Here is a 72089-nt window from a genome sequence, read left to right as displayed (position 1 = left end):
ATGACTTGAAAAGGTTTCTAAAGTCTCGACTTGAGATCTTGTGTTTGTGTAAATGACTCAGATTGAAAGTGATGAGATTTGTTCCAGCAGACGACTGAATTTAAATTCTGTTTTCTGAATTTGTATGGAATGATTGAATTTATTGAAGTTGAAACTGATTATAGAAATCAAACTCATGATGCTCTTACCAAGTTTTTATCCTATTAAAACCATATTGCATTGAAAAGTCCTAGATATTTAGTTTTCTTTAAGATATTAAATTGATACTGGACTCTTGATTTGTTCTGACTTGACTTGCTGTTCTACATTTAGACTTGAGACTTCACATTAATGACATGGACTTGACTTGGTAATCTACATTTAGACTTGAGACTGACTTGGGACTCGAGCAAAGTTGACTTGGTCATCAACGTCTCTGAAACCTAGAGGATGCAGTGTGTGTGTGTGTGTGTGTGTGTGTGTGTGTGTGTGTGTCAGTGTTATTGTGGACTTCAGTTCCCGTTCTCCTTTACAAAGTGTCATCATCTGTTTTCATTTCATGCTGTCTATCATTTCATTTCAGGACATGTTGGAAACTCATCGTGAACCGCACTCTTCAGTCCGGTGTCAGTGTGTTGCAGGAAGTGAGCAGTGGGAGGCGCCACAGACCAGCTTCTGATCATGTGATTTACCTGCAGATCAGGAAACCACACTGTTTCGCCTTCAAAATAAAAGCGTAAAATTTGTGACGTGAAAATAATTAGTTTGAATTTAGAGTTTTTTCAGTATAGAGCAACAAACCCATATCAAAATACTTAAGGAAAACACTTGATTCAACATGATGTGGCACTATAGCTGTAAGATAGATATTTTAAATATATAAAAGATATAAATAGTATCATGATGAAGGAATACATTACAGATGGTAGCTAAATTTAGAGCTAAAAAAAACACATACATTTGATGAATGACATTTGAGGACCACTTATTTATTTATTTATATTTTCATCCATCCATCTACTAATTTATTGATTGATTGATTCATTCATTCATTCATCCATTTATATAGCCTATATTTATTCTTCCATATATCCATTTAGTTATTTATCTATTCATTCATTCGTCAGTTTTTACATTTATTTTTTCGTCCATCTATTTATTTATTTAGTTATTTATTCGATCATTAATTATTTTTATCAACTTCTTATTTTTTATCATCATTCATCCATCCATCCATGTATTCGTTGGTGTAGGCTATTTATGCATCCATTCATTCCTTCCTTTCTTTCTATTCGATCTATATTCACATTGTATCTGTGGCTGTTCAAAAAAAACAAAAAAACGTTATTTTGAAAGTTTTGCTCGGTCTTCGCTCTGTCCGGTGACGCGCGAGAGGAGCGGCCCAGTTACCTTCAAGGTGTTGCTCATTGAGAAGTTAATGACGTCCTCCCACACACACACACACACACACACACACACACGGGTATCAACGAGCATGAGTCAGTGACTCAGTTTCAGATAGGTTTTCTTCGGAATTTTATTCGGAAATAAAGGAACTGTCGTAACGAGAACCCGCTTAGGAAGGAAACTGATGTTGTTGCGAAAAAGTCGGCATTTCTAATGAGGTTCTAGAGTTTTTATTGATATGATTTTATTTTTTCTCATGAACACAAAGCAGCCAAGATTGACCCGCTCGGTAGTTTGAAGGAAGCACCATGCTGCTCCTCTGCCCGGCCGGCCCGCTGCTGCTGCCGCTGCCGCTGCTGCTGCTCACCGCGGCGGCCGCTTCCTCCGGTGAGTAACAGACACCGACACCGACACCGACACCACAGTATGTTTCATTATGGTGCTGACGGGGAAAAAACACTGGACTGTTTCTGTCAGTTAACACGATATAAAAAAAACCTCCTCACGAATCAACTGGGGGAGAGCTGGAGGTTTTATAGTCGACCCGCACAGGTTCAAGTTCTGTGACCTTTTTCACACCAAGGACCCTAGTTTAGTCCGCATTAGGACCCCCGTTTGATGAGATTTTGTCTCTCGGACTCAAATCTGAGAATGTTTTTTTTTTATTGTCGGATATGATTTTGTCCAGAATTCCATGACTGTCTGTATTGTAGGTAGAGAGATAACAGAGAAACTATGATCACAACAGTCATTCTCTTACATTCTCTAATTCTCTAACTGGGTTAACTTCTTGTAAATTAAATAATGCTGAAGTTTAACAAGACCCCCTGGAACCCTCTAATGGACCCCTGGTGGTCCCTGGACCCCATGTTGAGAACCACTGACCTATAGGATGTATATGATGTGTGTATAGGCTATAAACAGTATGCAGTATGTATATATCATGTTGTATGGTACATGACATGCCTTTGAGACTTGACTGTGATGAAGGGCGATATAAATAAACAAGACTAGACCAAGATCAATCATCACCATTTGTCATATGTAGCCTACACACAGTACAATGAAATTCAAGATGATGATGATGACTTTATTATTATTATTATTATTAGGCCATTGTTGTCATGGCTTCATACACTTTGAGTTAAGTGTGTTACCCCTCATGAAAAACAGCTATAGTAATCCTATAGTAAACTTTAAAATAGGCCCACTATACAGATACCACAGTGAAACTATAAAATATGCAGCGGTGTCAGGTAAAAAAAAGAAAACAAAATCCTATAGTAATACCATAGGAAATAAAAAAAATCATAAAAAAAACAAAAAAAATACCATAAAGCTTGACAAGGCCAGTAAACTTCCTGTTTGGGCCACACACTGTAAGCCTCTACAGGAATATTATAGGTGTTTTTCATCAGGGACTTTACAAACTGGAGAGAGATTATAATAAATTGTTAATTTATTTATTTATTTATTTATTAGATTTATAAATGTGATCAAGGTCCAAGCTCAATCACCCATGGGTGTGATGACAGTCTCCATTTCCCCAGTGAGTTTATGGTTTTATGATTTTCAGGTGCTCCACATGTGATAGCAAGATTACAGGGAAATTCATGTGTTTTTTTTTTCTGTAAGGGTTGTCTTGATGAAATAGACATCTCACAATTCATATCTAACACAGAGCCACAGCCACATAAACACACAAACACACACACAAAAACGTAAAAGAAACCACATCAAAAACCTAAAAGAAAACAGCTAAAACATACAGTATGTCAAATGCAGAAGTTGCTCAATCTTGTTTTATTTCCTCATCTTTTCATTATTGTAACCTGATGTGAAGGGTCACAGTATCACACCCTGCCCGGTTATATGACTGTAAGTGTGTTTGTAGTGTGGGGAAGAGTTGTGGGAATTGACTCTACTATTTGAAAGACTGGAGTTTCTGTTCCAAGTGTCATACAGTGGATGTGGTTTCACTTCTCATTTCCCGACAGAGTTTGGTTATTTTTCTTTGAAATTGCCAATACACACGCTGAAGAAGGCCCGAAACGTCCGTGTGGCAAATAAAAAGTCAATTTGGATCAGTTACTTTAAGGATCCAGCACCCAGTTGTGTTATCGTGAGTTGAGCGCGTTGTATCTTATTTTTTTTTTTCATTTTTTTTTTTTCTTAGCAACATAACTAACCGGTATTCTTCACGGTGCGTAGCGCTCACATTCCTGCTGATTGACACACAGTTTGCAAATCGTTCGAAGCTACCAGTGCCTCTTAAAATAAATTCCCCAGACCATAAAGCAAAGGCTGAGCAGAGGAATAAAGTGTTTTGCAAAGTCTGTTGTAAAAGAAAAAGGGGTGTGGGGGAATTTGTTGGACTCTTGACCCGCTTCAGCTTGTCTGCAATATCAGCTTCAGTAAAAGAGTGAAAGTGATTTGTGCTTTTCCATACAGTGACAAGTGACTCACACTGTGATGATTCAGCTGAGGGAAAACTGCAGCTCCAGATGCCTCAAAGAGGGAAATCCAGTTTACCCAGGATTCAATGTCATTAAAATAACAATTATAGAAAGGAAAGGAATAATGTCCAAGTCCATTCATCTCTATTCCTAATTCAACAAAACCTCTTTTAGTGTTGGCAGCCATCTTGATACATCAGTTTCTGTGTCTTTGTAAATGTCTTCAGCAGGGATGAGAATCAGCAAATGGATCCAAATCAATATGAAGAACACAGCGGCTAAATGTATAAAGACTTTAAAATACACCGTTGGTTAGATTAGATTAGATTAGCCTTTATTGTCTCCTTTGAGAGAAATTTGTCTTGGGCATTCGAGAGAACACAGGTGACGTAGCAGCACACAGCCTCTCTAGATACACACAATATATCCGTATACATGTACAATCAAACTACAGTTAACATTCAGTAACACACAGATCCATATACACCAGAACATACACACCAACAATATTGCCTGATGCCCTACACCAAAATATTGCACATTCCCCCAATAAAAGGTTGGTTCGGTTGCGCATGTTGGCAAAAATCGCTCTCAATAAACGATATTGCCATAGAATGCTGTCCCATGTTTTGTGGTTTTATGACACAAAAACAAGACAGATTTGGGGAAAAAAACATCTTCCGTATGATTTTCTCCTCTTGTTTGTTTGCTCCAGTATTTTTCTGTCATCCGTGCAACTTGGTTTGCTTGTTGTGTCGGTGATGTAGGGATGTAAACTTCTTCTACTGTTGCTCTCTTTCCCTCTGGGTAACAGCTTCAGCTAAATGCTCATCATGTAAATGAGATGTTTATTTTTTTATGATGGTAGAACACACCTGACTTATATTCTCATTTAGATCCGTGTTTCTCACTCCGGTCCTCGGGTCCCCCCCCCCCCTGTCCTGCAGCTCTTTGTTTCATCTTTGATTCTTGCACACCTGGTCTAATGCTGCTAATGCTGGGCCTGTTCAGGTAGATCTGTTTCCACTGCTCAACCAATCAGCATCAAGCCCTTAATATAGAAACAATGTGGATAGGACTCCAGTCTCTACAGCAGTGTTTCCCAACCCAGTCCTCAAGGACCCCTTTTCCTGCAAGTATTGGTTCCAGCTCTACTCTTGCACACCTGATCCAGTTAAGGTCTTAATGCTGATTGGTAGAGACAGATCTACCTGAACAGAGCAGCATGAAAGTGTGTAGGCCCCAGTGGGATCAGGTGTGCGAGAGTAAAGATGGAATAAAAACTTGCAGGACAGGGGGTCCTTGAGGACTGGGTTGGGAACCACTGCTCTACAGCATGCACACGGTTCTCTGTTGGAACCTGACTAACTGCAATAGAGACAGTGCATAAAATAGGCCAAGCCCATCGTGGGGGAAATCATTGCACCGCTCTCCATTCACTTTGTGTGACTGAATGCATGTAATTATTGCCCAAATTAAACATGCCTAAAAGCTGTTGTGTGGTGGGATTCACAGCCAACAAACTTGAAAACCGCGAATTACAGTTTTTTGGGCTCCCGAGTAAAACGAGGAGCCGTTAAGAAGAAAAATGTGGATCCAGGCTGTAAGGAGAGAGCAGCTGACTGTGGCTCATGGTAGAAGAGGGGGGAAACTTTGGGACCCCGAGAGTAAATACACTTATAATGTGGCCAGTATTTTGTCACTGGTCAGTAACTTACCAGTAATTATCTAGTTATATTCTTGTAAGATAACCTGTATGTTAAAATGTGTTTAAAAGCTGCCATGCTGTCCTAACATTAGCTAACATTACTGAGCCGGTTCCTCTCTATAGAACAGATGAGTTGTGTTCATGTGGGTCTCAGGATAGTTTGCTCTGTACTGACTGTCAGTCCAGGGTGCAAAAGTAATGAGAAATCTCACTGACTTGTTAGCTAACATAAGAGAGTTAACTTAGCAATAATCCACTTTAATAACCAATGTCACGTCAGCGTTGCTCAAACTTATAGTCTGAAAAGCATAGCTGTATTTCAAATTTTTAAATATTAAGTGAAATTATTCAAGGTCAACATATTATCTTACCTGGTGATTAAATGAAGTAGTGGTAAATGTCAAAGTATTTGGCAAGTGCAGCTTTATTGGAGTTTGGAGCTTTATTGGAGTAATGAAAAAGGACATTGATGGAGGCCAATTAAGTTTATTATTTCAATGTACATTTCCCTCTCTGTTGGAGGCAGTGTGCTGAAATAATTCTTTGACAGACTTATTCCCCCACGGCGATCTGGAGGGATCACCGTGGGGGAATATTGTTTTCCCCCACAGTGGGCCTGGCTTTCGAAGTATTTTTTAAGGATTTATGGATGTGCTTTCCCATTCCTTGTTGTTGTGAGGCTCCCTGTGGGCTTCCTGCTTTTCTACCACTTTTTTTTTCTGTTATCTGGCTTTATCCTCACAACCTTGTTATCACATCTTTTGTTCAAGCGACAACCTGAATTATCAATTGATAACTGACTGCTCTCCTGTTTGAGCCTGTCTTCAGTTTGAAGGCCAGTTGTTTGCTGATGGCACCTTAACACTTTGACTTCAAGCTGTAGCCTACCAGTCTTCTCAGATGATTACAAAGGGGTTGGGAAGTATTTAGGGTTGACATTTTATTGGAATGCTGAAGTGCAACCTGGTGGCTTAATGCTGGAAAAACAAGCGTCACTTTATAGAACTGCTGTATATCTACTTCCTTATTGGCACAGTGCTGTTATGCAGGTCAAAGGATGAAGCGTGTTCAGGTGGAACCGGACTTGCTTAAGGACAAGTATGACTGATTGTTTATTAAAGTGTCATACACATAAGGTGCCCAGCCCACATGGACTTACATGACACTACCAATTAGTTACATGGGTGTAAATCCTAAAAAATAAAATAAAATAATAAAAGAGCGAGGAATATGGAAGCTGCCCTTTCTAACACACAGTTCAAGTTTTTTTCATAATCATCTACCCAAAAGAAATTCATAAAGACAGAAGTCCTTTTGCTGTACACACACATTTCTTAGATTCAACATCTGCCGGACAGTAGAACACAAAATCTCATTCTCATTTTCTCCCAAATCACAAAGTAGGAAAAAATGTTTGTTCATCTTCAGGAGTTTTACTGACTCTACCTCTATCTTTCAGTGGCTAGTGGTAATGGAAATTAACTAAACTGTTCACGCACTGCCATGCAAATATGAGTGTAATGTGGTTCTTGTATGGGCAAAGCTGTGGAAATGGAGCTGTGTGTGTGTGTGTGTGTGTGTGTGTGTGTGAGAGAGAGCGAGTCTTGTCTGTACAGATATGCTTTGATTTGCATAGTGAGTCTGTGATGGATGAAGCAGTTATCTAGCTCTTCTGCATGGGCAAAGAGTGAAATCACTTGCTTTTATCAATACACAGGGATAAATATATTGATATGATTTGTTCATACCCATTGTAGTCAGTACCGTTTTCTCTGTAAAGCATTTAAGAGTAAGTCTTACATTTGCTTTATGAATAGTTTTTAGTAGTGTAAGTCACTCTGTGGTCGGCCCCAAAATTTTCAAAAAACTTTATCTCAGTTGGTAAATCAGAGGTTCGTCACACCAGAGATCCTCGGTTCTGATCCCAGGTGAGTCAGTTTAGCTTGAACATGTCTTCACGCGTGCTGACCCAAGTTCATGCCTCTTCTGAGGATTGTCTAAAGGCATTATGGGAAACAGGAAATCACCAAAAGAGGTAGATGAGTCAGGTTGAGGGAAAGTGGGAACAACAAAACAGAAAATTATAACAGTTCATCACAAAACAACTCCTGGAATGCATTGAGCATCACAGATTGAAGATACACTATATTGCCAAAAGTATTCACTCACCCATCCAAATAATTGAAATGTGGTGTTCCAATCACTTCCATGGCCACAGGTGTATAAAATCAAGCACCAAGGCATGCTTCAGCATACCAAGAGATTTTGGACAATTCCATGCTCCCAACTTTGTGGGAACAGTTTGGGGATGGCCCCTTCCTGTTCCAACATGACTGTGCACCAGTGCACAAAGCAAGGTCCATAAAGACATGGATGAGAGAGTTTGGTGTGGATGAACTTGACTGGCCTGCACAGACCTCAACCCGATAGAACACCTTTGGGATGAATTAGAGCGGAGACTGAGAGCCAGGCCTTCTCGTCCAACATCAGTGTGTGACCTCACAAATGCGCTTCTGGAAGAATGGTCAAAAATTCCCATAAACACACTCTTGAACCTTGTGGAAAGCCTTCCCAGACGAGTTGAAGCTGTTATAGCTGCAAAGGGTGGACCGACGTCATATTAAACCCTATGGATTAAGAATGGGATGTCACTTAAGTTCATATGCGAGTCAAGGCAGGTGAGCCAATACTTTTGGCAATATAGTGTATGTATAACGACAGAAGCTAAAGACGCTCTAACTTCCGTTTCAGTGGGACTTTAAGTTAATTAACTGCAACATTAACTGCTCAAATTTAAGTTAAGTTAGTTAACAGAGTTAGGTTAACATTAGACAAAAGCACTATTGTTTTATTGTCTAGCTAGTTTGCTAGCCTTGCTAGCTAGCTGGATAGCTAAAGAAAGATCTTATTTTACTGGTGGGTGGTTGTCGGTTCACAGTGAATCAGATAGGACAGGTAGGAGAGACAAGACATTTCATCAGCTAGACTGAACCAGACTGTACGTCTCATTTTCTATTCTGTTCTGCCATTACTACAGAACCAGTAACTGCAACAGTAGAATAAACTTTGATTCCTGGATCACCAAATTACAAGCAGCCACAAATAAGGAGTGCAAATGTCAGGGCCTGACAGTATTCCTGTAGAACTATCATATAAGAGAAAAATGCTATAAGGAAAGAAATAGAATAAGAGCTAATAGAGATAGGAGTGATTTGTTTTGCCTCCCATCCCCTTTTTGTCCTCTCTCCACCTCTACTCTTGACTCCTCTCCAATTCTTTCCATTCCTCGCTTCCATCATGCCAGTCATTGAGTGTCTCTCTCTCTCTCTCTTCTCATTCTCTCTGTTTTCTCTCTCTCTCCTTTATCATTGCCTCTCAGTGATTTACCCCAGACCCCTGTGTCCACTTACTCAGCTTTACTCATCCTGCCCTTCACTTCCTGGCAGATGAGCCAACAGTGTGTGTGTGTGCGTGTGTATGTGCGTGTGTATGTGTGTGTGTGTGTGTGTGTGTGTGTGTGTGGGGGGGGGGGGTGTCAGAGAGAGAGAGAGAGAGAGGGACAGACAGACAGAGGTAGAGTGTGTGTGTGGGTGTGCTTGTTATTCACCTGTTACTTAACACTTGTGACAGATGCCAGAAGGGGACCTGATAAAGCAGTACCAGACCGCTGTGTGTGTGTGTGTGTGTGTGTGTGTGTTGGTATTCTTTGTGTGCACCTCATCTTCTGTCGCCTCATATATTCCTATGACAGGTGCCATGAGTTTGCATATCAACCCTATTGTAGCTAAAAAATGGAGCTTTCCCTCCTTTTCACCCTCCCTCTATTCCTCTCTTTTCATCTTGTTTCCTCCATCCCTCTCCGTCTCCCTCCCTCCCTCTTTCCCTCCTATTCACCCAACCATCTTTCATTGCTCCCTTTGTTCTTTCCACTTTTATCCAGGATTATTCCTCCTTCCATCCCTCTATCTAGGGTATGACTACACCTCTTTATATCCCATTTTACCTCCATTTCATCTCCCCGTCTGTCTTTCTTTAGCTCTGGCAATAATTGTTGGTTCAGACATTTTACAGCCATCGAGCAGACAGACAGAAAGGCATTTAACCTGTGGACACAATACATGACTGAAAAGATTGGACATCACACATGCTGCAGTAAGTCATTTTGCACGCTGGCGGTCCCTAATGGCAGCCAGAGGTCATGGTTTGAATTTTGAGGACTTCAATACCCAGAAACCCTCTAGGTCAGATTAGACAATTTTGAGCCTGACTGGAATCCGGGCTAGTCGGGGCTGTGGGGGGGGCGCTCGGGCCCGGCAGCCGGCGCAGATTATCCTGTAGTGTGAAAGATCCTCCCAGTGTTTGATTTTGTCGAGCCCAGCTTGGCCGGAGGAAGCGAGGTTTAGCTCAGGGGGAAGAAAAAGAGAATGAACCGGAAGGGAACTCACAACAACAACAAATACGCAAGAGAGAAGGTTAGTTAGGTCCGATTAGCAACTTGGGACGCGAGAGTCGAAAGTTTCTCCACACAATACACAAACATCGATACTTTTTCTAGGTGTTTTAGGTCCAGACGACATTTTGGTTAATCTCTATAAACAGATATCTGCATATGAAACGTCGTCTCTCGACTCCAGCTCCATTCTCGCGTCTCAAGTTGCTAATCGGACTGTAAACAATGACCGGCGGACGGAAGAGGAAGTCTTGGCCCGGATGTCCGCTGGCTACACCGGAAACCCCGAAATATTGGCCATCGCCCCCAGAGTCTAATCGTCGTCAGACCGATAGACGATGGGTTCCGAGATTGATATTTACTGGACAACAGAAAAAAGAATTGAGGCATGTTTGTTCAGCATTTCATACAAACAATACTATTAACAGGATGGAGAAAGAGAAAAGCTTCACTGCAGTTTCCGAGGGTTTGGGAAAACAGGTGAGTAAAACATCTAGCGTTCATAGATACCGAATAATTCTAATAATACATCTGTATGTCTTTATGTAACTAAAGTAGACTTTTTTTGTTGGGCCTGAGGCAAAGTAAAATATAGAAGTCACTCTGCCAATTATTTTTGTGTGTGGGTGAACAAAGAGCTAGCTTGAACATAGCTTGCTAGCTAGCTCTAGCCTTGTGTTGTTGCTGTGGTTGTTGGGTACAAAGAAAGTCAGAATTGGGTAGCTACATATTACTGGTTCAGCTATGTTGAATTGGATAATAATTTCTTAGTTTCTTAAGCATATTTTATTTAAGTTTCTGAGGTGAAGACAAGGCCGGGTCACATCTTTAAGAACACAAGATTCCTCAAACCCAAGCCGAGTGGGAGTGGGGAGATTGCAGTGGTGGAAGAAGTACTCTGATCCTTTACTTAAGTAAAAGTACCAATACAGCAATGTAAAAATACTCCAATACAAGTAAAAGTCCTGCATGAAAAATCCTACTTAAGTAAATGTACATAAGTATTAGCAGCAAAATGTAGTTAAAGTATTAAAAGTAAAAGTAGTGGCAATATGACATCATTAGATTATTAATACTGAAGCATCAGTGTGTAAGCAGCATGTTACTGTTGTAGCTGCTGGAGGTGGAGCTAGTTTGAACTACTTTATATACAGTTAGCTAGTTTAGTCCTGTGGTTCCCAACCTAGGGGTCGGGCCCCTCCAAAGGGTCACCAGATAAATCTGAGGGGTCGTGAGGTAATTAATGGGAGAGGAAAGAAGAAAAAAACAAAGTTCTGATACACAAATCTGTTTTCAGTTTTTGGACTTTTTCTCTAATCTTTGATTTTTGCTATATTATAATATTGGATCATTTGAACATTTATTGAAATGAAACCATGTGAGGTTCAGAGGGAAAAATCACTATTTGGTGGAGCTATTAACAACTCATAGACATCTGAAATGTGACCCGACTACACACTGCTTTTTGTAAGACGTCAAAAGCCAAAAAGGTTGGAAACCACTGGTTTCATCTTTAACAATGTGTTGTATTTTAAAAGCTTGTTATATTATCCATTGTGTCAAATCTCCATCTGAAAAGTAACTAAAGCTGTTAAATAAATGTAGTGGAGTAGAAAGTACAATATTTCCCTCTGAAATGTAGTGGAGTGGAAGTATAAAGTAGCATCAAATGGAAATACTCAAGTGAAGTACAAGTATCTCAAAATTGTACTTAAGTACAGTACTTGAGTAAATGTACTTAGTTACTTTCCACCACTGGGAGATTGTGACTCCCAAGCAGAGCTGGATAAAAAATAGGCTGGAGTTCCTCAAAATCCATGTTTCTTCCCATCTGACAGAGACTACTGTCAGCGTATCTTTTCCATTAAAAACCTGCAAAGACTTATGAGAAGAAACATGACTGAGCTATTACTGGGGTTGTGTTACCTTTCAGATGCACTGTGCAAATTGGATCTGTTCACAGTGGCAGGATATTGTCATCGGGATATTTAATATATATTGCTCACCTCTTTTAATCCTCTTACATAACTGGATCCGACAGTGAAGTCACAGTCGGAGGAAGTGGACACAGGGAGCGCTTATGATGGCCCTGATGGTGAAGTTGGCAAGCTGCCCTCTTTAATCCATACAGCTCTGGACATGTCTGCCCTTGCACCGATGACAAACCTCTCCCCAAATGACAGTCCTAATGCTGCCGCCCCACCACATCTCCATGCTGGTTCCTCCAGTTCCTCCTCCACATCTTCACAGCAGTGTCTCTACACTACAAAAACCTCCAAGCAAACGTAGGCGGGAGAGTCAATTTGAACATGACAAACAGACGCTGGTAGTCTTACAAGAGTTGTCTGCGGCTGCGTTCCAAGCATCCCAAACAGCCCAAGCCTCACATCCAGTGACGGGCGAGGCAGTAGAGTTTGGATGACAGTGAGTTAGGTTGCTGGAGCTGCATGTGAAAGAACAAGTCAGGGTTTTTCTTTATCAGGCCCAGAGGTCCGTGTACTGCAATGCAGCAATCATGCCATACACCTCCCTCCCCTCACCATATCCACCCTTTGCATGGATCAGCTGGGTATGCATCTCGCCCCCACCCCCTTATCTCTGCACTGACATCTGCCTCAGCATAGCCTGTCAACGCTCCTACCATAGATGCCTTCAGAATTTGATAACACAGCCATAGATGCATTTTTTGTGTGTGTTTTTTTCACTGTTTCAATGTACATTTGATTTTTTGTTTTTTTTAATGACCTATGCCTTTGTAAAAGAAAAATAATGTTTGAATAAACAGAAGAGACTCATTTCAGTTTTTAATTTACAGTCTAGTCTGCACCTACTGTTCCAGGATTCCCTTTTTGCAATGGTCATTAACTTTATGGATGCCTTTCCCCATATTTGTCTCTTGATTTGCATTAAACGCAGCATAGAGCCTTTCACTATATTTATTAAAATGTTAATAAACAGGGCAGCACAAAGCATCTGCTCCACTGCTCACAGCTATATTGTGGGAAGGTAAATTGTACAAAATTGGTAATCAGTCTAAAGAATCCTATCTGTGGGCTCCACAATAAGATGAGAGAAAACGTTATTGAATTAAAAAGTAATAGGATTCAGCAGAGAAAAAACAAATAGGATATAAGCACACAATAGAATATAAAATGAATAAAAATCTGTGGGAAAAAAAAATACAAAGCAATAAAATCAAATATAAACAATTGTTGGGTTTTATAATGATATGCACGTCATGTAGACTATTGGTGGGGAATACGGGGGAGGAGTTTGGTAGCTACCAAACTCAGCAAGTCATAAAGACCCTTGAATAATTGTTCTGATGTATCATGAATTATAATTATCTCAAGTGGAGTAATGTTAATAAATATTAATGCGCTATAGTTTGTCTTTGCAAGCTTTAAGTTAAGTGACAGAAATCACATAATCTGTTTTATCATTTCATGGTGTGGGAAGATTATTAGCAAACTTATGAGCTGTATTTGCTGGCTCTATATAAAGTGTAAGTAAAGATGATTTTGCACAACAGTTTGGAAAAGGTGCAAAATTCCAATGACTCCTCTTATAACAATAAAAATACATAATAATTATTTATAAATGATTTATAGCATGTAATGAATGTTCTTAGAGTGCATTATAGACATGGGCTTCATAGAAAGTGAAACAGTTCTTTTTTTCTTTCAGTATACATTTTCTAAGCATAGCTGTGCCATGGTACCAGGTCTGCAGGAGATATTTAGTGGTTCTTGGAAACTGGAGTTCCTTGATCTCTCTTCAGTAAGGGTGCATTGCTTCCAGTCCCTCTTTCCTCCAGGTTCTGGCAATCCTACAGATAAGTATCCTCATATCGGCACTCACTCAGGAAATCACAAAGGCAAACAGCAGCCATGCTAATCTCCCCCACTTTGTCTGGGTGCTAGAGAATTGTTGAGCAGAAAACCCTCCACCTGTTTGACAGGATGCCAAAGGCATTCTCCACAACTCCTTGTTCCCAGGAGAACTGGTAATTGAAAATGAACTGATAATGATCCATTTGCCTAAGGGAGTAGGGCTTCATGAGGGTGTGAAGTGGATACGCATCATCCCCAACAAACTTGTGAGGAACCTCAATATCTGAGTTGGGCAGAGACTCTGGGGGTGGAATGTGTAAAGAGGCGGCAGGTGAAGAGCTTTTCTCAAGTCAGATTCTGCAACGAGACCAGCATCCCAAGTTCTGCATTGAGTTCCCATGCTGAGGTACAAGAACTTATAATTGGCATCTGCAGCAGCCAAGATCAGGAAAATCTTCCTTTATAATTGCAGAATGCGCTCCCACTGTGTCCTGGTTGTTGGATGTGCATGTGCCTCCCATCAAGAGCACCAACACAATGTGGGAATTGTCATTTTTGCTGGAAATCCTCAGCTAGCGTGCGCCACTTCGCCTCAATTTTTGGTGTCTAGAAATAGAATCCCAAAAAGATGAGTTGGAGCCTTATACATTACTAGGAGCTCAAAGGAATAAGTCAAATAGACTACACTATGTGCTATTGTGCTATAACTAACAATCAGTTAGTAGTTGGTACATAGGTATGTATTCTCAACACATAACCAGTATGGCAGACACTGATGCAGAGCTTCACAAGTCTACAAAATTCTTGAAACTGTCCTGGCTCCCATCCATTACTGGAAACACTTGAGACTTCAAATTATTAAGACTATGGAGAACACTATGGATAAAACAATCACATACCATTTTAACGACATACCTGTTACAAAAACCGAAGGGTCAAAGAGATCCTCTCTCTTGTAGTAATGGCCAGCTGCATTTTAGTATGCTGTGTGGAGATCAGGGGTCCAACTCTCTCAAGCATGACAGCAAATGCCTGAGGTCCTCCTCACAAACCTCATGAAGCCATGTCTGTCCTCAGCCTGTCAACAGTCCAGCTTTCTCTGGATGGAGTGCTCACTCACGGCACTGTTTAAGAGATAGTTTTGTATTTCACTCTTAAATTTCATTGCCACTTCTCGGCATGGAGATGATTTCCTGCCAATGACCATACCTGACACCAGAATTTGATTTGGCCAAATTTGGCTGAATCTACAGCATCCCAATTATGGGGATGGGACACTCTTCTCTGTTGCAGCCCCACTTCATGATTTAGGTTGACAAGACAAGTGAATTTTTATATAAAATTCTTGCCTAGTGCAGTTTTAATGACTGGTTTTTGGCAGTGGAGCATTTCCTTCCAACATTTTGTTTTTTCTTCTCCTTTTCAGGCGCCCTCATTGGCTAATTTCTGGTCGCCATTCAGATTTGAGTCAGCTTACACAATAAGAGGACATCAAGACTTGTCCAGATTCATGACATATCACAAAAATTCAATCAAATATGTTTGAAATATATTTGATGATCCCCGACTTGATTGGGAGATTAATGTCCTGAACCCTCGCGCAATAGATCATCTGTACAACTGCTGCAGACTAGCGGTGACTCGCTCTGGTCATGAAAATCAATCATGATGTCAAATCATGGCTGTAAAAGTTGTGTAGTGTTTTCGTCAGCCTTAGTGAAACTGACAGACAGACAGGCACGTTTAACATCTGCTAAAACAGAATTTAGCTTTCCCAAAGAACTTCAAGTTTGATCATGTTCCTTTGTCAGTAAGAACTAGGTCACCACATTAAGAACAGTCACACCTGCCTACCTCTGTTATCTTGTTTTTAACACAAATCTCAGAATTAAAAATGTAGCGCTGCTCATTCCTATCATTCAAGAATCAGCATGAATCTTCCTAGAGACCCAGGTTGATTTGTAAAATTGGACTATTCTGATGTACCCATGTTAGTAAAGTGTTAATGACTTAGGGTTAGGATTATGGTTGACTTTAATGACTTTAATGTCTGACTGACCTCAAAACCCTTGAACCCAGTTTTCCAACAGAGATGGACACAATGTTGCAGGAAACTAACTGGTGACCTTCCAATGACAGGAAGTTTTCTTTACCAGGTCATGCTGTTAACCCTATAACTGTCTTTGAGCCAGATTTTGACCACTTGATTAAATGACCAACTTGATTTTAGACCTAGATGGCGAGGAGCACGATGGGGAAGCAAGCTAGGTTTGCTCTGTTTACATGATGTTATGAGTTTTCTCAGTCCTGGTATAGTCATATGGTTCTGTATAGTTTAAAAAGCTGTAAAGTGTGGCATTAACACTGCCAAGTTTAGGAGTCGTTTCCTCCTGGGGCTACATGCTAAAAATGTGCACCCTTGTGGAATCGTGCATTGGGTAAAAAAGCCCATGAAAAGGCATATGTTTCCCCTGCCAAGCTAGACTTAAGTTTCTGGGGCCTGGCATGGGAATGGAATTTTATATATAGCTAGGGTCTTTGCATCATTTAGCCAACTGTCAGTGAAATTCACTCTTACTCCCTCAAAACTTCTTGTGCTACCTTCAGTTTAAACACACTGTGCCGAAAGGTCACCCCCCCTTTTCCTGAAACGCCAACACCTACCCCATTGGATAGCTCAGTGTCATCTGTGATCGCATGCAAACCTCAGGGGTCTTTCTTCTGGACGTACAATTTAACAGGTGATGCATGCTTACAACCTGTGGCTAACATTAGAACTCCTTGGGAAGAAGACTAATCTTTCATACACCTAAAAGGATACACTCAAACACACTGATTCCCCCTGTGACAAACGCAAAATTGCAGCTGCCCAGGTGTAGGTGCATTCTGGGAAGCAGTGTTCAGTCAGGTGTATGGCAATGCCATTAAAGCCAGCTGTCCTGTGCGGGGTAAAGAAAACAGCACCTGCTCTACTTATTCATAGTATTCCCATGATGTCACATGCATTTCCTACCAATATGGTGCTTTATCATACACACAGCTCATTGGCTGTGGCTATCATTTGATTATAATCACCTTTTAATTGATTACAATCACTCAATTCTATTTAAAGGGCACAGACTACCAATGCTTATTGTCTCATTTGAAGCTGGGAAAGATCAGGTTCACACTGAGGGGAAATAACAAATTTGAGAAAGCATGGAAGTGGTGAGGTTTTGTTATGTGTGGTGGATCAGAGAAGAGGCTGTTATCGTACACTTGGGATTTGGAGGTGTTCGGTTGTAAAATGTCAATAAAAGGGCATTATGTTTATGAAATATATACTGGAGTGGGCCTGCAGGTGTACTATGCTCGGCTCTTCTGTCAAGCCAGACTTGTATTTCGTGGACTTGGACATGTGCAGTCAGGCACACCTGAACTACAAACAGAGCTACAAACATTCCCAAGGTTCACAATTACTGTCAACTCTCCTTTCCTACCCACTTTGCTCTAAAATAGGAACAAAAGAGAAAGAAAAGAACATTTTGGCCTACTTTATAAACAACAACAACACCTTGTACTATGTTACTATCTGAATAAATTAACCAACCGATAAAGACGGGTGGATTGCCAACACTTTGTACTGTACACTTGGGCTGTACAGGCTTAATGTGCGTGTGTGATACAAGAACCTCTTTGAATCTTTTATTAACCACCAGCAGTGTCTTTGATGGTTGGTAAAATATGATGGCGGCATGCTGAGAGTTTCCTACGGGGGAAGGAAACCCCGCAGTTCTCTCCAAGGTCTCAAGCTACTGAGACGAACAAACAGACAGACGGAGTGGGAATCGAACCCGTAACCCACGCAATAAGACTGCTAGATCTTTGAACTGCGCGACAGTGTTTCACCCCCTCAGAAAATGTGACAGCACCCTGGCAAGCGACGTGACTTCGTGCTATTTTGTTATACATTTTTCTTGATAGGTTTGATAGGTAGCAAATTAATACGTAAACAAATACTGTAAAATAGAACATGATAAAAGGCATTCTAGTGTAACTGACAGTGCAGCTTACTTCAAAAAGACATTTCAAGAGTTCAACATCAGTGTTACGTGGGATTAGGATGTTGATGAGCATGATATTTTGTTCACTACCATCAATCCAGGTACCGGAAGGGGTTATTATTCTGCCACATCTCCTCAGGTGTGCCGCCCACACACTGAGCTTGGTCCAGGAAAGCAAATGAAATATAACCCCATTCACCCCAGGCTAAATCCTGCCCCAGTGGCAAGATGCTCTTTGGGGTGCCTCTGGCAGACCAAAATCAGCTGGAACGCTCCATGAGTTGGCCGAACCAGCGACTCCTCACACCGTGTATTTGTACGTTTAACTCACCCTTTGACTGCTCGAATCAGCCGATTTTTCGAAGGGAAAAACGTCCAGAGCTCATGGCCACCCTGCAACTCCCTCCATTCAAATAGGTTGAGTTAGGGTTTCTGGAGGAATAAGACAGGAAATTGGTGTGGAGTCGCCTGCGAGGTCAGATCCCCATGTTACTGTGGTGAGAGCCTACCAACTCTTACTTACAGTTCAGTCCTTCAGAACTTGAAGCAGCATTGCCAACAGCAGCTCTTTCAAACCACAATAGCTGGACTCAAAGAAGAGGTTCGGTAACTTCTTACAGTTGAAGACTGATATCAATGCTGCCATCCTGGCTACAGCAAATTTTTTAAGAGGACCACTTACCGGCAGCCACCAAGATTAAAAGGAGAAAAGGAGAGGATCACCAACTCATTCTGCTTTCAGCTGCAGAACTTGGCCTTGTGTCAGAAAGTGAGATCGCTTCTTCAAACAACATGGAATAGATTGAGGATGACCTGTTCATTTTGCCCAACAAAGCTAAGGATCAATTCAATTTCTAGACAGAATATCTCTACAAAATGTAATTACATAATTTGAGTAGCATTTTATGTCACATTTCCTAAAATATACAGAATATACAGAAAAGGGAACATAATTGTGGTCAATTACTTTCAAAACTTAAACATTCAAAGTATAACTTTGGATTTATAATGTTTAATTTAACAGGGAAGAACCGAAAGCCAGGAAGGGAGATTTGTTTCTCACTGGATTCATACTGTGGCTATAAAAAGTACCCCCGCTGACATTTTTTTAATGCTATGAACATAGTTCAAAACACATTTTGGGGGTATTTTTTCCATCTGAATTCTATGCAAAATAGTCTTTTCTATCAAAGTGGAATGGAAATTCAACACATTTTCATTAAAGTATGAAAGCATTGTGAAGCATTCTTATGAAGATGTATTGTAGGCACCTGGTACAAGTAACAACTCAAAGATGAAGTATGAAAAATATGTTATGAAAAGTTTTTCCAGTGAGACAATTTAACCAAACTAAAAGGGGTGAAATACTTGAACAAACCAAATTGATCTTTTTGGGGAATTTTCCACTCTCCCATATATTTCTTGAACTTCCACTCAACTCTGATAAAGAAAATGTGCAAAAAGCCAATCGGGGTGACAAGTTTTTTTTATAGCCACTGTATCTGCTGATCAAACTCCTCTCTGTGAGATTTAATACCACTCTGCCATCATCTGCTCCAGTTGAGCGTCTCTGCTCTCTCGCAGGCATGGTTTACTGCTCTCACAGACGGCGACTAACGGCTGAATTACTGGCGAAATCTGCTGAAAAAACAACTAAAATGAAGCACTGACAAAAATGGACAGAAGTCTAATAGACCCATACAAAGCAGAAAGGAACAGTTAATCTGTGGAGCAGAATCAAGCAGTAGCTTGGACTTTGAATATGAAAAAGAAACATAGAAACATTACAGATGAAACAGAGAAAAACAGTAGTCAACATTTCCTGCTTGTATGCAGGATTTATGAGTCTGATTTGGCTTAAAAAATCATATTCAGTACATTTTGTTCCAGTCAATTTCACATACAACGTTAAAAGAATGTTAATATTGAAGGAATGCAAGTATTTACAGTTTCTTCATTGTATGTTTAGTATTATGCAAACACAAATTACATCCATTTTAATCAAAAACATTTTGTATTTTGCAGTATATTTCGATGCATTTGATGGAATGTGTAACAAGGTACATTTTGATGTATTTGTGCCCATCGCTGTAGGTTGTAACATCATTCAGTACACACACACACACACACACACACACAGTAGGTTGCTGACCCTTACCCGCTGCTTCACAGTTGACCTGTTGCATTCCAGAGCTGAGAGCGGTGAGTGCGCACACAAGCGCACATGCTTACTGCATAACAAGGCTGCTGGTTCAAGCGTACGGTACTTCAAGAGATGACAGGCACCTCAAGCATGCAGCGCGCACACACACACACACACACACACACACACACACAGGCCGCCCAGTCAAGCATATAGAACTCCAAGTGATGATGGCAAAGTGCACTCACACCTGCCGAGGTCAGTATCTCAAGCATATAGTAGCCAGAGAGATGACAGGCATGACACACACACTCACACACACACTCACACACACACTGAGAATATTGTCATTCACTCACACATATAACCAACTCACTGTAGTGTGCAGTACTCCAAGTTGAAACACACACACACACACACACGGTTCAATAACTGAAGCATACACACTAGAAGATGACAGGTTAGCATGCTAACGTTAATGGTACCACATTACCTCCAATTATAATGCTTCAGTGGGTATATACCTACCCAGAGGCTTCTGCACGCATGCACATATGCAGGTCATATGTGATTCATTTTCCAGAACAGGTTACTTTGTGATATTCAGGAGATTAGGAGTAAAATGTTTCACGTATAAAGAAAAATGGTCTGTTGATATATGGTATAAACAAAAATTACGAACTTATTGTCTCATAAAGAGTAGCTACAGTGCAGAACCTTATGTGAAGTATAATTTAAAAAAAGACAAAGATCCCTATGTGCACAGTTACGTTCAGGAACATTACCATTAGCCCTAGAGACCGGCAGGTTTAATGGAGGACAGACTCTGTTTGTTGTGTGAGTTAGGTGAAATTGAGAATGAGGTTCATTTTTTGTTTTACTGTCCTGTCTACGAGGATTTAAGGGATGTACTTTTTAGTAAAATGTCCTCTATTTATGTTGATTTCTTTGGGCTGGATGATTATGAAAAACTTGAGTTGTGCTTCAAGAAGGAAATCTTTTTTGTAGCAGATTTTATTTGCCAAGCTTGGGAGAGAAGGCAGAATATTTTGTTTAAGACCGAGCTGTATAATAATCTGTAATTTTGTAATGAAATGAAATGTGTGACCACTGCAACTGTAACTTTGGTGTTTTGTAAACCCATGAGGTTTTGGGCACTTTGTGTGCATGACACGAAAATAAAAGAAAATCAAATCATATGAAGGCGCGCATACACACACACACACATACACAAACACATACAAGGCATATACGCAGGTTTATGGGATGAGTGTATATGGTTTTGTGTCAGATACATGCTGATTGGACGAGCTTAGCATAAGCAACGATAGCGTGTGTGAATGTGTGAGAGAGGAACAAGCTCTACGTACGATTTCGGTTTCAAAGGAAGGACTCGTAACACACACACACACACACACACACACACACACACTGATGGGCTATCGTGCTTGAAGGCCACCAAAGTCAAGACACAACCAAAGGCAGTACTTCACGCTTTTCAAGGTTAGGATGAATTCTGTTGCAATATAGTGTAATGTGGTGAAATGCATGCCTCCAGCTTGTAAAGTCAAGGTAACTGGCTTTAACAAAGTTCCAGTGGCTGCAGAGTGAAGGATTTCACAGCAGTCACCCCCGACCTGGAGCCGGCTTTCAGATCATCTATCAAACGAGTTTAGTCAAGTCAGATCCCCATGGCTTATCTGCTGACCAGCGATGGGCTCGTTATACAAAAGTACTACATCCATCATTACTTGTCTCTCATTTCAAAAGATATACCATTACGTATTACTACCTTTGAGCAGAAATCTGTAACATTACTGGTACAATTGGTGGTTGCATCCTCTCTTCCTTTCAGAAATCAGTTCCTTCTCTTCAGGCAAACTAAACAGCACAGTAGTGGGAATAGTTCCACCCACAGACAGTAAATAATTCTGCCATTTCTCATCTAGATGGAGAGGATGGCAACTCATTTTGAAGCAAATGCATCGGGGTGGATAGGGGTAGGGTATAGTTTTTGGATAATTCAACTTAAATCTGATATTTAGAGGGGGGCGATAACAGAAGCAAAAAGTTATTTCTAGAGTACATACAGTAGTAATGTAAAATTTGTTGCACTAGTCTTTACAGGGAAATTATTGTTACTGTAATATGTTACTAAGCAGTTGACAGAGCTAACATCATAGTAGACCACAGAATATGCACTTGAAAAATGATGTACTGTACCAGGGCCGTAGCCATAATTTCAGAAGTGAGGAGGACAGATTGTTCAGGAGTAAGATGATTTTTATTGAATGATTTATTGAAAGATCCTCTCCCATTCAATTTTCACAAACATAAATCAACAGATTTCAAATAACTCACAGTATTATAGGCCTATTCATCATAACATAGTATATACACAAACTAAAGTCTACAGCCCGTCTTATTTGTTGAGCATAATATTCATGGCCATGATCTAGCCTAAGTGAAGCACCCAAATGTGTTTCTGCACCTCTCCTTAGCCGCAATGAATTGCTGAGCAATCAGTCTCCTATTTAGGTTGACCAGTTTATCTTTAAGTGTCGGTGGCAGAGAAAACCCCAAAGAGCTGCAGAGAGGACATGTTTTACCCAGTAAACAGTCACTCTGGAACAACATAAAGTGAATACAGTTGGGCACCACAAGTGCGATTTAGCAGAGGTAAAAAGCGCTGGTATGATATGAGGAGGTGAACCAAAATGCTGACCACAAATAAAGCCAAAGAGCCTCAACTCCCTTGGAGGAGCAAGTGCAGGACAGCCTGACTGAGACACAGATGCCAGTGTGGGAGGGATGGAGACCTGGTGAAGGTATGGTTACATATAGCTGGCGAAGCCGCGCACATACCTCTCCACTGTCGTGAGTTATTACACACACGTTTTAGCTGCATTGTCTTCATCAAGCCAATGTCACGGAGACATTGGCTCATAATAAGTGTCAACTGTTATGCTGCGTAGATGACTGTCACTTTGATCTTAGACCGGTTCCAGAGACAGTTTCAGCAGAGCTATCCTATGCGCAAAATGATAAGACATGCTTTTCCTCTGTCTTAAATTCCGTGCGCAATCAGCAGGTGTTAACGGCTACCGCCTCTTGATAAATCACGTCCACTACCAATTTCCGTCTCAGCCTTGGAACACCCACAAATGCATATGCAATTAGACCACACCGCAAAAAACGTCCGTCTTAGTAGATCAGAAAACAAGGTTTTAGCACCCGCAATGTGATTTGCGGTGGCGCAAACCTTTAGTAGATCCGGGCCTAAAGCAGTTACTATAGGACTACAGGACTGAGTTATTATAGAAATATTGTAAGTGCACCTATTTATTGGAAATGACTGAATGATATTAGAAACAGCAGCAGAATGCGATTTGAAAAGAAAACAGAGGGGGAAAGGAGGAATGAAACTGACAAATACAAGTGCAAACCGCTATCATGTATTATTGTTTCCCTTAAGAATTCTATGAGAGAGAGAGAGAGAAATATTCTGAGTAGGAGAATGCAGTGGGAATGTGCCTACTGCCACCGTGTTGTCACAAAATTAGCGCTGAATTTTGGAATAAAGTGCGGGGGACAAAGGGGACAGATACAGGAACTGCGGGGGACATGTACGTGGTTGTATTATCATTAGTTGGTGCGCTGGAATATTACCAAGTGTATTTCTTTGTTTTTGTCTTTGGACAGCAGGAAATACAGTATGACCAACATTAGTTGACAGGAACAATAACAGCTTGCCCAAGACTATTCTTCCATTTTCTGGTGGATGTGTTTTCTGATGTAGTTCCAGGTTCAGGACGCAAATGTAGGAAGGAAACACACCTAATTCGCTCTTTAGTTTTTGTGACATTTGAAAAGTTTGCTTAAAATTCACTCAACCGTTGGACGGAAATGTATGGTATAATTTTGACCAAAAAAATTATTGAAATTTGCTGTTTCCATTCAGCCTTTCTAATTTGATGCACTGTAATTGCTGACGGTGTCTATTGGGTTTTCTATCTAACAGCCAGGCAGGTATAAACAAGGGGGGAGAGGTATGAGAGAAAAAGAGGGAGAACCAGAGAAAGATAATAGAATGACAGATAATGACAGATACCTACATACTTACATATATACAGTACTATGTAGAAGATGTTACCATGGCTACCTGTCTGTTGATGCAGCAATAAATCTTGATTTTTTTTTCTCTCTCTCTCTGTTCAACACCTCAAGAGACAGGAAACCCAGAGGTATTTCTCATTAAAAAGGGCTGAATGGAAGCTATCGATGTTTCACATCTCCGTTGTCAGAAAGCACAGAGGGAAGGGTCATTATCCGACCGGCCTTCTGGATCGCTCTACTGTAAAACATGACAGCTGTGGACGCCGGACGGCAACTCCAAATCGATCCGCTGTTGAGCTAAAAGACGTCCGTGGAAGAAGAGCAGAAAGAACCAATTTAAGGGGAAGGAGAGGAATCAAAAGGACTGGAAGAAAGGAAAGGAAGGATCTTGGCTATACAGACAGAGTAAGACAGGGATACAGATGCTCATAGACAGATGGATAGAGTCAGAAAGAGATAGCTAGACAGATAGATAGATAGATAGATAGATAGATAGATAGATAGATAGATAGATAGGTCTTTCTACTGTAAAACAGGCTCAGATGATGTTGAGTTCCCAGAGAGAAAAATAACCAATTTAAAAAGTTGTTTAGGTCAGGATATAAGAAAGAAAGAAATGTAATGGTAAGTAAGGTCTCCAAATGACTCTTGACTGTATTAGTAACCCATAATGTTCTGTTATTTCATGCCAGCAGTCATTTACTCTGCGTAGGAGGTATAATGGTACAATAAAAGAACACAGTGATTATGAAGTCAGTAGCCAAATACTATTTCCGAAATTAAAGATGAGATGACTTTGGCAGCGAGCGGCGGTGTCTTCTCCTCTCTCTGTCTCTTGCACCTAAAAATGCAGAAAATCATAATTTAATAAGCTCCTAGGAATCCAGACACGCACAGAAAATGCTTCAATTAAAGAGAAAGAAAATGGCATTTAACTATGTGGCCTTGACGGTTGTGAAGAGAGCTGTGGAATGACAATAAAGTGACTCTTCTGCTCATAAACTGGAACCATTGCATTCCAGTTTCACTTGGTTCTACAGTAAGACTATGTACTCTCGGGCCAAAGAAACATCAGACTTTTAAAACAGTATTCATCCAGTATTTTTCATTTATCTTGGTTGAAAAATAAAGATGGAAAATAAAGATCTTAGTGAGATTAAAAAGTTGCCAACGCTTTTTCGTGAAATTGGTTATCTACATCTTCGCTGCCATACCCTTCCCAAGCCCCTCCACCACACTGAGGGCTGCAGAAATGCCTTAACTCACGGGGGAATTTTGTCACAGGAGTCTTCACAGTGGCCCGCAAACTCAGTTCCAGTGCCAAGAAAAAATGTGTTTGAAAATGCGGGTCCCCAGTGAAAAAGTTTGGAGGCAACTGTTTGTGAACCACAAGGGAGAGTTAAATATTTCAAAGACTCCACAGTTCCCAACGTCTACTGTGTGCAGAGCCGAGTCTCAGAGAGATCAGTGGAACGTAGAGAAAATGTCTCCACTCTAATGTTGTAGTGAGTTCCGACTATGCTACCCTTTTGTTAACTTTTGGACTAAAGATTGGGTTTTAACACCCAGGTCAGTAATTGCAGAATAAGGCCTACTGTTGAGATCCAGATGCCCCACACTGGTTTTGCTTGCTTTAATCCATCTTACTGAAGATATTTTATCTGTCTGGCTACATGTAGTTTGAAGCTGTAAAGGACTTATAAAAGATTGCAAACATTCAAACAGACCTGCATTTTGAATTCCAGTGGCTTGTGCAAGTTGATAAAAGCATATTTGCCTTATACAACGCAAACCCTTAAAAAATCCATGCGCATACAAAAAGATTATATAGCTGAATAAATTCAAGGTTATTAATTCAGTTTCTTTTAATCTCATATTCAGATGGTTCTTTAGCCCAACGGTACTCCAATAAGAAGGTAAAACTGGAATGCATTGTTGTAATGGCCATACAAACATCGGCAAAATGTACCGACCACAAAGCAAAGGAAACAAAGGAGGTATACAAAGTATTTTGAAAGCATCCCATCATGCTTAGGGTCATGTATAAAATGCTGGACAAACCCAATTGCCCATTATCTTGGTTCCCATGGCTCAGAAAACATCTTAGTGACTCTGAAAGATGGTTGATTGTTGGGGAATGCTTGACAAGAGCTTCAGCAGCGACAACCACTCGGTTTGCTGATGTTTCATGAGGAACAGCAGCTAAGGTGATGCTAGCATGGGAGTCTGGGGTAAAGACAGCATCAGCATGGGGCAATGGAAGCGTATACTGCTCAGAGGTGATATCTGTGCACTGGTTCCAACTGCAAGAAAGAAACAACCAACAAGCAACAGCAAATGTCAATCTAAGGCGCGAGCTGGCAGTTTAATCAATCACAGTCTGTTGAGGGCTTCACAGAGAGGGAGAGGGATACTGATTGGGTTGCAGTGCTTAAACCCCATATAGACAAATCCACTTTTGCAACTGAAATACTGAGGTGAAGAACAGAGGTGGTAGCCTGTTCTCAACGAGTGCATGCACGGTGCATGCCAAACATCTACGAGCCCAAGTGCTTGTTCTCCATGGTGAAGGGTTCTTGCAGCTCTGTTAAGGTGTGGGGTGCATTCTCCTCACATGGTTTAGGTCCACTGATCTCCTTAGAGGGTAAGGTAAACACCAATACATACAAAGTGGTCAAATTGATCCTGTGGTGAGGCATTTCTGCCCTGATAGGAGTGGAGGAGTCTTCTGAGACAGTGTATGTTTTCCACCTCTGTCATCAAACCACCATAACGGACTGGTGGTGTGTTCCTCCAGTAGAATTTAAGACATTATCTATGTAAAGGCCAACATAGTCTCATGACATTTTGTGAAATGAGCATGAAGTCTGAAACGCAGATTACGTGCTGTGGACATGAAGTATGTGGAGATTGCGTTCCTCCTCCATGAATTGGATTATGTGACAGTAACACAAATTGGACACGGCATTTTCACTTGTGTGTCGCGTGGAAAGGTTAGCTGACGGTTAAGGTCAACATTGGTAAAGGTTATGGTTAAGGTTTGGTTAAATAAGGCGGTTAAATCATTCATTCATTTGTTTGTTTATCCAACCGTCACAAACGCACATGATACATCAGACACTGCTGATAAGATTTTGATAAGAAACTTCACCATTGCTGGGTTCTGGATGAAAACTGTCCCCAGATAATAAATACAATTATTCTCTTAGGTACAATATTTATATTTAAAGCTCAATCAAGGACTAATTTGAATCTAAGTTTCTTAAAAAATACAGTGCGAAGCCAATTTCTTTTGGAAAAAATAATTGCTACAAACCATTACAAAGTAGCACAACACGATATGAAATGGGAAAATAATTGCTCTAGTGAAGAGTGGAATTATATAAAACTAAATATGCTCTACCTGTCATATGTATATTTCAGTTTCTAAACGTACTGGTACTGTCAATCTAATTATTTGAATTACTGAAGGGATCCTATTATTTTTATTTTGTCTTTTTTATTTATTTTTTTTCCTTTTCTTTTTTTTGTGAGGGTATATTGTCATGTCATCATATTGTTGTGTGTTATGTGTATTATTTGCCTGTAATAAAAAAAACAAAAACAAAAAAAACACTGCTTTCCAGCATTTTAAAAATTACACTGATTTGTGAATTTGTGCTACATTGTTCATTTGTTTGTTCTTCCATGTTCCGCCTAATATTTCAGAGATTACTGATCACATTTTGATCAAACTTGGAGATTTTTTTTAAATATATACTGACTGGCCCAAAAGGGGGCACTACAATGACAGGTCAGAACAGAGAAGACATATTTGTTGCTGGTTCGCCCAGGGGGGACTGCATCATTTGTGGGGGACGACATGTTTATTGTTGACTTATCATAACTTCAGAATAATGTAGGTTTTGTTAGTGTTCTACACCACATAAACTACAACACACACACGCGCACGCACACACACACAGTGAAAGAGATAAATATATACAGAAAGAGATCATCAGGTGAAAACTTGTTTTGCAAACCAGTTCTCAAAAGTATTATCTGTGATGTGACCTCAGCATCATAAATGTCCTGAACAGACCTGTTCACCTTGCAATCTGTCCACTAGATATAAAAACTGTTTCCATTTATTAGACACTTTAATGTCTGTCATGCTTTCAGTGGAGACAGTCTGGGGAGGGCAGAGAAAATGTAACTTTAAATTCATTAATCAGGCTGCAGGTAATGGAAAATGGAGTCATGAGATTACATCTGTGAATTTTCATAGATGTAACCCTTCACAATTTCTTTCAACGGCATCATACAAATTGAATATATATACTGTTGGGATATTATAATATACTTCTAATCAAGTTAGAAATCAAAGGTCTCTCAGTTGTGAAGTTTTAACACTTTCTCTCACTTCACTGATATAATGAGATCATAACCATAAGGACAACGATTTAGAAACTACTCACTTTTAACAACTTGAGTGTAAAAATGACTAGAGACTAGACTTTAAACTGTGATGTCATCAAGAGACACTTTCTGATGCTGATGCAGTGCCAAGAGTAGGACATAGATGACATGAATTGGCTGACTTCGCGAAAATAATGACAGCACTAAGGGGAAATTGCCGGAGTTAGGGGTAAATTTTCCGCTTCATAACTGTTAGCACTACGCTGAAATAAAGCCCACTTGGGTGGAAAAGCTCAAGCAAACATTCTTTGAGCCCACAGTCTGCCTCCCATATAAAGAGAGCAGCTCCAGAATCTTCAAGAGATTATATTAGTGGATTATTGGCTCTGTTGTCTCTCGCTTTGGGCGAGACTTGTTCTTTTTCTGAGCTACATGAAATCCATTGTGTCTCAGATGCTGCTGCGTGTGTCACAATAACACACGCTGCCCACACACACACTCAAACACACACGGTCTCATATCACTGTTGTCATGTGAAAACCTTGTAACTGTCATTTTGGTGATTTTCATGTTTGGGTTGAGAAAACAAGGTTGATTTTTGAAGCTGGAGATACGTGGTTTTCATCTGATAGTGATGATACGTGACCCATCATGGAAAAGGTGACTCAATTAAAAATATTCCTTTTCACATGTTCTATAAGTGGCCGTCAAGTGATCTGACTTCTATCGACCTGTAACAACATCGACAAATCTGTCACAGTTTACAGTGAGCTGTAATTGAAACAAGTAATAAAGTCACATTTTCACACCAGAGAGGAGTAGGCTAGCTAATTAGCAGAGAGCAGAGACCCAACAGAAACACCTAGTGAAATGGTAATATGTCACCATGCTGAATGCTGGAATAATAAGACTTCATTTCAATACTGTGACTGAGAAAATCCTCATCAGGCCGTCACTCACATGACAGCAAAGGAGGGTGTGTTTCCCAGAATGCCACCACAGCTTAAAGCAGCAAATGCAAACAGGCTAGACTTTCATTCCTCCATCATGAAAGAGGGAGCTTCAACTTGAATCCCAGGCGTGAAACAAGACTATTTCATTGAAGATTTTTTAATCCAACTTGACATCACAGAACTGCAATGTTCTATCAAAGACAAAACTGTAAGTCAAGTGAGAACACTTGGTTTGAAACTGTGAAACTACAGAAGGGTAAGTGTAAAAAAGGTATCTTTATGGATAAATACATCACTTATGAACCTATATATAATTTTTCTCTTATATGCTGTACCTGTATGACTACCGAGTCAGCACTCGGTTGAAATGGTGCGCTCCCATTGCTAGTTCCATGATTTTCTGATTAGTGAAAGTGTGTATAATGGTGGAACTGTGTCATGAAATCATTGTAATTTATTTACTTTGCAACTTTTCCGTTTACTCTCAACTCGCCAGTAGAGCCTTTAAATGTCTTTTTTGGAGATATTTTGACAAACTCTGATATTTTGCCAATATTCTCTGTGGGTCCAATACTACAGGTATGTAAGAGACAGATTATATATGTAGGTCCAAAATCAATGCACTTATCCTTGAAGTCCGCAAATGACTGACTGTAATTTCGAATAAAAATAGTTGAATTCAAAAGCCAAAGCACATCATTTCATTTTCCACTATTGTACAAGATGAATGATAGATAATTACTTCACGAACAAAAAACTGCCACTCTTGCATCTCACTCAAAACACATACACACACACACACACACACACACACACACCTCCCCCGCACGTCCTTTTCAAGCTGTCTAACTAATGAGTTAAATCTCACCCTGGTTTAATAGATGTGGAGGCTTGTCACACTTCAATACACCGAGAGAATAATCAATGAACATGCTCACATGTGTGCGCATCACTCCCTCACACACACACACACACGCAGGCATTTACAGTCAAACAAACAGGAGAGCAGAGAAATTACATACAGTAGAGTTTAACAAAAATAATTGATGAAAGAGAGAAAGGGAAAGGAAGAAAATGTCTAATTAAATCAAAATCAAACTTGTCTGCAGCCTTACCAGCCCACACCTATGAGTCATGTGATGATAGTCTTTTAAGGGGGAAAAAAAACATATATGCAACAAATATGTATGATATGAAAATAATGAAAAATATGTGTTAATGTGCAGACTAAAAATCAATCAAAATACAGAGATATATGGAATATATAACAAATGAAAACACCAGAGTATGAAAAATATGTAACTTTATAGCATAAATACAGGATGTACAAAATGCAAAATGAACGACAACTGAGCAAAATGAGAGACAAACAATTCAAATGGAGTGAGACACAAATAGAGTGAGACCTTGACCTCAGGAAAGCCGCTTTGCTTTAATGTTAATCAAGGCTCTCGTCTAAGGTCAGAACCCCGTAATCAGCAGGAATCACCTCGCCGGGCTCTCAGACAAATAAGATTTACCTCCGGAAAGAGAGCGAAGGAGAGAGTGACAGTGTCTGAAATAATGAGAGAGAGAGAAAGGAGGAAAGAAGGGAGACCCTAACCCACAAAGGGAGAGGTCAGGATAAAGAGGGTTTTCTAAAGGAATACACCTAGTTTTGGGGAGAGTGGTCCATTACTTAACTTCCCTGTTAAGCGATGAGAACAGACACCAAAATCATCCATGTGTGTCGAGTGATAGGAGACGACTGGCAAAGTAAGAAGTAGCAAAGTACGAAGGCTGACCTTTTAGTAATAAAAGGTTTGTAGTGATTTTTATTATATGGCCTGTAGTTTCATGAATAAAATGGAATATCATTAACTCAATCTAAGGTGATGTAACCAAGTTTATTTTTGGAACTATTTCAGGTGAGCAGCATGTATTCATCCGCCGCCCAACAGTTTTTAGCTGTAGCCTACAGCCTCCCATGGCCCAGCACCTTGAATTCCTATGGAAACAGGGAAAGTAGTCCCAAATTCAAAAGTAAGCTTGTTCATATTTCATCTCAATTTGACCAATCTCCTCCACAAAACTGCCAGATGTAGCTGTATTTCATTTAAGACTACTTAGCATGTATCTTTAGAGCTGCTACAAGTTCTCAGTTTCTCACATTTGAGATCATGCTAGTGGCCATCTATCACTCAACATAGTGTACGCTGAAGTGTTAGCATATAGCTTACTATCACTCAACATAGTGTACACTAATGTGTTAGCATGGAGCCTACTGTCACACAACATAGTGTACGCTAAAGTGTTAGCATGGAGCCTACTGTCACTCAACATAGTGTACGCTAATGTGTTAGCATGGAGCCTACTGTCACTCAACATAGTGTATGCCAAAGGTTACACAACTGAGACATGGATTGTTTAAAACTGGATGTAACTCAAGATTAACAGACCTGTTGCCTTCTCTTGCACTTTGAGGCAGCATCTGATCAGCTACAGAGCTAAGGTCAAAGGTCAGATTACATGACTAGAGATTACCCACAGGGTGGTTTATGATGTCCTGTAGCTGGGGATTCCTGGTTCAAGTTCAGGTCTCTTGTCTGTATGTGCATGTGTGTGTGAGAGAGAGTGTATCTGGGCGGGCTTTTGGGTCTGTGTTTTTGTCTGGTTTTTAAGCCTCTCTGTGTGTGTGTGTGTGTGTGTGTGTGTGTGTGTGATAGAGTGAGGATACATGAGGTTAATTCCATGCACCCAGATTGTAGGGTCACTGAGGTTCATTAATAAATTAACTCAATTAACTTTAATTAACTTAAGGTCTCTCTCTCTCTCTCTCTCTCTCTCTCTCTCTCTCTCTCTCTCTCTCTCTCTCTCTCTCATTTTCTCTCTCATTTTTTCTCACTGTATGTATTTCTGAAATTATAAGTTATGTGGAGTTGAAGTGTGACTTGACTAGTGTTGACTGGGGAGTTGTTTATTCACTCATAGAGCTGATGTTCTGCTTAACATAAGTGTTATATTGACTCCGATAGGTGTAGACTGACATGAATCCTAATTTTTACACTCCGAGTTGAATTAACACTGATATTTTGCTCTACAAGTAAACTTTAAATGCAAGTTAGAAAACACCAAATTTGCATCACATATTTAAGTTAAAAGTTAAAGTTGTGGACACACGTTCAAGGTCTGCTGTGTGTGTGTGTGTGTGTGTGTGAGAGAGTGTGTGTGTGTGAATGCATCTGTCGTTGGGGGGGATTTGAGGTTAATTCTATATTAAGAGGCTCTCCGCCACACTCAGACTCAACATGAGACATGCACATGACTTAGACTGTCAGCTTTAGATTCTGGGTCTGTGCCGGCCTCCATGTTAAACCATGTTCAAACGATGAATGAAATCCAAACTTTTTTCTCTCTTAGACGTTCGCTTATTTTCACAGCCCATATGTCACCATTTTTGCACCATTTTGAATTGGTTTGGGTTATTTGGGGAGGCAAAATGGTACAACTGGGAGCAAAAATTGTATTTGCTGTACATACAGTGCATGTCAAAAGTCTACAACCCTTTCAGATTCTCTAGTTTTTATTGCCTTGAAGTACAATAAAATAATAAACGATTAACAAGGCCAATTAGCAATTAGCAAGGCCAGTTGATTTTGGGGGTCTAAGAAAAGACCAATTCAAGGGATAAACATAATCAGAACTACTAATTCCTTATGTGATTCTGACAATGGAAACATTTTCTTGTACAGAAAGTGGAGAGACATTTTGAAAGCTGCAATATTTCAGTTCAGGTCTCAAATAGCCCTCCGCTGATGGTGCTTGGCCTTCAGACTTTTTCCCACTTTCATTTCGATACAGCGAGCAGCAGAATCAAGGTGAAGACTAAAAGCTCCTCACTTCTGACAATGTTTTAAAAAGTAAAACTTCTTGGTTGTGTAAGAGTGTGCCCGCCCTTCAATTAATGCTACAGTAGAAGCACCTCTGAGGTAACGGCAGTATCTTGGGGGTTTAACTAGACGGGTGTACTGTGTGTGATATGAATAGGACTGGCAGCTGTACTTGTGCTAATGCAGTATTACATAACACAACACAGATATAACATCTATATTACATGCAAGTGGGATAAGAGAATGGAGTGCTGCGTGACAGAGACATGGGTGCAATTATAACACACACACACAGACACACACACACACACACACACACACACACACACAGACACGGTGTCAGCTGGGTTAGAAGTCGTGGCTATTTAGCCTTGACCTGTCAGTGAGGTTGAGTCAATAGAGGAAGGGATAGCTGTTAATGCTTTTAATTCCTCCAGGACACGGCGAGAACACATGGCGCCTTGTGTCTGGCAACTGGTCTCATTGTGTGTGTGAGTGTGTGTGTGTGTGTGTGTGTGTGTGTGTGGGCTGTTGATTCCACAGCTCCTTAAAGGGTCATCCCTGTCTAAACCACCCTGTCGCAGGATTTTGGTATTTTGGTCAGGACATGAACTTGGTGGCTCTCCACTGTGTGTGTGTGTGTGTGTGTGTGTGTGTGTGTGTGTGTGTGTGTGAGAGAGTGTCGAGGGGGGGGTGAGAGGCTGTAGCGCACTGTCACAGCTCGAGTTGCACCTCGACGTGGTAAACAGCACCTTCGATTAATAAGTAAATAAATCTGATTGGCAGTTTCATACATAATAATGTCAAGTGAGTTCACAGGGCTGCCAACTCTCACGCATTGACCGTGAGACTCACGCAATTGACATTTTTCACATGCTCTCACGCCACAAGTCCATTTTCTCACGCAGTGAAAAACAAATTCATAAACGTTGCGGCGCGAAGACAGAGCAGCACCGTGCAGCAGAGAGTTATTCAGACCATCTGAATAGCGAGAAATATACACGAATCTGTTATATTGTAATTTATTCCCATGCATGCTGCTCAGAGTAATCTCAGTCAGCGGCTCTTCTGTGTCTCTCCCTCTCCTCTCGTGCCGTGCGCACCAGGCAGGAGTGAGAGTGAGTTACCATGGTTACGGGGACGCTCTGTGTCTGTCGCTGTGAAACTTTCTTGCGATTCCCAGTAATAGGTTTTTAGGTTAGTATGCCTATGCAAAATCATGATTGTACCTCAATGCTGAAATAAACATAAAAATAACATAATTTTACATTCTTGGTTAATATTATACAGGGTTGCTGTTTCTTGACTTAATCCAAGAGGTTAGGTGGTGTAGAAATGCAGGAACTAAACCCCAAAACCACTTTTTTCAGCTGAAAACTGCTGTATTTGGGTATTTAGTACTGTTGTTGATGGATTCAGGTCCAAATTCTAACCCCAACCCTCTCCTGGTTGAAACCGGCTATTACAATTGAATTTTGCTATTGGCTGTTGCTATTGGCTATTTTTTTCTGATCCCCCCACCAATTATTATGTTATACTGTTATTGATGTTGTTATAATATTATATTTTATGTTAATAATATTATATTATATGTTATTATATTCTACTATTGGTTTTTTTTTAAAATCCATTAAAAACTGCTCAGAGACATAATGCTGCATTGACGAATGTAATCCATCATTTCAAATAACACATGTATTTTATTGTTTAACACAACTTAATAAGGCCACAATCATTGCAGCTGCAATCGTATCAAAAGTAGTTACATTCTACCTGAGAGGAGATTCACCACTCTGTTTACTTTCAATGTTACATCTGGATTATGAGCACCCCCTGGTACAGTAAGTGTAAATCAGTAAAAAATGATTAGATGTGAATGGAGCTACATAGCTGAAGCTTTTTGCAGACTGTGCGATTGTAACCGTCTTTTGCGTTCACTTTATGTCGGACTGTGTAATTGGAGAGAAGTAAAATCTTTATTATCAGCCTGTCAGACTGTAGGCTACATATTGAGGCCGTTCCATGGATTGGCTGTCCTTGACCTTGTCCCGCTGAATGAACAAAGACTGCTAACCATCTTTGAAGACAATTTCCCAGATGTGAAAAATGTGTCTGGGACAGAATTAAGATGGAGAAAATGGCACAGTCTGCAAACACCTTAAGCCTGTTCATGTGAATATGCAGCTGTTGTTTTGAAATGAATTCAGTTCCAGCATCTCCTAATACCATAGCTTGCATGACCACTTACTGACCATTTTCAGAGATTTTTTGTTCGCTTATTGGCCAAGTGGTCTCAAATTAAAAAATCAACATGGAAGTGTTGTTTGTGGTGGTACTGCTTCTCCAGTAGCACCTTTGGCCGACCAGGCCAATCTGAGAGTGGTTTTCCTTCTGCTGCACCCGCTCTGATTCTGCCTTGTCACTGCCACCAGTGTGCAGTAATGGAAAAAGTTAAATAGCCCCCATTAAACATAATAATTAGCTGCTGATGATAACAATAATCAAACAAAGCTTTTGAACAGAATAAATATAGAATACATGTAATAATACATGTATATATACTTTTGAAACACTAAATATTATATTAATTAAGATTAAGATGATGTCTCATTGATGCACCATCATAGTGCACTAGGTTGTGAATTCAGCATATTAAAAAGCAATGAATAAAATAATATTTAACCAACAAAGTAATATGTAGTTTAATTTTTATTTTATTTTGCCAGATGTGCAGGACAGAAGTTTCCAGAGTCCTCAGAAAATCTTCTGATACCGTACTGTTTTTTTAATTTCTCTGGCTGTGGGTTTGAACAGTGACTTCAGCTTAGTGGTCTTACTGTTCAGGGTCAGGCATGAAGGATAGAAATTTCCAGAAGAATCTCCTGACACCCTTCTTCTTCTTTGCCCTCTTGGTTTTAGCATCGTCCTCTTCCGTCTGTTTTCTCCCTCTGGCTGGGAGCTTGAACAGTGACGTCCCAGGCGAAGTCCTCAGCAAAGTAAACCAGCATAGCGGTCGTCCTGTTTGATGTCAGGTGTTCAGGTGAGAGATTTCCAGAGGCCTCTGAAAAATCTCCTGACACCCTTCTTCTTCTTTGCCCTATTGCCGTGGGCTTCTTCACTGACGTCTGAAGCATCGCCCTCCTCCTGTTCGATGCACGTCTTTTTTTTCTCCCTCTGGCTGGGAGCTTGAACTGTGACGTCCCAAGCGAAGTCCTCAGCAAAGTAAACGTCAGCATGGTCGTCTTTAATTTCAGGTGTGCAGGTCAGAAATTTCCAAAGTCCTCTGAAAAATCTGACAACCTTCTTCTTCTTTGACTTCCTTTTTAAGTCTGAAGCATCATCCTCTTCCTGTTTGATGCAAGTCTTTTTCGCCCTCTTGCTGTGGGTTTTCCAGAGTCCTCCGGAAAACCTTGTGGTACCCTTCTCTTTTTTTGCCCATGGCTTTTTCACTTGGGTGTCATCCGACTCAACTGCCTTGCTGTTGGTTTTGCCCAGGCAGTTTGTGGCCAAGTTGCTTGGAGGAAGGTCACGGGTATCAGAAACCTTGCTGTCCATAGTGACATCTGCTGCCTCATCATTTGGAGCCAAGTTATCTGAGGCCATAAGAGACTTCTTCTCCATCAAATCTATGCTGGCCTCAGGTCTTTCAGTGGCAGCCCTGAGTTTGTTTGCCAACTCAGTGAGAGCTGACTCGGAGTCCTTATCGAGAATGTCCTCATTAACAGTTGTTACCACGGACGTCGAGGCAGCCTCATGCTCACTTTCTGGGGTCAGATTATCTTCAACCGTAACGATCTCAGCCTGGTACCGGTGGCCTGAGAAGCCTGGGGGGTATGCAAGGCCTGGGTGGTACGCTGGGCCTGAGAGGTACGAGAGAACTGGGAGGTACAAGTAGCCTGAGAGGTACAGGAGACCTGGGTGGTACGCGAGGCCTGGGTGGTACCGGCGGCCTGAGAGGTACGGGAGAATTAGGTGGTACCAGTGGCCTGAGAGGTACACGAGACCTGGGGGGTACACGGGGCCTGGGTGGTACGCGAGGCCTTGATGGTAGGCCTGGATGGTACCGGAGGCCTGGGTGGTACACGGGACCTGGGTGGTACATGGGGCCTGGGTGGTACCGGAGGCCTGGGTGGTACATGGGGCCTGGGTGGTATGTGGGGCCTGGGTGGTACTGGAGGCCTGGGTGGTACGTGGGGCCTGGGTGGTACCGGAAGCCTGGGTGGTACACGGGGCCTGGGTGTTACGTGAGGCCTGGGTGGTACGGGAGGCCTGGGGGGCACGGGAGGCCCGGGAGGTACGGGATGGCTGGGGTGCACGGGAAGGTACAGCAACAAACAACCTATCCCAAAGTGCCGATCCGGAGTTGGATGGATTTGCATATTCCATCATATCCCTTACTGTCATAAAGTCAGTTGACAACATCCAGAGTGCATTCTCAACGTTGAGATGCAGCGTGGCCTCTTTTGGAGTCATTCTTTCATTTCAAATCCAATGTACGTATATATAACATTCTTAAATTCTTAAAACACAAAATGTAGAACTCTGGACTGAAAATGAACATCATCAGTTTTGAAAAAAAAAAAAGACCCACCTGAAAGGTATTACATTATTGGTAAAAATGTTATTAGAACATCAATCAGGACATTTTATTACATTATTGGTCAAGTTATTACATTCTTGAGTTTTACTATATTGAAAGGTATTACATTATCAGTAAAATGTTATTACAATATCAGTCAGGACATTTTATTACATTATTGGTCAAGTTATTACATTATTGGGTTTTATTACATTTTCAATCAAGTTAAGTGCAAATTTTATTACATTTTCAGGAAATTATTACATTATTGGGTGCTACAAGGGAGCGTAAGGGGAAATAAACATGAATGAATGAATCAAGAAAGGAAGAAAGAAAGAAAGGAAGAGAGAAAGTAAAAGAAAGAAAGAAAGCAGAAAAGCAAGCTTTATGGTGTGAAATCTCTCTCTCTCTCTCAAACACACACACACACACACACACACAGGTACCTGCAGTCGGACAGGAGAATCGCAGGATGTACGGCTCTCTGGTGAAGGCGTCTTCATCTCCAACTTGATTATCTTCATATTGGTAGGAGTCAATCAGCTTCACCTCATCCTCTCTGACACACACACACACGCACACACCCACATACACACGTATCAGAAACAATACAGACAAATATACTATCCTGTGTTTAGATGACACACTAACTTAAAACTTCATTTCTATTATTGTAACTCCGTCACTCTTGGGGGTTGGGTGCCTTGCTCATGGGAAGCTCAGCAGTGGATAATAAAGGAGGGCAGAGTGTGACCTTCAGTCTGCTACCTGTAGAGGAAGACAAACTGCTCCTTGTAGGAGTCTCGTCCCAGTCTGCTGCTCAGCATCATGGAGAACGGACGCTTCTTGTTCGCTCTGAGGAAACTCTGAGGTGTGTACATGGTACCCGAAAAAATATTTTTATCAGAGGGCATTTTTATAATCACTCTACTCTCTTGTATTAGTATTTTATTCATTTATTTTAATGTAAACTTGTTTTACCTGACATTTTATCTGATGACTTGGTGGGACTTTGCTTTTGTGTTTTATCTTCACATTGCTTTTATCATCTTTTGTTTTGTTTGTGTGAAATACTTACTAACATTTGCTTTGAAAAGTGCTATATGAAATAAAGTATTATTATTATTATTATTATTGTTGTTAGCAGTAGTCATAGTATTACAATATATTTTCATGTTATATAACATGAAATATCAAACACACAGCAACTTTTTCATTCTAGGATTACTAATGAATGACACTTGTTTAAATGATTTTTCTAGTGTTGGAACCAATATTCAACAATAGGAATGTCTCCAAATATGTTTTCGGGGGAAACATACTGTATATATCCATATACTGCATATGCAGAGAACCCACCTGGTGTTGTTAAGTTTCTGGAGGAACCTTTCCATGGCCGCACCCTTCCTATCCACCACCTCCAGGATCAACACTACACTGTACCGAGACACAATCTGACACACACACACACACACACACACACACACACACACACACACAGTGACTAATGCGATGAAACACTATCTGATCAAAAACAGCATCGACACAGAGATGAGAAGAGGAGGGCAGCACAGGATAGAATAGAATAGAACAGAATAGAATAGAATAGAATAGAATAGAACAGGACAGAATAGAAAAGAATAGAATGGAATAGAACAGAATAGTATAGAATGAAACAGAACAGAACAGAATAGAATATATGTATATATATATATCAGCAGCTTAAAGGAGCTTTGTGTAACATTTTAAACATCAATATATCATTTTTAAAGCAATCTAAGAAATCCAGCAGACTTCCCATCAAATCTGACCAGGTGACACAGTGTAAAACAGAGTAGAGGCCAGTAGAGACTGACAGGCTTCTCAGCAACAGACTCATGATAAACACAGGATCTTTAACTAGGGGAGTGATTACATTTTTACACTTTTACACTTTTACACTTTTACAGTTTCATTCATTTTTTTCTCCCAACCCAGTAATTTTTGGAGTTTACGGAAATTTTGCTACTGTCTGAAAATGATAATAATATGTTATTGGTGTTCAAATCCTCCTTTAATGATCAGACCTCTGACCGCTTCCTGATGTTGAAGGCTGCTATCCTCATGTTGACTGTGACTTGAGAATTCATAGAGTTTCAGGGGAAGAAAAATTGGGGACAAAGGCAGAAAAAAAAGGGGACAAAGGTAAGAAGAAGGCCCCCGCTGATGAATGAACAGTGACGAAACAGCATCAGGAGGCGGAGAATGCAACTGATTGTTTTATCTTGTGTCTTAAAGGGATTTGCAGGATAAAACATCAGATGACAAACACACAGCCAGCTGTCCTCTGCGCCTCCTGACCTGTTCTTCATTATTCATCACTCTCTCTGCATTACCAGCCAGGTTCAGCCTGAGATAACAGTGACGAGCTAATGGTGTTGTTTAATAATGGATCACTACTAAAGTCTAAAGTAAAGCGGTTTGGAAAATACGTCATATTCAAAACAGACAGAACTATTGTCATGAACTCTCTTCTTAAACATCACTGTGCACAATTGCTTCTGGAGAAATTCACCAGGAAAAATGTGCTTTTAATATTACTAATTTATTGTGCGTAATGAGTTGGATACAAGCAAGATATTAAAATTAATTTGCAGAGAAAATGAAGTTACAAGAATACTTTATAATGCCACATTTCTTCTTTTTTGTCTGATAGTCTGTTTTTGTTTGTTTTGTATGTTTTTGTGTGTTTATGCTATATTATTGTAAACAAAGACAACAACACAGTTAATACCTTACGTGGGGGCAGCACTCCAGCACCTTCGGGTGAAAGCAGGGTGGGGAGTGTGTCAACAAAGGGTAAGAGGGCAAGTCCCAATAAGACAACTACTGTTTACCGCACAGAATGACCACACTTGTCCAGGCCCCACACCACACACAGCACAGAGGTCAAGAATCTCCTGCGCTGCAGCCTCCATTAGGCTATTGGTGTTGTGACTGTATGCTGCCATATTGTCACATTACAGAGATGTCAGTTTGAACTGGACGGCTATTACCAGATGACCTCTGGGTTTGCTGGAAAACAGTAGGCAATTTGCTCCAGAATTTTTCACTTTCTGGACTTTTACAGCCATGACAGAGTTGTACTGTTACATAAAATAATGGATGCCATTAGACATTACAATTACAGGACCTTCCCCAGTAAAACTACATCAGATTGAATAGGTCTTAAGAGGGTTTGGAGAGGAACAAAAAAGCCGGGGGAACAGATGCTAATCTGTGATATTGAACTCCACTGCTCCATACATCATGAAAGGGAGACTCACTTTGAAGCTCATTTGGATGCAAATGTCAAATCAACACCTTCATATGTTTACATTTTCAGTAAATATCTGAAGACTCTATCCCAAAACACTATAAATCTAACCCATTTAGGGAGAATTAATCATAGGCTAAAGTTCTACATTGAGTATCTATAAAACAGTTTTGTCAACCAATGACTCAAGTTACCTACTACGCTCTAAAATGTACCATAATCTGTTTACATGTTGTGCTATCAGTCATTTTAAAAGAATAGGTGTCACTGTTTTTAAATTTCCATCAAATTTTAGAGCAAAAAGCCTTTTATATCTTGACTATCTGTTACATCATTATGCTGATGATGCTCCGTTTTCTCCCATTAATAAAGTATTTACTCAAGGGCACCTGAGGAAGGTGAGAGAGTCACATATCTATCTTTGTATTCATTCATCTTGGGTCATGTCACAGTTGCCTTTTCTATCTTTTCAACATCATTCTCATTTATTTAGTATTTATCCTGTCATTTCTTTATAGTTGAAACAGTAGATGTCCCCATAAGCCTGGTGGTCACTGGAGTCAGTCTCTTATTCACCCTCACTGGAGCATTTACAGTCAGAGTGGCTTGACGCCATCCCAGACTATATTAGTCTTGTCTTTCTTTCTAGTTTCTAGCTTTCGGAGAGGCTTGTTCGCGTTCACAAATCTTGTCAAAACTTTCCGAAGTGTCCAACTGTCACAGGAATAAGATAAATCCCTGTGAAATCACCCTGGGTCCTGTCACCGTGTCCACAAAGCCAGTCTCCTTTCACTGTCAACCACTCTCTATCAGTGAAGCTGCGGGGGGGCCTAAGCTGACACTGGACTAGTGGTGACACACACACCAGAAATTATGCAAACTTTTGGGCCACACACACACACACATACATATCTTCTATGTTCTCTGCTATCCTTTATGCTTGTTACCCACAGGACATGCAAAGCTGATGTCTGCCCACTCATCCACTGCCTTACTCTGCTGTGGCGTGTGTGTGCGTGTGTGTGTGTGGCGACTGGGAGCGAGAGTAAAGGCAGCTCAAACCAGTGAGAGTGATAGATCAGATCCCTCCTTGCTAGACTTAAAGACAGGCCCACAGTAGCTTACCAGGCTAAGCTGATATGGGATCAGCCAGCAACACTGACACAGTGGAATCACATTCATTCATAAACTGATATAGATCCAAACGGAGAAGTGGGGCAGAGGCAGAAAAAAAAAAAACGCGGCTGCAGGGTTTACAAGCATCCTCCGATCATAGATTTCCATCCCTATGGGGGAACGTCCCTGCCAAAACGTTTTGAGCAAGAGGAATGGATTTCTATTTGCGAAGAACTATATTCGAAAGTGTAACAAATGACTTTTGCAATGGAAAAAAAAAAAATGTTTTGTATTTGCAACAAACTGGGATCAGACAGCAAAATTACTCACGCGTTTATAAATGACATCAATGGAAACATCAGTTTTCTGTACTGACTGATCTGCTGTGCCACTATGTAACAATGCTAGAAATAACAAGGTTACACAAAATCGTTGGAATGAAATTCGATTAAAAGTGCTGCAAGCATTTGAATACAATTAACACAGACGACAGCAAGACAAGACACACACACACACACACACACACAGATACACACCTCTATATGAGACAAAAAGTCAAATTGTAGCAGGCAGGACAGGAATCTACAGGGGCTGCAGAATAAATGTGAGTATTGGCTTCTCTCTGAGCACACACACACACACACACACACACACACACGCGACACAACACACGCACCACCTTGCATGGCTCATCAGTTTACAGAATGCTGAGTGCTGCACTCTACACCGTAATAAAGGATCATTTACAATCATTTATTACCCCCCCCTCCTCTCTCTCTCTCTCTCTCTCTCTCTCTCTCTATCTCTCTCTCTCTGGACCAATCTGTCTGTCTCTTCATCTTTCCCCCTCTCTTGTCGTCTCTTTCCCTCCGTCTCGGTCACTCGTTCTCTCCTCTGTCTCTTTTCTTGACCCTTTACATCTGTTTCTCCCTCGTCCTTCCCGCTCTCATCGCTCATTCCCCCCTCTCTCTCTCTCTCATCTGTCTACCCTCTGTTTCTCCTTACCTCCTCCTCATTTATTTTCTCTCCCTTGTTCTTTTTTTGTTTTTTCCATTCTTTCTGTTCCTCACTGACCCTGCCTCCCGCTGTTCTTTTTTAGCATTCCGGTTTGTCTCTCCATTTCATCTCTTTCCTCTCTTTATTTGAGCCTAAACCCAGCTATCTCAATGGATACATATATATTTATATAAGTGAATGCTTTATGGCTGTTTGCATACTGCTGTAACACCCAGTGTCACATGACCAAACAAGGACAAAATCTGTCACTGGGTACATTTGCTTGCACACAAATATTAAATATTAACTAAACCCCAAACCCAAATCTGTGGTGAAGCCTGACATCTAATTGTGAAAAGTAGGGTACTGAACTGGCCATCTGCTATTGGCTGGTCTTTGTGCCAGGTGATGTCACCACCTATTGTACTCTATTGAAGGTCACCTGGCACCAAAGATCAGCCAATAGCAGATGGTAGGTCACAAATTTAGCTAATCTTTAACCTTAAAGGAATAGTTCACCCACAAATGAAAATTCTGTCATCATCTCCTCCCCCTCATGCCAGTTGAAACACAGGTGAAGTTTGTTCATATAACACACAGGGAGGCTGCAGCACAACTCCATAGCAGCCTTCTCCAAAACAACTGAAGTCAGTGGGGACCAGTTCTTCAGAGTTCCAAAAAGACCTACAGTATATTTACACCATCATTTAGTGCAAATATTAACTACAGCTGATTGATTTGAAACAAATAATGGTGTATATTTTCATTTTTGGGTGAACTATTCCTCTAACCTGATTGCATAATACTAACCAATACCAAAATAATTCATAATACTAACCAATACTAACCCCCCCCCCCCCCCCCCCAACTATCAAATAAATAAAAAAGTTCAATTAAACCATCACCTAAAAATGATGCCCATGTACATCACATGGGCATCAGTTGGGTATGACAAAGTGTAGCCCTCGCCACACCTTAACATACAGTAAGCCACATGGTCTTGTAGTTTATATGCTTATAATGGAGTGCAAATATCAACAGAAACCCTTGTGGAAGCCGTATTTAATAGAGCAAATCACATCAGGGCAGCATCGAGGACCAGCGCTCCCCTCTAAGCAGATTCGGTGGCCTACGTCTATTCATTTACCCCCAAATAATAACATCTTCTCAGCCATAAGACATCGCTCCTCTCCCCAGAAATTTGCTCTATTAATACAAAGCGGGTGTGGACATTTTTTGGGAGGCAAATGATATTAGATGCAGGGACTTTAACCACAAGGGTTTAGCGAATTGACACTCCTGCAAACCTCTGCTGGCTGCTGGACCTCTGCGGTAGAAAGAAGCCATTTAGGCAAGAGCGTTACTTGCGTCATGCAGGGGGGAGGGGGCCCAATCGAGTCAATGTCATCTTGAATAAAACAATACTTCACTTAGCGTTACTATTCTAGGGGAAGCTCCCCCACCTCTACAAATTGCGTTAACTCTTCCTAAATCTCCCTTTCATCATCTCGGCGTCACACGAACCTGTTTCACTGCATATATCTATTTTATTGCATTTTTCTACCGCACGCCGCACACCCTAACGCGGGGAATAAATTGTTCTTTTATGTTATCGGATAATGTGAAATTTGCCGGCCGCGACGCATTCATTTGAATAATCCTAAAAACCTTGTCGCCGTGTCTGTTCGAATTTATAGTCCGACGTTTCACTCTCCCCCATTATCTCCGCCGCTCTGTACATGAGAATTCAGTTGCTTTACATTATCAGACTAAGTGAATTTCTGCGCTGGAGCTACACTTTAATTTAAATGACTCCGTATTGTGTAGCCATAACGGGCACAGAGAGAGAGATAGACAGATAGAGTACAATGCTCAGTTCACCTTAATGGCGAGAGTAATGCATATTAAATACATAGACAGGGAGGGGATGAATTGGGGGAGACAGAGAGAGAGAGAGAGAGAGAGAGAGAGAGACAAAGAGAGAAAGAGAGAGACGAGAGATAGGAGAGATAGGGAAGTACAGCGCTCCATTCCACTTTAATCACCCTTATGGCTAGCGAGGCTTTTAAATGCAAAGAGGATGGGAGAGTGAGATTAGAAAGACACAAACAATTAAGCGAAAGAGAGAGAGAGAGAGAGAGGAAGAGGGTAAGAAAGAAAGAGAGAGAGAGAGAGAGATGTCTATGCAGTGACCTCCGGGTGGCATATTGCTGATGACAAATTTAATGGAGCCTCATTTCCCCATCGCTGTTCACCTCGCTGCAACTGTCTGGACCTCTCTCTCTCTCTCTCGCTCTCTCTCTCTCTTTCTTTCCATCTCGCTCCTCTCCTCTTTATCTCTCTCTCTCTCTCTCTTTCTCCCGGCTGCCGTAGCAATTATGCATGCTTGAAGGAGACTGATCATTCTGTCCAGTCACCGTGTTAAACATTAATAAAATAGCCTCTTTGGAAGCTATCTTCCCCTCTTCCTCCTCTCCTCCGGAGCATCTGTTAATACACTGTCATTACGCCTAAACAGACTAAAAGAGGGGGAGTCCACTGCAGTTAGTTTAGCTTCTGATGAATGTGGATTCAAGGCGATGAGGGGGGGGGGTAAAGGTTTCAAAATCCATCTCGATGCGAATGAACGCGGTCGATGAGCTGAGAGGACACAGAGCATTCGGGGCGATAATCGACATGAACTCTGCTTTCACACGCATTCGTAACACCTGAACGAGTAGAGCTCAGCCATTATGAGGTTTATGAAGGCCGATACCGATATTTGTAGCCGATATTTTGTGCCAAGATTCAACATCTTCAAAAAATGACAAGAATTCAGTGTTTTTACCCAGGATTTTATTCATGTCGGGGTCAGGGAAAGCCTCCAAACAGCATTTAGACTATCATGGGACACTAAAACTCTCCATTGAAACCTAAAGTAATGAAATTTTTCTAAGTGGGTTAGCAGCTCCTTAAGGCAAAGTGAGATATCTGATATCTGATAAAAAAAAAATATATATATTCTCTAGCTGTGGTCATGGGAGGAACCTCTATCATATCAGAGGTGGACCACACTGACCGTTTTTTAATAAAAAAATCAATATTGGCCGACATATCTGTGTAACCTTGAGAGGGAGCTTCATAACAGCTACATACTGTACATTCATGAATACTGCTTACATCCTTGTGTCAGCCTTCAGATGGTGTTCATGTCATACTTACTGCTGACACAGTCTTCCTGGCACCTGCAATTTTAACTGAAACTTAAGCAAGTGGGTTTACCTAAACCAGCATTTTACCAAAGTTTTACTAAAAAAAATGTAAGTCATAATTTCATTCCATCAGGCCACAGTGGGTGAATTCAGTTCAGATAATTAGAACTATCCAGCCAGTCAGATCGCAATCTTCGGGGTTCATTGGCTTTTAAAGGGAAAATCCACCCGAAAACACTTTAACACTATTTAAAAAAAACATTCCTGTGGATAACTGGCCAAACATACTCTTTGTGACATCACATCCAGATATTTCCAGCACACTATTTGATAGCTGCCAACTGCCACCAACCTTGATTGATAACAAAGCCAATACATCCCAAGGCCTTTTTTTTGTTTTTTAGCAGTGCCCTAGAGCAGCAGACTTGGCATGGCATTTTCCCCACTACCGATCTGTGCTGCACCCTATACTGAAAAGTAATGATTTCTGGTTTATTTCATTTAGACCTGTCCTCTTGGTTCCAGGAGCCAGCAGTGACAGTGACAGTTTTTGGCCTTGTTTAGCATGTGGCACTGGCTATCACACCGCTGAGCCAATGGGCATGTGGAGCCACGCTGGAAACTTCCATGGGAACATCCAAATCCAAAGTTATGATTTACAAAAGGTTGTCCTGATGTCAAAGTCAGTGGTTTGCTCCAAATCTCCATGAAATATCAACTAACTTTTTTTATTATAGGGGATTTTATTATTGGGGATGCATTTGAAATCCATCAACATGTCTGTGTCTTGTTTTGTGTCACTTGGTTTAAGACAAATAAGATGTTAAGACTCAATTCTGGGTTAAATGACTTGTTAAGATGCATATTTTTTGCAGTGCTGGGTCAACTTGCACAGCCTATAAAAAAACACATAAACCTTCATTTCAGCTAAAACCATGAAAGTCACTGTAATTGAAGTTGTGTGAGTTTTCCTTTTTTTTTTTTTTTTTTTTTTTTTTTTTAGCTGACTGGGTATGCGCACAGTGACCTGACCGTTTGACTCATAGAACAGGAGAGAGAGTATGAGAAGAGAAAAACAGTAGAGAAATGCGACAGTGTCAGAGAACACAGAGAAAGTGAGAACTAGAGAGAGAGAGAGAGAGAGAAAGAGAGAGAGAGAGAGAGAGAGAATCCAAGGGAAAATAAGCAAAGAGAAAAGAAAGAGAAGGACCGAGGAGACAGAGGGAACGACAGGGCTGTGTGAAACCAGAGCGGTGCTCAGCAGAGCAAAACTAACACAAAGCAGACTGACAGACACACACACACACACACACACACACTCTTTCTCTGTGAGCCTCGCTGTGTGAACTAGAGGTTTGAGTAGCTGACAACATCACACACACTACTAGGCACACAGTTTTTCTTCTGACTGCTAAGCACCGCAGAGCTGAATCTGCTGTGGTTTCAAATGCGTGGTCAGGACATGGGTCACGGGAAGAAGAAAATGTGTCTCAAATGGAGAAATTGCTATCTGAAGTCACTCGCCATGTTACAGTGTGATGGCAGAACCTTCCCATGACCCTAAAAAAAAAACAGTAAGGAAAGGTAGGCGGAGTAAAATACTGGTCAAGCAATCAGATTGTTTGGGTCGCTATTCCTGTAAAACACATTTATGTTTTACTGGGGACTCTCATCACAACTGTCAACATCCTATTATCATGACAATATAATTGCTATTTTACCTACAGTACATTGTAAATAGATGGGTAGTTATGCACTTTACTTAATACACTTATTTGTTATAGTTATTGTATGAGGATGAGGAGGATGATGATGATGATGATGATGATGATGATGATGATGATGATGATGAGGATGACAACAACTATGTATTATTATGTGTCCCTATACTAATGCTGTTATGTCATGTTTTAATGTTGCCTAATGTCCTTAATGATTGATTGACTGAATTTACTCAATGAATCTTAAAAACAAGTATATGAATAGGATCCAGACAGAAAATAATGAAAAATACAGTACAAATGTCTATTTTAGCAAGCCATTTAGTCCCATATTTGATCTTGAAATCTTACATTTATATTTAATGTTTTTAATGTTGCTCTAAGGTTTCATTCATTCATTCATTTGTGTTATTACTTACCTACTCACTCTTACTATGTAACTTGTTGAAAAATAATCTGCAAATTTACTCTTCAAACTGTTACCGCTGCCTTTCACAATGAAATGTAAATCAATTGAGCAGCAGATGACAGTGTGTCCCCAAAATGTGTTTAGAAATGGATGGATGGTGACAGACAGACTTTCATTGTGTATTTGCTGCAATGATAACAAGAGAGCCTCTTTATCTATATACACTACTGTGAAGAAAACCTTTCAGACAGTATGCATACGTTGGTAGCCAGTATAAGAACAACCTGTTCTCTTATCAAGTTTGTAGCTATAGTTACAAAATGTGAGTCACAGAGTACAATAGGAGACGGAGGTCACTTGAGGGAAACAGGCAGTACTGTGGTGGATGGGTTCATACACTTGCCTTCCACTCTGGTGACCTGGGTTTGAGTCCCGGAATGTGTATAGAAAGATTTCAGCTGTAAATAAAGTTTTCATGTTCAGAGAAAGTTTTTCTTATTTAACCATGACCAAAAGGTTTTGAGGCCTTTGGACTCATTCCTTGACAGAATTCCAACAATTTTTCACTTCTAGCCACCAGTCCTGCATGCAAACATCTTGATTTTTTTTCAATGTAATGGTGCAGCCATAAAAGTCTTTGGTTTGAATATTTCACTCAATATGAGCAGCTATAGCTCCACTGAAGAATTGGAATGATGTGACATTGTTGTACATTATGGATGTATGTAAATGGATGTATGTAAATGTTTTTTTCTAAGTTTGAAGCTACTTAACAGGTAATTTATGGGGAAACTCAGGGAATTGGGTTAAATACTCACCATCCAGCCATCACTTTAACCTTTTGCAGTGACTAATTTATGACTTTACAGTCCAGTGCAAGAGCATATATTCAGGGTCACAAATGTGCATCATTGGCTATCCACATAATTAGATTTACAAAAGAGTGTGCTGTTTGACATAATCAGATTAACTGATGGAAATACCTGTTTAGCCTTGGGTTTTCTTTAGCTGTCCACATCACATCAAATTTACAGATAGAGATAATGTGAACAGAAATACATATGTCCCAGCATGCAAGTGTGCATCATTAGCTATCCACATTGTCCGAGTAGTGTCCAGAAGTAGACCCTGACCATTGGTTGTTTGTACAGTTGGTGATCCAGGAGTTGAAGCTTATTCTACTGTTGCACTCAGTCTTTCTGGAGTGTCTAAATGCCTAAAATGTAAATGTGAAGTGATTGACACGCCTCTAACAAGCACAAAGCCATTGCAGTTGCGCTCCATAATATATTCAAACCATGAATTTAGCATCATTTTAAATAACTCCACTCAATGTATTCAAATGCACTGAGCTCATTACACGTTGGTTTGGGACCCAAAATGGGCCACGGGCCTAATTCTGCTGGGTCCCCAAATGATTAGAGTAGTAATGTGTTTTAATGAGCCTGGATCCCACGGTGGGACCGTTTTTACACTATTTTTCATTATTTCACCAACACCACTGACAAAAAGATAAGCAGCCGCTATTCATATCAGATTTTTATGGATTTTGGAGGTAAATGAATCCCCGTATAACTAAAAGTAAGTACATTACATCAGTGGGTTTTATCCAGGGAAGGTTATCCGAGTGCACACAGTTTCGAGAACTCAAACTCATTATTGTTTTAAACAGGTAAAAGTTAATCTGTAAGAGATTAAATTTTGAAAGTGACTCAGCTGACAATTTCTCAGATCTAACCAATGTCATCATATTTATATTTCAGTCATTTGTTCTCGCTCGCTATTGGTCATATTCTGGTTAAGATCTTATCCAGGTTAAGCTGATGCATGAATATGAATATGAATAAACCAGCTAACAAAATATCCCCCTTCCTCTCTGACTGCAATGGTAATTTACTTCTAACACATGGGAAAGAAATGATGATCCCACTTGTGTTGTGACAAATAAACTGATGTTACAGGTAATTCTGCTTCTCACTATAATGAATCACAGATGTCAAGAAGCCCCGGCCGCAGTTGCATCTGGAAATGCACTCAGCCTTGGAAAGTTACTGATGATGCCAGCACAGAGTAGCTGACAATTATGGATGAAAGTTTTCACAGACAGTGAAAACTACAAGGGAAAGGACTAAGATGTTTCCATGCCACAGCAACCTGGATTAAAGGGGCAATAAGTACGATTTTTACTGCACAAAATGACCAGAATAAACCCTTGGTCACCGATAGAGGTCGATAACAGGCATAGATGAATTAATGCCCCTTTAATATCTGAGTTAGCTGAGCATCTTGGAAGTGACAATGATCAATATCAAGATTTTGTTATATTTAGTCTCCATCTTTGTGAAATGAGTTTAAACTTTACCGTTCGAGTGTACGAGTGTTCAGGTATTCAATATCTTAGTGATTATGTAAATGCTGTATTTTGCACAAAGGATGTATTCTGTGGAAATGACAGTTTTTTTTCTGAATGTTCTACCTCACAGTTCTTTAATTGTACTGCCTTGCGTTTGTTTTTTTGGCAGGCACTTAACAATACACATTTTCATGTTACGAATGATAATATGACTCAAAACCAGATTACTTGAGTAACTGGGTTAAGAGAAGAATACTCTGTCTATGTAACTGTGGCTATATTCTCTCTCTCTCTGTGTGTTGATAACAGCTTTAGAGACGGTGCTAACAAGCAGATAGCCAAGCGCTTGCTGGGAAGGAAATGAATAGGATTTACAGTGCGAATTGCTGAGTCTCTGCCCGGCGCTACCCTGCTGCAGAGGGACGACACAACACACACACACACACAAGCAAGTGTACAGTAGAAACACCCACACACAATACACAATACTCACACCTATTCCTAATAAACAAAAACTAAACTAAAAAGTTTCAACTTCTCCGCTGAGCTAGCTCACACACACACACACATTAGTGCCTCTTTAGCATTTTTGAACTAGGCTGGTCCGCCAGCTAACTGGCTCCCTGCATGGAGTGTGTGTGTGTGTGTGTGTGTCTGTGTATGTGTGTGTGAGAGAAAGTGTGTACGGTAACTCTTTCCTCTAATTCTGATAAATGATGTATTCAGGATGGCGCTCTCAGCACTCTCTCTCTCTCTCTCTCTCTCTCTGTATAGTTAGTTGAACAATGTGAATGAGTGTCATTAAGCCCACAGTGATAGTGAACCTAACAAGACAGTGTTAAGCTTTCTATACCTCTCTCCCTCTCTCAGTAATGAGTGTCATTAAAGCCTGTACAGTGATAGTGTTCCTAACAAGACAATATTAAGCTTTTCCCTCACAGCATAAAAAACTATGATAGAGCCATCTACCACACTGCCTTTCAGTGGTTTACCCCTTTAATTTCACCATCGCCAATGCACACAGTAAATAACCTTTTTTTTTTTGTCTTTAGGTTACATATTGAAGCATAAAACACTTCAAAAACGACACCATTTTGGGGTGGAATACACCTTTAACGTAATTACAGACCATCTACAAGACAGGAAACAGTTTTGGGATGCGTGGGTGTGTAAATCAGCATTTTTTACACAATAAATCGCCTTCAATATTGCCGAAGCAGCAGAATAAAAACTAATTGCAGGTTACTTCAAATTGTTTGCCGTTTGGGGATCTATGTGAAATAAATCAGCCTCGTGTTTTCGGTGATATGCCCCTTTTAAGCTTCCCATTGAAGCAAAAATACCATTAAGGTCTACAGCTTTCTACATCTGAAAAAATATATTTTACTTTTCTTTTTTTTTTTTTGGTGATTTTTTTCTTCCCAACTCGCAGGAGAAAACACCATTAAAGGTCGACTGCGCATAACTGTTGTTCTGTATGTGTGTATATGAATATCCTTAATCAGCTTTGTTTCGCAGTGAGGTATCACTTCAAAGTGGCTAATTCAGCAAAGAAAACATTGTGTACACAATCATTTACCGTTTTGGGGATATGTGCGAGGTGACACACTATGAATCAGCTTTGTTTTAAATGAAATGGCCCTTTAAGCTTCCCGACACAGCAGGAAAAATACCTTCGCTGGGTATTTATGTTATTGTCTGAGTTCTGGGATCCATACAGGAGATGAATAACTGAGTTTGTGAGCACTCTGGAATATTTCCATCGGGCCCCCTCATTATGACAGTAACGCCGGCATGTTTTAATGGGCCCGGCTCCCATTGTGAGAGGCTACATTTTCACAGTCAGGGTCCCGGGCTCAGCAAATTGAGGAATCTATGATGTGCATAATAAATCCGCCTTTTACTTTTGGGTGAAGTGCCCCTTTAAGGTTTTCAAAGGCAGGAGAATTAAAGCGCCATTAGAGTTTATCTGCAGAGCCCGCTGGAGCGTGAAGATATTATGTAAATGTGCGCTCCCCAGAAAAGTGGCGTTTTCATAATCGCACTAATTTATTCGTAATTATGTGGCATTGTGGTTGTTGTGGCGTATAAATCTCACGTCTCCGTATTCGGTCTATTCTTTCTCTCCTTCCCTCTCTCCTTTATTTGCGACTTCCTTCCTTCCTGTCTTCCTCATATGGTGGGAATGCACGAACGCAATCTGATTATTTTTACATACTTCGGGTTAATTACCCTCCACAATCTATAGAATGTGCAGTTAAATAAACAATTGATTGTAATTTGCAATAGTGTGGTTATAATTTGCCATCAGTACCACTGTTTGCAGTCTGATGAACAGCTTTTTAGACAGAGAAACATAAGGACACATGAGCTGAAATAAGTGTGTGTCGTGCAGAATGCATTGTGTCTCCATACAGTCTGTGTACTTTTGAGATTTTCTAATGCAGTCAGTGGGTTTGCGGGCATTTTTCTTAAGAAAATCAATCTCAGTCTCCTTTGAGGGAATTGCGGTGTGGTAAATGCGCACAATGCAATTTTACCAAGGCGATGCATCAATTTTCACACGACATCCGGCAGAACTATATCCCATTAGAGCTATAATCGACTGCATAACACCACCGATGTCATGTAAGTGCCATTAAGTGCCCATGTGGCTTTATGTATGTAGGAGAGACTTCCTGTACTACGCAGAGGCTTCAACAATCCTGTGGCTATGGTAAGCTAATTGATTTACAGGTACTGTGACCATGCTTTCTGTCATAATGCTTTCTCACCACTATGTGGCAGATACTTGACTGGATAGAACGGTCATTGCCATTCAAATCAGTGTTCCAGGACGGTTGGATCGGCGGCCATTTTGATGTGTACCACTGGGCTATGTTAGCCTCGTCGCTAACGTTAGCTTCCAGTTGAGTTCTGACACTTTGCTAATAGGCTCATCTGCTCAGTTCTCAAGCGTGACAGTGTGACACACTTTATGACCTTAATGCCCAGACTTGTGCTTTAGAAAACAATGGGAGCCTATGACTCCCAGGGGGTCGGGCAAACCTGCAGTAGAACAGACAGTAGGAGCTTCTGACTGTGGCAAATACATCAGTGAGTTTAGATATTTCTTGAGCAATAATGATGATAGGAAAACACTACAATTACACCAGTGTTATCCTTCAAGGTGCAGCAACCTAATTCATCACTGCACCCACTCCTGAGTCTGCAATAAAGCCGGAGCTAGAATGCTATTCCCTGACTCATGCTGTTTTTGAATGGAGTTTGGCTGCCTGTCAAATTTGGTCGCAAAAATTTGGCCGCTAAGGAGGACAGAACAATGTTTTTTGTCATAAGTCCAGTCACCCCCTCGATGTAATTACATTGTTTGACCCCATCCATATGATTGCTTGCTCTGTGCCTGTAATTGGTTTGGATCATTTGCTTTTCATAGATATTAGCTCATTCAATTATGTTTCATTTCTTCCATTTTTGATGCATTTTGGACTGTTTGAGTCCCGCCATATGATTGGTTGTTGGCTTCATGCCCCTATCTGTCTGGCATGACATCAGCAAATCAGTGATCACTCTGTGTCTCCCCCATTGTCGTTGATGTGTAAAGATTACTGCATTTTCTTGTTTGTTGTCTGATGAAGGCTGCCTTGGCCAAAAAGTCAGTTAATTTTCTAGTTAAATAAACATTGCTTTTAATGGAAAGAGTGTGGCGCCCATCTATTTTGTACTATTAGGAAAATCAATTCAGCATGGTATGATATTATTTTGAAAAGCTGGTGGCATGTACAGAATACTTAATGCAATGTGATTTGAATCAATCAATGGTTTAGAAATGCAGTACATGTTCCAGTGCACTTGGAAACATCACTGAGCTTTTTTTTTTTTTTTTTTTTTTTATTTATTCAAGGAAAGTTCACTGACCACCATGCTCTTTTCCAGCAACTCTGCTTCACATTCAGAGTCCTCTACTAGCTTCACTGGAGCAGGTGCCGGAGTCAGCGTGTGAGCCCAAAATAAGAGTTTATGAAAAGAAGGGAAAGAAGAGAGAGGGGGCGAGAGAAGGTAGGTTCAGAGTTCCGGTGCAGTGTTCTGGCCTCATTAGGGTCTGGACCAGGCGGGCAGCGGGCTTCTCTGGGGAGACGGGCACAACATCCAGGTTACAGCAGTACGGTCCATGGAGAAGCACCATCCAGCCATTGTCCTCGTTCAGCAGCTCCAACAGTAACCACAGTGTTCCACTTGCAAGGTTGAACTGGTTTGCTTAGGCACTCACGGTCCGGTGTATGGCTACTGGAACTAAAATTTCAAGTGTATTGTTTTTTATATATATATACACAGTACTGTGCAAAAGTCTTAGGCACCCAAGAGTTTTTATATAAATAGTGTCTTAGATGTTTATTCATTTTTTTCCTGCATTAGTGTGTCAGCAGACTGCTCTTTATAGTACATTTTTTTTATATTCAGAAACTTTTCATTTAATTATTTTTGAAAGCATCTTCGCTTTACTTTTTTCTTTTACATGTGCCTAAGACTTTTGCACAGTACTGTATGTATATATAACTGTAGTATTTAGTACTATTTAAGAATAGTATTTGATATAAAATATATTTTGTTTGTATTGATTCTACATTAATTTGGTGATTTAGTGATTCATTTGGTGATTCTACAGCAAATTGTGCGATCAATTAATCCTTTTTTAATCGACTCACAGCTCTAATATTTTAATAATTATGAGTCTTACAGTTGTTTCTTGACCTGTTTCCAGTTGTCTTGCGGCTGAATTGTGGCAATATATTTGTTTATCGAATCTGAATTCTCCTCTGCTTCAAACTGCTCACAACTGGGTCAGGAGCCGTTGGGATAACGCAGCTCACCTGTGGCTGCTTCCCAGGTGTGGAGCAGGTAATTGGGCTAATACTTGCCTTCTACTGCTCTCCCCTGTGGCCTGTGCTGTGGGACAGAACGCTGTCCATGGTGCTGAAGCTGTTGGCTCGCTCCAGCAATGCAGCACAGAGGCACCGGGGGAGCCACTGTGTGTGTGTGTGTGTGTGTGTGTGTGTGTGTGTGTGTGTGTGTTCAGACCTCTGAGCCCTCTGTCTGTATTATACTGTAGGTCAGACGTTCACTGGAGACACGCTGGACTCCTTTTTGGCACACTTTTTAGACACATGTTGTCACACACACACACACACACACACACACACACACACACACACACACGACCTCATGTAGACATGTAGACAGTGCAAAATGTGTTACAGTTCATCAAGCATGATGGTCAAAGCATTTTTTTCTATTTACCTGTACACACTCACTCTCTCTCTCTCTCACACACACACCGAGGCAGATACACACAAGCAAACAGACAAACACACACACACACACACAGGGGTGTTGAAATTTCATAGTACACCTAGCTTGAAGGTCATTTTTTTGGTGCAGTAATGTTTGTACCACAAACACACACACACACACACACACACACGCACACACAAAACCAATACAGCCTGCCTCTCCTCTATTTTGGGCTTTTTTTCTCCCCGCTGTGACCACCCACCTCCACCCCCCACCCCAGCACCCACTGGAAGGAAAAAGGCATATTACACTCCATTAAGTTTCAAGACAAAACCAGGTCACCGCCATCCAAGCCTTGTGTACATATTAACCACCAGTGCCGGGAACATTACTTAGAAAAGTGCCTTCTCAGGCTAAAGCATTGCTCCCATTTAAAAAAAAAATCTTAAAAAAAAAATGCATTACGGTACTTTGTATTACACATCCTCACACATGGAAGACGGCCTGCACTCTCATAGGAGCTGTTAGTCATTCTTATGTATGAGAGAAAGTTAAAAGTGTATCTTTGTATTTAAAGTGCTTGTCTGTGCATATGGGGTTAACAGCTGCTTGCCATTACTTACCATATTGCATGCTTAAGTGTAATCCTTCACTTATTGGGTGAGAAGACCAATGGGACAAACTCCCAAAAACTTGGTATAGTCCTTTAAAAGTATAGCTCACAGAAGGGACATCCAGGTTGTCAAATCAAACACCCTTTTGCTTTTTACAGCCACTTTTATGACCGAGCTACCGGGTCTTCTCGCTTCAAAGATCTTTGTTAAATGCCATCCCTTCGTCTCTTCATTTTCCACTGTATCCTTTCCCCAAAAACATTATATATGATGAAATCATACCACTGAAAAAATCAGCTTTCGGTTAAAAGTGAAAGTTTATGAAAGGACACTCAGGTAGTTAAGTCTGTTTCACCTCTGGCAATCCCGGGCCCCGTTACCGTTTCATAGAAATTTGTGCCATGGGGGGCAAATTAAAGCAGAATTACCATAAACAGAATACTAAAAGAGAAGAACAGCAAGGTGTTCTTGGTGGCTCAGCGTTTTTACACCACGCACACACACACCTGCTTAAATGAGCGAAAACTTTGAATTTTGAAAAAAAAAAAAAAAAAAAAAAAAAAAAAATCAGCTTTTCATGAAGCTTACTCGACACATAAAGGACTGAGTCGCTGTTCGATGGAACAAAAAGAATGAAAAACAAATTGGATGTGACGTATTTGCGAGTTCAAACGCGGCTGCTGACCTTGGTTGCATGGGCGGCCATTGTCTGCGCTCGGTGTCACATAAAGCAGGAACAGCAGGAAAATGAATTAAGGACAGTCAAGTAGCCAAATGAAAAGACCCTCTGCTTGTTTTTGGCCCATTGCGTTTTTTTTTGTTTTTTTTTACAGCCACTTTTCACCCAGCTACAGGGGCCAATTTAAACCGCATTTGCATAAACACTGCATAAAATAACAGAGAAAAGCACAGATGTGAAGGCAGAAAGAGACACTCTGCTACACACACACACACACACACACAGACAGGAGCGCGCACTCACAAAAAAGGCACGGTTCTCCTTTCACAGCTCCAAACACAATTATCTTTCCCAGCTAAAAGGTTGCAAATTACATGCTCGCTTCTCTGGCATTTTGTTGTCCGTCTGTCTGTTAGACAATCTCCGCGTTTCTTTGAGTAACTGAACGTCTGACTACTTTGTTTGTCTATTTGCCTCAATCACTCGGTATTAGTTAGACTCGGAAAATTAAATATGCTCCCCTGGGCGCACTCGCTTTTACAGTGAGCGCTTGACGGACGGCGGGGGCGAAGTTCAACACCAACAAACAAGAAAACACACAGGAAGTTTTCACAGCAGCTTCGGAAACAATACTGAGCTAATATCAAAGATGTTTAGGTTCTGATTTCACAAAGCGATGCAGGTCCCATTGATGTCTCAACTTATGTATTTACACGGGTTTTCAGGCCGCCGTATGAACATCTGTTGTACTACATTGACATGTTTTTGTATTGCATTATGCATAGGGTTTCTGGATTTACATCTTCGCACTGTGTTCTTAAAAGATTGCACTTATGGGACCAATGGAGGTCACATTTTCTAAATTTCAAAGGCCCCAACTCCTACACTGTAAGCCTGATTAACATGGAAAAACACATTCAGCTATTGTTACAAATTACCCTGCATGCCCTAATGGGGGCGCTATCATTGAAGGTCAAATTTTAAAGTCAGATGTAATAGCTCACGTACTACTGGTCCGATTTTGATGAAACAGAGCGATGACACATTTTATGTTCTGCCGGTTTAAAAATACATTACACTGATTGGCCAAATGGGAGTGTATAATGGGAGTGTCTAATTAAAGGTCAAAATTTCTAAATTTGACTGAACCCTAAACTGATTTTGATGAAACTTGAGACATATTTCAAGTTTTCAGATTGCAGATTTAATATCAATCAATCAATCAATCAATCAATGTCAAAATATTTGCATGTGACCAATTAATGTGTATTGATGCCACACACCCTTACACACACACACACACACAACTCTCATACAGCCTCATTCTGAGTTGATTGCCAGTAACTTGCCACTTGGGGATTTTAGCTGACTCCCTGTTGGACGCTTTTTGCCATTATCTGTTCATATCACACACACACACACACACACAAACACTCCTCATCAGTACCTGTTAATCAGACAAATTGACCAGCCAATCAGATCCATCAATTACTTCCTGGTTCTCCTCGTCAATGCCGCCCTCGGTGGTGGTGGTGGGGGGTGGGGGGTGTGACACGCGGCAGGACGGGCGGGTTGAAATGTCACCTTCATTAAGCCGATTCCGCAATCAATAGCCGGGGCTGTGATGAAGTCCCACTGCGGCTAATCATACAGCCGAGGTGGAGAGACGGGGCCGGGGGCAGAGCTGTCACTTTATCTTACCGAGAACATATTTTACCGAAACTGTAACGGAAACCGATATCTATAACGTTAGTAATAGCAGAGTATCCATCTGTGGAGGCGAAGACATTAAGAGCAACTTTTGAATATTAAGTCGCGGCGCTGATTTAGTCTCAAAGCTGAAATATTACCGTCTTCCTCTCATTCATCTACAGTACATTCCCCCCCCCCCCCCCCCCCCCTCCCCCCTCCATGATTGCTTTACACTGACCTCACTCAGGATAAGGTTAATCAGATTCTCGCTAACAAAAACTCAAGCTGGATTTTTACTTTATCTTCATAAAAGCACATTTTTACTGTTAACGGTAACGGAGACCGATCTCGACAGCATCGGTATAGTCTGGAGGGACACGAAACATTAGGATTACCTCCTGAAAACGGAGTTGTGGTGCATCTTTCGAGATGTCTTAGTCGTCACGAGGCTTACGGAGTTATTCTTTAACCTGTCTCCTCTCGTTCTGTCTGCGCCTCCCCCCCCCGCCGCTCTCCGCCGACCTCGCTCTGAATAAGGGTTAATCACGTTCTCGATAGGGAAAAATTCGAAGCGGAATCCCGCGGCGCAAAATTGAAACAACGAGGTATCGGAAATCGTTTGTTCTCTCGGCGATCGGGCGACTCCACACACACACACACACACGCGGGCCTGGGTTCGGTTTCTGAGCGCTTTGTGGTCGGATTTGATGATAAAATATGTACGTGTCAATGTTCAGTGCATTTTGAATTCAATATATGCCCTGATGCAGCGGTGGAAAAAGTACTCAACTCATGTACTTAAGTAAAAGTAACAATACCGTCATGGAAAAATACTCTAGGAAAAGTCCTGCATAGTCCTGTAAGTATAGATGTATTAGCAGTAAGTGTCAAAAGTAAAAGTCTTCATTCTTTCAGAGTGTTAAATCATTGATGCATTAACCTGTATTTTAATGTTGTCGGTCTAGCTGCTTCATATACTTTTGGGGAGTTTAAACTCTATCAATGCAACATATTTTATGAGCGTATCGTATGTTTTGCATGTAAAACCTTATTCTGCAAAGCAACTAATAATTATAATAAAACTAACTAGTAACTCCAGCTGTCAGGTAAATGTAGTGGAGTAAAAAGTATAATATTTCCCTCTGAAATGTAGTGGAGGAAAAGTAGAAAGTTTCACAAAATGGAAATAATTAAGTACAATTTTGAGGTACTTACACTTTACCTAAGTACTGTACTTGAGTATACAATATGTACCGTGTTACTTTCCACCTCTGCCCTGATGTAGGTTGCTGTGTATGAGCATGTGGGTGTGCAGGATGTGTGTGTGTGTGTTGGAGGAGTGTGTAGGGGCCTTTGTGCCTCGATGAGTGTGTTGAAGTGTAATCTCATGAACTACCGCACTCTCCTTAGCAAGATCTAACTGTTGCTGGGAAAAATGGAGTTAAATATCTAAGCTAAAGCTAGTGTCAGACCCGGCTTTACCGAGATATAAACCCAGATTCTACACTGTTTTTCCAAGAAAACCTTGTCTTGAGCTGAAGCTGCACAGCTGCCTTTGGAAACCGGTATGAAAAGGAATACTTTTTAGCTTGTTATACTCTCCAAACCTCTAGTCTCTAGCTGTGAACGGTGCGTTTTCTCCCGCTCTGTGTAGTATTCAGTGGCTGACAGGTTGAGAGTCTTCAGATGATCCTATTAGGAGACTGTGAATCAGTTTACAATCAACTGACACAGCTCCTGCCTCAGCCGCGGGCTTACAGACACTGCAGAAAACCTTTCCGTCTGACTGATTCGCTCTGTTTTTCCGGCTGGTTATTCACTTCCAAAATGCTCCGTTCATCCGTTTTTTTTGGAGGGGGGGGAAAAAGTCCTTACCTCAGTATCGTCATTCAAAACCTCTAAAACACACGGCATCCGGTCTGAAAAAGTGTTTTGTCAAGCAAGGATTTAGATTACCTGCTGTCCCTGACCTGCTGAAAAGTACCACAATATGCTTTTTCTCTTGTATTATCATTTCATATGACATTTTGGTTTTTGTATTGCTCTGGCATCGGCAAAGCTCCTGCAATACAGAGTTTTTTTGGGTTTTTTTTAAACTCCTTTATTTCCACTCTGGCAAATAGCTTTTGACAGACTTCTACTGGGTGTCCGAAAAAGTCTGGGATCATAGAAATGAGTAACACCCTATATATTTTTTTTCTTGTTTCACTTGTTTTCCCTCCACACTAGCTGTCAGGGTGGCTGATTGGTTTCTTTTTGGACACCCTGTACAGTCCTAAAACAACATGAAATGTGGACAGAGGTCTGCCGAGAGTCAGGAGTGAAGAAAGGAAGAAAGAAAGAGTAACAAACAAGGAACAAAGACAACCGAGAAATTACCGAAACCAAAGGAAATTTCTTAGGCTGTAAAGCGAAAAGTGCTGTAATTTAATACAAGCGTAACAACTCATAGAGAGAGCGCATTACTAATTCAGAACGCATAACAAAGACTTCTGTGAAATTATTCAAAGAAAGCATTAGTAATTCAATCAGCATTACAAAGCTTTCTGAGAATCTATTCGGAGAAAGAAGCTGCTGTCGTGTGTCGAGCTCGTTAATTCTTGCTGTTTATTTCATTTCTTTACTTGAAACAATTGTTCCTACATGCGTTAAATAAGTGTTATTGTCCTAGTGTCATGGCTCCAGCTGTGACTCTATGTTTTTTTCCTTGTGTTTCTCTGTGTTCCCTTCCTCCCTTGTGTCTTCACCTCCCCGGTCTGTCAGACAAGTCCGCGAGGGTTCAGGACCGTCCCACTGTGAAATCGGTAAGTGTGTGAGGGAATTACCCACAATTCATAGCGTTTGTGACGTTAATATTCACGTATGTGGAAAATATCAGAAAATACAACCGATACAAAAGAAAAAAAAAACATAATTAAGGAAAAATAAACACAAAAAACAATTAACAAGAACTTAGAGAGAAACAGGGATGAAAGGGTGAAACCACATGCAAGATACAGTTAAAGGAGAAAACATTGCAACATTAAAACAGAATAAACAGCTCATTTGAGAAAAAAGAAAGTTAAGTTTTCCTAAATGTTTAAGAAGGATGTTAGATGCTTCTAATATAAGCAGCATGTAATATAGCCTTTATGTGCTTATTTGTGCTCATTAAGCTTTATTAAAAGTACCTTTTTGCTCTCAACGTGCCTCCTACTGTCTCTTTTTTGTTATCTTTTTTTTTTATTTTTTTTTTTACATATTTTACATATTGTAGAGTATTTTCTATATCCATTAGCACAGTATAAACTTTGCAATGTTGCAAAACATATACCTAGGCCTATTTACCATTATTCATCTTTTTTTTTTTTCATTTTAGCTTAATGATGCTGTTTAGACAAAGGCGCAAACAAAGAGTAAATTACAAATTGATTAACTGAGATAGTAACGTCTGACGTCGTCAAGGCAACACGTGATGCTACAAAGTTAATTCCTGTGTTTCCTCTTGCCTGTTTGCTAACAGTGTTCCTCCTGTGTTCAGGTTTCCTCGTGGCCTCTCCTCAGTGTGTCAACTTGCCTGCCCATGCCATTCCAACCAGCCAGTCTGCTCGTCTGCCTGTCTGCCAGTTCGGCCCGGATCGACCACACCACTCGGCCCCGCTGCCTTCTGCCTCAACCCATCTCTCCGTTCCATTCCCAAATCAACCATCAGCCTTTCAGTAAGCCTTTATTCCATCTCCATCCATCGTTGTCCGTGTCTGCATTTGGGTCCAAGAAACTGACCGTAACACCTAGTGCTCAGGAAAGCCATGCAAAACACATTGTGTACTCAAATATGGGCTTGTGAGGTTGAAATTAAATAATTGTTTTCTTACTGTAAATCCTGAAAAGTTAACTGTATAGAGATTTGCAGTTCCAAATTGCCATATTAATCATTTTAGGCTTAGCTGATTTTCTACCTCATTGTTTTTATAGCGTAAGTCTTAGTGACTATAATGTGTCACCAAAAGTGATAACTCATAATTGTGTGAAAAGCAGTCTATAGGCTAGGGTTAATCTTAGGGTTGAGGTTAATGTTAGAAATAGGATCAAGTTAGGGTTGGGTTTAGGCTAAAATCAGGGTTACATAGTTTATAGCAGTGATTCTCAACCTTTTTCATATCAACGACCCCTAATTTAGTCCACATTAGAGCCACGGACCCCCATTTGATGAGATTTTTTCTCTCAGACCCAAATCTGAGAACCCAAATTTGTCCAGAATCCCATGACTATCTGTATTGCAGGTAGAGAGATAACAGAGAAACTATGATCAAAACAGTCATTCTTCTACATTCTCTAATTGTGTTAACTTCTTGTAAATGAAATAATGCTGAAGTTTAAACAATTTGCTGGGGACCCCCTGGAACCTCCTCAAGGACCCCCGGTGGTCCCCGGACCCACGTTGAGAACCACTGGTCTATAGAAATGCACTAAATAGACAACTCTACTTTTTGCCACCTGATAGTTGAATATCAACATTGCACTACCCAAATGAAGTGTTACCCTCTCCGCTTTCCTCACAGTGATGTTGCGTAAAAGGCACTTTAAAAACAAACTTCAAACCTGATTGGACAGAACTGATAAGTAATTTAATAGGCATATAAAGGAAACATTCATTATGAAGCATTAGTAGCAGAGTCATTCACAAGTACTTGGAGTGCATGACGGAAGTGTGGGAGGGGAGATTCTCTTAAATTTGGGCATGCCCGTGTTAAGTAAGTTATGTCACCCTAACCTCCCCATTCTCCTCCCAGAGTTATGTTAGGCACAGTCCAGTAGTTTCCGCACAGCCTTGATCCAGGCTCCATGATCGAGGGCTGAGTCTGCTGCATCGAAGGCAGAGATGCCGTCTTTGGATGCTTGTGTTTGGACAGCATTGGGGTCCAGTGAGGAAAGACCGGAGGACACAGTTTCGAGTCCCCGTTTCGGCAGACCCCCGCCCTGCTGAAGTGTCCTCGAGCAACACAGCGACACTGAATCCCTACCAGCTCCAGGGCTGCTGCTCTGTAGCTACTCCTGCACATCATCCCATCTGCGGAGGGAGGGGAAAGCGAAAGCAATTGAGAACGACTGAAGCGAAAAGAGAATTTCCCTATCAAGATCAGTGAAATGTTGCAGTACTATCATTTTTGCAATCGGGCCTTTGCCATCAGGGCTCCTGGACTTTCAATCGACCTGTATTATCCTTTAAATATCTTCATAAAAGTCACTTTTATAGACTTGCTTTTAAGTAATGGTCTTTTATGAATTGTTTTTGACCTCGATTTTAAGGGCTGCTTTTATATTTCTGACCCTTTCATGGCTTTTTCTGTCAATTTTGTCCGACTTTCTGAAGTGCTTTGTAACTGTGTTTTGAAAAGCGCTATATAAATAGACATGAATTATTATTATCTTAAGCATTCTGTTTTCAATTATACACATCATATAGTCTTCGCACTTCACCAGTTCAGGATTCCACTGATTCAAACTGCGATGAACTGACAGTGAAAACACCCTCTGAACTTGCATTTTACACAGTTTAAGTGAAGATACAGTTTCTCTCTCACTCCCCTTTTCACTCTCTCTTCGCATGTCTCTCTCATCTCTTCTTTCACTCGTTCCCACGTGTCTCCCTCGCACTCTCTCGCTTTCACTCCCTCGTAATGTTATGGAATTATTCATTGGCGGTGGCAGTCGTAACTGAGCCGTCCATGTGTGACTGTTTGTTAGTCAGTCTGCATGCTGTCTGACTACCAGCTTGTACATTATACGCTTGTATTCTGTTACAATCCTGCACAAAGGCACTCTTTCACTCTCTGTTTTCTCTCTGGGTTTATTCATATTCCAAACAAATGTGGTTCATCACCGTGTGGTGGTGGCGCATCACTATATGCTAGTGACGCACCGATAGATCGGTGACGCGCCAATACATCGGTAGACAATTATCGCACGATTTGGGCTTTTAAAAGCACAAGTGGAATTGCCTGAGTTCAGACCTTTGACTCCGCCCACTCCACCGAGTTCTGGTCTGGCATCGTGACATGAAACAGCGGTTTCTCGGTTGAAAAATGATCGGTCCAATGAGCGCCGGGGGGGGACTAACGATTAGCCAATCAGCGGATACCTTGGTCTCTAGTGATTGGTTAGGGAAAATCGAATCCCCCTCCCCCACGGAAATCGGTTAGAATGAAGGCAATGTCAGACTGAAGATGGAAATGGAGTGTAATGAGTTGACAATTGTGTCTGATATCAGGCAACAATTGGAATCAATTGGGAGTCTGATTATATTTTTACAGCCGGCTGTTGGAACTGACTGTGTATAAGCGACCTCGAAGTGCCACTTGTTTATGTATGTGTGTGTGTGTGTGTGTATGTGAGAAAGTTCTGCTTGTTTCATTGAGCCAATTCCTTCCCAGAGGAGACGGTCTTTATCTGCCCTGGTGATGAGTGTGTTGAGTTTGCGCATATTTTGTACGGTGGAAGTAACCTTAAATTCCTGAAATCGGACGTGCAAAGACGTTTTCTCAAGACAAAACTGCCAAAGTGATGGAGCTCATCTTGTTGGATGACCACTGACATCTGTCATCCTGAGCTATACGATGTCGTGTCAATGCATATCCACAAGCTCATGCAAACTAATACCATGTCTAGAAGCTTCACAGCTGACATTTGGACTTCAGATGTCAGTCTTATGTCCTAAGTTTAACGGTGCAGTGGATTGATGAGCATTTCCAATTGCGGCAGGCTATACTGCCCTTATAAGAATTCACTGCAGACGTCACACTGGCATTTGAGAAAGCCAGCCAGCCAGAAACATGGCAAAAGCAATGCATTGAGTTTAGGCCGTGTGTCACATACGCTCCAGCTGGCTTTGCATGAGGGAGAGTTTGTTTTCAGCGATGTTGTTGCAATTGGGAGAAAAATGAACATATCGAACGTTCAGCGCCGGCATATTCCCCGTCTTCAAATTATTTCAAGAACAACTATCACTCCCAATCAAAAGGCTGCGGCAAGATGTTTCGACAAGATGGAATTGCACATATTACATGATGCGAAGTCTTGTCGAGCAGAAACGGGCGCTTGGGTGTGGATACTGCTGATTATGAGCTGCCAGCCAGCCTGAATGCAAGTCAGTGGAGTCTCATTGAAAACATGCTCACAATCTCTGCACCATGTGAAGAACTGACGAGGCAAATGAGCACTTAGTCTGGTGTAATTCCATCAGTAGTGACTTTACCAAGAGTTTAGTGTCTAGAAAAGTGAAAGCTACACTTTTGGAAGCAGTCAAAACTGATTTCACAACACTGAAAATGAAGCTCTATACCGTGCTGCTCTACTCCGTGACCCGAGATACATAGATCCGACATGTGGTTTCAGGGGACAGAGACAACACGGACCATTGAGGAAGCAGTCATGCGATCCATGTAGACGGACACAAGGGGCAAACAAACTATTGTCGACGCATGAGGAAATTCTCCAGGAGAGCAGTAGAGAGGAATGCAACACGGTGAGCAATTCATCTGTGCAGATTCAGAGCTATCCGTCAGAAGCTCCGGTCCCACGGAACGCAATCGCACTGCAGTACTGGCAAGAAATTAAAGAGCGGTGCCCAGCGTCGGCTGAACTTGGAAGAAGTTCTCTCTCCGCCTCCTGCACCAGCACAGGCAGCCAGAAGGCAAATAAGTAACTGACTCACTTCAGCTTTAGCTGAACCTTGTGTTTAGCTAAAGCCATAGTTTTATTTGAGCCCAACTTTGTTTTTCCTTTACATGGTTAAGCCCTTGAGTCCTTGTTACAGGGAGTGCTACCCCCTCTCCACCACCCACACTCATGATAACGCTTGATTATTTGAAGATAAGCATGTCTGAAAAGCTTAACCTGCAACCCTTCATTTTATATATGGAAACCCTCCCTTTAGACCAGGTGGATCGTATTACCTTAAAATGCCATGTAAATTGCTTTAATGGCTTGTAAATAATGCTGTAGTGCACTGTAAATGACCTTGAATACTAATGGTTATTATGACAGCATGTTTTTCATAGTCACGGGCCTGAAGTTGACACTTTTCTCCTTTGCCATTTTTCTGTTTTCTGTCTCTTGTCAAGCTTTTTTTTGTTGTTTTATATTGTTTTATGGGTTATGTCGCATCTAAAATTCATGAAAATGCAAAACAAAGTATTCAAAAAAGATAGTTTACCCCATGAAACAAATAGTGCGAAAGGTTGAAGAGAGTGAACGTGTCTCTGGGAAGTATTTTATCAACATCACCTTTCTCTGTGTCTGTCCTTCATCCATAATAGGGCCACAGATATATGAGAATGCACATTATCGGCCGTAAGTTTTTATACCAGCCTGATATTACCATTAGTTCATTTCTGCAGACTTAATCAATGCTTGTAGATAAATATCTGGATATATCATGGCATGCATTAATGACAAAAACGTGTCAATTGTGATTTTACTATAGAGACAAACTTATTGTTCAAATCTAAACAAGGTGTTACATCTGCATGAGTAGTGTAAAGAAAAGTACTATTACAAAAAGTGTATCTTGAGAAAACAAATGTGTAATTGGTCATTTTGCTCCTTATATATAGCTATCATTTGCCCAGAGGTTATGTTTAAGACGGATGTAACTAGAAAATACATGGCCTAGGATCACACCCCACCAACTAGGACTGCAAGCAGTCATGGAGCTGTCATGATTCACCCCAAATCTGTTTCCATCTCAGCCTAACTACTGGCTCAATAAAGACTGCCCACTGACCTTTTCTGAATAGAGTATGAATTGTGTCCAGTCCCACAGCGCATAGATAGAAATGGAGAGGAAGGGGAAGGCAAACAGAGGACTGTGTATCAATGACAATGCTAACATTCATGATTTTTCTCTTTTCTTTTTATTTTCCAGACATTAAGACTTTTCTTGCATTCCATCAATAAATAGGCCATCTTTGTCTTGTCCTCTGTCACATTTTGTTGATATTTCTGAGAAACAAATGCATGACTATTGAAATCCACAGATCTTACATCACTAAAATTAAAGTGATAGTAGCGTTGGAATCAATGCCGATCCAGCTCCCGAGTACTTGTGCTCGGATTGGCAAGTGCAGCTCTCCCCGATACCGATACTTTAATAAACAAAAATGAGGTGATGCTGCCTTCAAAATAAAAGCGTAACATTTGTCACTCTCACTTTTGGAAAGAAGAATAATTAAGTAACGCTGATATAAAAATATGGTGTGAACAGGATTTTTTGTATTGGTGCATTTTTAACTACAATGCTCCTTCCCTTCCCCTAAGTTGTGAGGTTCATACAATAACACAACTTTTACTTCATTTTATTGATTAGATCCTGCTCAATAAAGAACAGACCTGATTTGCATATGATCTTCTCAGGTGCTGTAAACCGTGATGAAGTTTGATAGTGTCTCACCCTGACTGACTGACCTGAATATGCCTCTTGAAGACCGTGGCACTGTAGCAATCATAATAAAAAAAGTCATAAAATCAAAGCATACAAAGCATTAGAAACTCCAGGTCTTTCCATGAAATAGACAAACCAGGTGAAATCCAAATGAAAGCTTTGATTTAATCTGTTCTTCTCCCTCATGATGTGGAGATAGAGATGGAGATGAAGGGGAAGAAACAACTGACTCATTGTTAGGCAGGAGCTCCTAATGTTTTGCACCCTGAGCAGATACAGCATGCAGATTATCAGATCCGAGAGTCTTGTATCGGCAATGCCTGAGTTTATAAGTCCCTCTTTCTCACCTTTTCTCTATTCCTATGCCCCTATCTCCTACATCTCCCGCTATTCCATTACAACAGCCTGTATCCTGCTGACCTCAACAATTCTCTGCTCGATCTCCCTTAACCCCGTGTGTGTATGTGTGTGTGTGTGTGTTGCTGTTATCTCCCACACAGTAATAACAGTTCTTTGGCCCCGAACAGAAGCCAAGAGCTAAGAGCAAAGCTATCATTGCCAATATAATAGACTTATTTCACACTCTGTTTGTGTGCGTGCGTCTGTGTGTTTCCTCACCTCGAGTTACATCTAGTTTACCATTGATAAAATTCATATCCCTGAACCGAATGCACGCACTTACCCATGCAATTACTCACCCACACACACACACACACACACACGCACGCTTAAGTAGAATACATTGCTATGGTAGACCCTCTCTGCCTTTCCAAGCAGCACAGCCACTTTACGGGTGGAAAAGAGTCAAAGGGAAGAAGGTTGAGGGTTGATGCAGATATGAGTAGGGACTAGTTATGATTTATTATGACAGTGTCATTTCTTAGTTACTGGTAATGCTGCTCTTTTGACCAAGTTTGCAAGCCTGCGACTACTTTTTCTTGAATAGACCTACTGTTTTTCAGTATTTATTCATTTCTGATCAAATTTGAAGAGGTATAAAGGGGGGAGAACTATCATCTTTGTTCATCTAAATTATTAAATACATCTCCCTTGTGTTGGAAAAATAGGCAAAAGTCATAGAAAACCTGCCCGCACAACCCCACCGCCATAAATTTCAAATCCTCCGATGCTTAGACAAAATGTAATACATTCAGTGGGCTTCTTCCTAATATTGAGTTGCAGAGTCCACATTGCACAGGTGGATTTAATTCCAGTTCATGTTGAAGTTCATGATGAAACTTCGGGGAGGAGAGATTCTTATATTCCCCGTAAATCCACTTACCTCTAAGCAATGTGCGCTTTTACACGCAACTCTCCCAAACCCTGTCTCTACCCCCCCGGCTGGGACTCTGTTTGTGTCCAATCATCCCATAATGTGATCACAGCGCTCCCCGTTCGGGTATATCACCAACTACGCACCTCTCCACCTCGGCCGGCTCATCTTTTCACGTCCCACCGCTTTCCCCGTTCTACTCCCGAGTCACCTGAACATCACACCCCCATTCCTCCGCTAGTAATTTCCCCCAAATGATCCAGGAAGGTTCTTTTAACACCACCTTGAATTTTGCATTCAACAGCTGACTCTCAGGGCCAAAGCTTTCTGCTTCATTATCTAATATGAGAATCTCAAACTGCTGTTATTTCCACACAAAAACGGCTGTCCATCGGAGAATCAACTTAACAGTCAGTGAAATAATAGGTAAATATGTAACAACAGGAGAGATATCTGAAAAAGACAATGGTGGTGGGGGTATAGGTCCATTCAGTAACATTAGTAAAAGTGAATAGGTAGATTTGCAGTTATATCCGCGGGCACCACGGTTAATCCATGGATCGGGCGGGTCGGGTCATAAAAATTAACATTCTGATTAATAGCGGATGGGTTGCAGGTGGGTGAAATAATACATCATTAATGAGGAAAATATTGTTTATTTATTTAAAACCAAGCGTACTTCAGTGTAATATGTTACCATATCATCACGCTTACATATACCCCACTGAGAAATAATGGTAATGTGCGATCAAGTGCGCATAAAAAAACAAAAAAATCGTTTTTGAGTTCATTAAATACCTGCAGCGATCCCACCGCAGCAGAAACGATAAGTGCGTCTCCCCATTAAGAGAGACGCTGTGTCGACACTAATAACAATTATTTCTATTATGCGAGAGAGAAACGGGACCGCAGCATGAATATGAAACTGTATTGCAAAGGCACAGTTCACCATGGAAACGTTTAATTACTGAAAGCAGCCTCTCTAATCTTTAAAGTAAATCGTTAAAGAAAACACTCATACACCGATACAAAACACAAAATCGATCATGTATCTGTATAGATGTAGAAAGAAACGGTTCCCAGTCGAAGACAACACATACATTCTTGATGTCCATACTGTTGTTGAGACAGCTGAGTTGAGTAAGTGAAGAAGTGCAATCGGCTGGTGTTGCCGAGAGCCAATATGGCCGCCACAGGGCACATCACAGCACCTGAAAGCCCTCTATAGGGAAATCAATAAGGGATCACAGCTTTCTGCTGACACTTGGCCGGAGGAAACGCGGGTGGTCCTGATATTTTGTACACTTAAGTCTACTGTGAAATATTTTCTTACCCTTTGTGTCACTGTGTATGTTTGGCTCCTGGGTTGAGGTACAGGCTTCACTGCCCTCCTCACTGCACACAGCTACAGCACAACATACACAACACACTATGATTACTGCTATTGCTGTTTTAAGCAGCCTAGTAATAATGTCTCATATTTGTGAAGAGGGTTTCAGCCAAAGTAGCTGGCAGGGCCATGAGTGAGACCCTGGCATGTATTTTTTAAAATGTGTGTGGGTGTGTGTGTGTGTGTGTCTCAGCGAGAGAGGGAGACAGAGAAACAGTGACTCACTCATTTTAAATGTCACAGGGTTCACTAAGGTTAATGCATTGTCACATTTTATTGAATTTATTTATTAAATTGAGGCATCTCTGCCCTTAAGACCAATAGCTTGCCAGTGCAGCGCACGCTTGAAGAGCAGCACATGCACACAAAGCATATAGGCTGCCATTAAATGTCAGAGGGGGCTCTGAGGTCGAGGCATTTTCGCACAGCTCAATGGACCTTGTGCTTAAATACCATTTATATAGGCTGCAATGGATGTAGACATCATAAAGCAAGAGTTATGATTGCGTGATTATGTTGTATGTAAAGTAGCTGAAATTTCCCAGCGTTAATGCCAATATTCTTTCAAACTATTTCTGTTATGATACAAAGCTGGCCAAAAGAGATTCATCCGTTAATAAATCAGTGATATCATGAACTGGCTGAAATGTAATCAGGCTTGTACTCACTTGCAGCCAGTCTTTATAGTATCATAGCTAATTTTAAGTTTGACT

This window comes from Centroberyx affinis, unplaced genomic scaffold, assembly GCF_046629955.1.
Source record: "Centroberyx affinis isolate AG114_WGS23_722 - 3 ecotype Tasmania unplaced genomic scaffold, CSIRO-AGI_Caff_v1 ptg001846l_1, whole genome shotgun sequence".
NCBI classification, from domain to species: domain Eukaryota; kingdom Metazoa; phylum Chordata; class Actinopteri; order Beryciformes; family Berycidae; genus Centroberyx; species Centroberyx affinis.
This window is presented reverse-complemented; position numbering follows the sequence as displayed.